This window comes from Triticum aestivum, chromosome 5A (genome assembly GCF_018294505.1).
Source record: "Triticum aestivum cultivar Chinese Spring chromosome 5A, IWGSC CS RefSeq v2.1, whole genome shotgun sequence".
In the NCBI taxonomy this organism is placed as follows: Eukaryota; Viridiplantae; Streptophyta; class Magnoliopsida; order Poales; family Poaceae; genus Triticum; species Triticum aestivum.
Genome location: NC_057806.1, coordinates 677,721,377 through 677,793,465, shown reverse-complemented (window position 1 = coordinate 677,793,465; position 72,089 = coordinate 677,721,377). Strand labels below are relative to the sequence as shown.

General features: G+C 45.6%; 3 protein-coding genes and 1 long non-coding RNA gene across 4 annotated transcripts; 1 reads left to right on the top strand and 3 right to left on the bottom strand.

Annotated features, from left to right (window-relative positions):
• Positions 1–18,063: 18,063 nt before the first annotated feature.
• Positions 18,064–21,144, bottom strand: LOC123108369 (cation/H(+) antiporter 15-like). The gene is made up of 3 exons (XM_044530173.1): positions 20,807–21,144; positions 19,665–20,657; positions 18,064–19,559 (listed from the first exon to the last, which is right to left on the bottom strand). Exons 1-3 carry the CDS (start codon positions 20,987–20,989, stop codon positions 18,300–18,302), a joined length of 2,436 nt encoding a protein of 811 aa, XP_044386108.1. The 5' UTR covers positions 20,990–21,144; the 3' UTR covers positions 18,064–18,299.
• A 5,127-nt stretch (positions 21,145–26,271) lies between these two features.
• On the top strand, positions 26,272–29,517 carry LOC123105917 (54S ribosomal protein L19, mitochondrial). The gene is made up of 2 exons (XM_044528100.1): positions 26,272–26,445; positions 28,710–29,517. Exon 2 carries the CDS (start codon positions 28,730–28,732, stop codon positions 29,192–29,194), a length of 465 nt encoding a protein of 154 aa, XP_044384035.1. The 5' UTR covers positions 26,272–26,445; positions 28,710–28,729; the 3' UTR covers positions 29,195–29,517.
• A 302-nt stretch (positions 29,518–29,819) lies between these two features.
• Positions 29,820–31,196, bottom strand: LOC123105916 (uncharacterized). Its single transcript, XM_044528099.1, has 2 exons — positions 30,448–31,196; positions 29,820–30,320 (listed from the first exon to the last, which is right to left on the bottom strand). Exons 1-2 carry the CDS (start codon positions 31,087–31,089, stop codon positions 30,018–30,020), a joined length of 945 nt encoding a protein of 314 aa, XP_044384034.1. The 5' UTR covers positions 31,090–31,196; the 3' UTR covers positions 29,820–30,017.
• Positions 31,197–33,884: 2,688 nt separating this feature from the next.
• Positions 33,885–35,336, bottom strand: LOC123108368 (uncharacterized). Its single transcript, XR_006451886.1, has 3 exons — positions 35,089–35,336; positions 34,692–34,999; positions 33,885–34,181 (listed from the first exon to the last, which is right to left on the bottom strand). It is a non-coding gene; the product is annotated as an uncharacterized lncRNA (long non-coding RNA).
• Positions 35,337–72,089: the final 36,753 nt, after the last annotated feature.

Below are 72,089 nucleotides of genomic sequence, written 5' to 3'. Positions count from 1 at the left end.
GACAAAAAGGAGAGGATATTCTCACATCGACTAGGCGTATCAACGGGCTATGGAGATGCCCATCAATAGATATCAATGTGAGTGAGTAGGGTTTGCCATGCAACGGATGCACTAGAGCTATAAATTTATGAAAGCTCAAAATAAACTAAGTGGGTGTGCATCCAACTTGCTTGCTCACGAAGACCTAGGGCATTTTGAGGAAGCCCATCATTGGAATATACAAGCCAAGTTCTATAATGAAAGATCCCCACTAGTATATGAAAGTGACAACATAGGAGACTCTCTATCATGAAGATCATGGTGCTACTTTGAAGCACAAGTGTGGTAAAAGGATAGTAGCATTGCCCCTTCTCTCTTTTTCTCTCGTTTTTTTATTTTTTTTATTTGGGCCTTCTTCTTTTTTATGGCCTCTTTTTTTTTATTTGGGCTTCTTTGGCCTCTTTTATTTATCTATTTTCATCCGGAGTCTCATCTCGACTTGTGGGGGAATCGTAGTCTCCATCATCCTTTCCTCACTAGGACAATGCTCTAATAATGATGATCATCACACTTTTATTTACTTACAACTCAAGAATTACGAATCGATACTTAGAACAAGATATGACTCTATATGAATGCCTTCGGCGGTGTACCGGGATGTGCAATGACTCATGAGTGACATGTATGAAAGAATTATGAACGGTGGCTTTGCCACAAATACGATGTCAACTACATGATCATGCTAGCAATATGACAATGATGGAGCGTGTCATAATAAACGGAACGGTGGAAAGTTACATGGCAATATATCTCGGAATAGCTATGGAAATGCCATGATAGGTAGATATGGTGGCTGTTTTGAGGAAGGTATATGGTGGGTGTATGATACCGGCGAAAGGTGCGCGGTATTAGAGAGGCTAGTAATGATGGAAGGAAGGAAAGTGCGTATAATCCATGGACTCAACATTAGTCATAAAGAACTCATATACTTATTGCAAGAATCTAGAAGTTATCAAAGCAAAGTATTACGTGCATGCTCCTAGGGGGATAGATTGGTAGGAAAAGACCATCTCTCGTCCCCGACCGCCACTCATAAGGAAGACAATCAATAAATAAATCATGCTCCGACTTCATCACAACGGTTCACCATACGTGCATGCTACAGGAATCACAAACTTTAACACAAGTATTTCTCAATTTCACAACTACTCAACTAGCATGACTCTAATATCACCATCTTCATATCTCAAAACAATTATCAAGCATCAATCTTTTCTTAGTATTCAACGCACTCAAAAGAAAGTTCTACAAATCTTGAATACCAAGCATATTATTATTAAGAAAATTTCCATGCTATTAAAGACTCTCAAAATAATATAAGTGAAGCATGATATTTCATCTATTTCTTCAAAATAAAACCACCACCATGCTCTAAAAGGTATAAGTGAAGCACTAGAGCAAATGACAAACTACTCCGAAAGATATAAGTGAAGATCAATGAGTAGTCGAATAATTATGCAACTATGTGAAGACTCTCTCTCATTTAATAATTTCAGATCTTTGTATTTTATTCAAACAGCAAGCAAATCAAAATAAAATGACATTCTAAGAATGGCAAACATCATGTGAATAAGCAAAAACTTAGGATCATCCGAAACTAACCGATAGTTGTTGAAGAAGAAAGGTGGGATGCTAACCGGGCATCCCCAAGCTTAGACGCTTGACACTTCTTGAAACATTATCTTGGGGTGCCTTGGGCATCCCCAAGATTGAGCTTTTGTGTCTCCTTAATTCCTCTCATATCACGGTCTCCCTAAATCTCGAAAGCTTCATCCACACAAAACTCAACAAGGACTCGTGAGATAAGTTAGTATAAACCATTGCCAAAACCTTATCATACTCTACTGTATAAAATCACTAAAATTATTATTCAACATTGCGTACTAAAGGCCTCTGCATATTTAATAGTCCTATCCTCAAATAGAATCATTAAAGAAGCAAACATATGCAAACATAACAGCAATCTGCCTAAACAGGATAGTCTGTAAAGAATGCAGCAACATCCATACTTCCCTAGATCCAAAAATTATGAACTAAAATTCTCTCTGTAGTAAATTTATCAGATATTAATATGAAAAAGGTTTCAACATTTTATCACATTCTGACTTTTCTAGAGAATTATTGCAACAGCGGTAAACTTTCTGTTTTCAAACAGCAACATGTACACTTGTAACATAGGCATAGTAAAGGCTATCCATGCCACTTTTATTGAAATAAAAGATGAAAAACATTGTTCTAAATAACAGCAAGAAAATCCTAACAAAATAAATTGATGCTCCAAGCAAAACACATATCATGTGGCGAATAAAAAATATAGCTCCAAGTGAAGTTACCGATGAACGAAGACGAAAGAGGGGATGCCTTCCGGGGCATCCCCAAGCTTAGGCTCTTGGTTGTCCTTGAATATTACCTTGGGGTGCCTTGGGCATACCCAAGCTTAGGCTCTTGCCACTCCTTATTCCATATTCCATCGAATCTTTACCCAAAACTTGAAAACTTCACAACACAAAACTTAACAGAAAACTCGTAAGCTCCGTTAGTATAAGAAAATAAATCACCACTTCAAGGTACTATAATGAACTCATTATTTATTTATATTGGTGTTAAAAATACTGTATTCCAACTTCTCCATGGTTTATAAACTATTTTACTAGCCATAGGTTCATCAAAATAAGTAAACAACACATGAAAAACAGAATCTGTCAAAAACAGAACAGTCTGTAGTAATCTGGATCAAACGTATACTTATGGAACTCATACAATTCTCAAATAAATTGATGGACCTGATGAATTTATATATTAATCATCTTCAAAAAGAATTAACTAAATATCACTCTCCAAATAAAAATGGCAGCAGTTCCCATGAGCGCTAAAGTTTCTGTTTTTTACAGCATGATCAACAAGACTTTCCCCAAGTCTTCCCAAAGGTTCTACTTGGCACAAACACTAACTAAAAGCATAAAACCACATCTAAAAAGAGTCTAGATGAATTATTTATTACTAAACAGGAGCAAAAATCAAGGAACTAAAATAAAATTGGGTTGCCCCCCAACAAGCGCTATCGTTTAACGCCCCTAGCTAGGCATGATGAATTCAATGATGCTCACATAAAGGATAAGAATTGAAACATAAAGAGAGCATCATGAAGAATATGACTAGCACATTTAAGCCTAAATAACTTCCTATGAATAGGGATTTTGTGAGCAAACAACTTGTGGGAACAATAATCAACTAGCATAGGATGGCAAAACAAGCATAACTTCAAAACGTTAAGCACATAGGGAGGAAACTTGATATTATTGCAATTCCTACAAGCATATATTCCTCCATCATAATAATTTTCAGTAGCATCATGAATGAATTCAACAATATAACCAGCACCTAAAGCATTCTTTTCATGATCTACAAGCATAGAAATTTTATTACTCTCCAGATAAGCAAATCTATTCTCATCAATAGTAGTGGGAGCAAACTCAACGAAATAACTATCATGTGAGGCATAATCCAACTGAAAATTAAAATCATGATGACAAGTTTTATGGATATCATTATTCTTTATAGCATACAAGTCATCACAATAATCATCATAGATAGCAACTTTGTTCTCATAATCAATTGGAACCTCTTTCGAAATAGTGGATTCATCACAAAATAAAGTCACGACCTCTCCAAATCCACTTTCATCAATATAATCATCATAAATAGGAGGCATGCTTTCATCATAATAAATTTGCTCATCAAAACTTGGGTGACAAAAAATATCATCTTCATCAAACATAGCTTCCCCAAGCTTGTGGCTTTGCATATCATTAGCATCATGGATATTCAAGGAATTCATACTAACAACATTGCAATCATGCTCATCATTAAAAAAAATTTAGTGTCAAACATTTTAATGCATTCTTCTTCTAACACTTTGGCACAATTTTCCTTTCCATCATACTCATGAAAGATGTTAAAAAGATGAAGCGTATGAGGCATACTCAATTCCATATTTTTTGTAGTTTTCTTTTATAAACTAAACTAGTGCTAAAACAAGAAACTAAAAGACTCGATTGCAAGATCTAAAGATATACCTTCAAGCACTCACCTCCCCGGCAACGGCGCCAGAAAAGAGCTGGATGTCTACTACACAACCTTCTTCTTGTAGACGTTGTTGGGCCTCCAAGTGCAAAGGTTTGTAGGACAGTAGCAAATTTCCCTCAAGTGGATGACCTAAGGTTTATCAATCCGTAGGAGGCGTAGGATGAAGATGGTCTCTCTCAAGCAACCCTGCAACCAAATAACAAAGAGTCTCTTGTGTCCCCAACACACCCAATACAATGGTAAATTGTATAGGTGCACTAGTTCGGCGAAGAGATGGTGATACAAGTGCAATATGAATAGTAGATAAAGGTATTTGTAATATGAAATTATAAAAACAGCAAGGTAATTAATAATAAAAGTGAGCGTAAATGGTATTGCAATGCGTTGAAACAAGGCCTAGGGTTCATACTTTCGCTAGTGCAAGTCCTCTCAACAATGATAACATAATTGGATCACATAACTATGCCTCAACATGCAACAAAGAGTCACTCCAAAGTCACTAATAGCGGATAACGAACGAAGAGATTATGGTAGGGTACGAAACCACCTCAAAGTTATTCTTTCCAATCAATCCGTTGGGCTATTCCTATAAGTGTCACAAACAGCCCTAGAGTTCGTACTAGAATAACACCTTAAGACACAAATCAACCAAAACCCTAATGTCACCTAGATATTCCAATGTCACCTCAAGTATCCATGGGTATGATTATACGATATGCATCACACAATCTCAAATTCATCTATTCAACCAACACATAGAACCTCAAAGAGTGCCCCAAAGTTCCTACCGGAGAATCACGACGAAAACGTGTGCCAACCCCTATGCATAGGTTCATGGGCGGAACCCGCAAGTTGATCACCAAAACATACATCAAGTTAATCACGTGATATCCCATTGTCACCACAGGTATCCATGGCAAGACATACGTCAAGTGTTCTCAAATCTATAAAGACTCAATCTGATAAGATAACCTCAAAGGGAAAACTCAATTCATTACAAGAGAGTAGAGGGGGAAGAAACATCATAGGATCCAAATATAATAGCAAAGCGCGCGATACATCAAGATCGTATCATCTCAAGAACACGAGAGAGAGAGAGAGAGAGAGAGAGAGAGAGAGATCAAACACATAGCTACTGGTACATACCCTCAGCCCCGAGGGAGAACTACTCCCTTCTCGTCATGGAGAGCACCGGGATGATGAAGATGGCCACTGGAGAGGGATTGCCCCCTCCGGCAGGGTGCCGAAATGGGGCTAGATTGGCTTTTGGTGGCTACGGAGGCTTCTGGCAGCGGAACTCCCGATCTATTGTGCTCACGGATGTTTTTAGGGTATATGGAGATATATAGGCGGAAGAAGTACGTCAGGGGGGCCACGAGGGGCTCACGAGGGTGGAGGGCGCGCCCCCTGCCTCGTGACCTCCTCGCAGATCCCCCGACGTGCACTCCAAGTCTTCTGGGCTTCTTTCTTTCCAAAAATGAGTTCCGTGAAGTTTCAGGTCAATTGGACTCCGTTTGATTTTCCTTTTCTTCGAAACCCTAAAACAGGGTAAAAACAGAAACTGACACTAGGCTCTGGGTTAATAGGTTAGTCCCAAAAAATGATATAAAAGTGTATAATAAAGCCCATAAACATTCAAAACAGTAAATAATATAGCATGGAGCAATCAAAAATTATAGATACGTTGGAGACGTATCAGTATATCGCTCCATGATTGGCTCCTTGCTTTACCTTTGTGCATCTAGACTGGATATCATGTTGAGTGTGGGAATTTGTGCACGGTTTCAAGCCGCCCCTAAGAAAAGCCACTATGTGGCGGTCAAGTGAATCTTTTGATATTTGGCTCATACCCCAAACTTTGGCTTACGGTATCCAAGAGGATCTAACTTCAGTCTTGTGGGCTATTCGGACTCCGATTGGGCGGGAGACAAAGAAGATAGGAAGTCAACTTCCGGAGGGTGCTAATTTCTTGGTTGCTCTTTGGTCAGTTGGTCTTCCAAGAAGCAAAGTTGCGTGTCTCTCTCATCCACAGAAGCAGAGTATGTGGCTGCCGGTAGTTGTTGTGCACAACTTTCATAGATGAGGCAAACTTTAAAGGATTACGGTGCCATTTGTGACAAAGTGCCTCTTCGGTGTGACAATGAAAGTGCCATCAAGATTTCTCTCAACCCGGTGCAACACTTCAAGACGAAGCATATTGAGATTCGGTATCACTTCATCCGGGATCATGTTAGGCGAGGGGAGATCGAGCTCAACTATGTCAACACTCTTGATAACCTTGCAGATATCTTCACGAAGCCCCTGGATGAAGCAAGATTTCGCGAGTTAAGGCATGAGCTAAATATCATTGATTTGAGCAATGTTGCTTGAACCTGTGCACACCCCACCATACTCAACTTGTTATCTTGTTTAGGTGTAGGCATGGACATTGGGGGAGTGTTGTTCTCTCAATGAACTCTCCCTCCCCCCATTATGCATAAATTGATCAACTCTTTCACATTAGCCATTGTTGATGGTACTTGTGCTTCAAAGACGAGTTTTGGTCATGGGCCCAAGGATAAATCTTCGTGGTGACATACCAATTGACTCAAACATAGGTGGCTCCGGCCACCGCCCTCTTTTTAGAGAGGTTGTGTTGAGTGTTTTAATTCTTGTTGTCTCTTGTCTTCCTTTCGTCGCGTCAAGCTTGTGTGTGTTGTCTCGTGTGCCAGCGTCTTGGTGTGTCCGTTCGATTGAAGGTTGCTTTGCAAAGGCCCTTTGTTTTCCCTTGTTCTTGAAACTTGCATCTTCTTGAGCACACTGTACTACCGCGGCCTGCCACGGTACTACCGCGTGAGCAGCGCACGGTACTTCCGCACCGAGCGCGACAGTAATTTTTTACTGCCGCTTGGGGGAGCGGTACTACCATCCTTGGTGCGGTACTTCTGCCCAGGCGGTACTACCACGATGACATGCAGTACTACCACGCTGTCGAGGACGCGTGGGGGTTAAGAGCGGGCAGGGGGAGTTCCACCTCCCCCATACCCATTCATCTGTTTCTCCCCGTGCCGTCTCTCTCTCTCTCTCTCGCTCGCTCAAGAACGGCGCTGGAGGTCCTCGCCGGATCTCTGTCTCCGGCCGCTCTCCTCGGATTCCGTCCGGTGGGATCGTTCCCCACCACTCCCTCTTGCCATGGAACAAGGTTTCTCCCCAAATCCCTCTCTCTTTGGTTCGTTTGCTTGCTTCTAGGTTTTTGGGGAGATGCATGTTGTTCTTGAGATTTTAGGCCAAATCTATGCAAGACTAGGATGTAGGAGAGTAGTAATGCGTAGAGATTGTACTTGCTATGTTGTACCATGGTAGATTTGATCAACCGTAGTACCGCTTTGTTGTCATGGTTGTGCTCGGACGTAGTTGAGTTTCGGATCTGACACCGTGCGGTCCTACCGCATCTCCAGAGTGGTACTAGCGCGCGTACGGTACTACCGCTCCTCGGGAGCGGTAGTACCGCACGAGGCGCGGAGCTAACATTTTACTGCCGCTCCGAGCCACGGTACTACCGTGCCACCCCGGCGCGGTACTACCATGACTAGGAGCAGCACTAAAATTTTAGTACCGCATAGCCATGCGGTACTACCGTTGCAGTCAAATCTCCCAAGTGGCAATTAATTACCAAGTGCATGCTCTACTTGTTTCACCTGTTTTGTTGTGGTCTTTGCATTGATCCTTCTCGCTTCTCGTGCGTGTTTTTGTGTTTTGTGTCTTAGGTGGTGGCCCCGGTGCTCCTTCTCGCCGTTCCAATCCTAGTCGTGACACGGGCTCCAAGCGTCTACGCAACCAAGACGAAGCTCCAGAGGGCTCCAATGCCCCCCAACGCAGGACCAAGACCACCGCCACCAAGCTCAAGGAGCCCACCAAGGGCATGGATGAGATTCCTCTTGCTGAGTTTGCCTCTCGAAGAAAGATCAACCCCTATGTGAATCCTCGTGCCAACTTCAGCAGGAATGATATGTTCTGGACCAAGCAGCAGTATCTCACTTATGTGGATGTGATCAAGGCAAAGCAGAACCTCTATGTGGACGTGCACTGGATTGACATGCATCACATGAGGGATGATAGGCACCGTGATTACTTTGGTGAGGCTCTGGACCTCGTGGAGCAGTTTGGCATTGAGCATGTGATCCCCTTCCACTTGGATTATGACCCTGAGATTGTGGCCCAGTTCTTTGCCTCGGTCCACTTCCATACTGATGAAGAACGGAGGATGACCTGGATGACCAACGGATAGCGGCTGACTGCTACATGGAAGGACTTCATGGATTTGCTTTAGGTTCCTGATGAGGGGCTCAACACACCCGTTGGTGTACGCCCTCATGCCAATCCCGAGTCAGCCAACAAGGACAAGCTTCTACCCTACTATGTTGAGAAATTGCTTCCCAGTGGCAAGAAGACATGGGTGCTGAACCCCTTCCTCGACATCATGTATCACGTCTTCCGCAACTCTCTCTTTCCCCGCATTGGTGACAAGGACAAAGTGCATGCCTATCTTGTGGATATGATGCTCATCTGTGAGGAGGCTCGTCTCTCTCAGACTCAACCACTTGATGTATCACACATCATGTGGTGCAAGCTTCGGTTTGCAGTGTTCACCCGTAAGGTTCCCATCTATGGACCTTACCTGTTTCTGCTGATCACGAGGACTTGGGAGAAGCTCCTTCCCAATGATGAGTTTCTTGCCCCTGACTAACTTTGTCATGACCCCATCAGGCTCTGTATCAAGCCCCAGTGAACCAACACTACTACCCGTGCTGAGGCAGCGGCTGCTCAGATGGATGTGGATGAAGATGAGGTTGAGGAGGAGGACGCTGATGAGGACAGCTCTGCTGGCTACTCGCCTTCATCGTCTGAGCCCTCTTGGGCTAATAAGTTGAAGAACAAGATGAAGGCTCTGTTCTACATGCAGGCCAAGGGGCAGTACCGGTCTCATCTTGCTCAGAAGGAGAGTCGCCGCCGCGACAAGCGGATCTTGAGGACGTTTGGCGAGCATATATCTAGCGGATCTGAGAGGGTCATCACGCCAGAGGCAGCTGGATGGCGAAGCAGGGCTACAGGTGGACTGATTCCGAGGAGGGCAAGGAGGAGTCCGTCCCAGCTGCCGAGTCTGACAAGGAGCATGCGAGTGATTACTTCACTTGAGCCACCACTTGTGTTGTAGGCATCCTCTCTGCCTTTTTGGTGTCTCAATGCCAAAGGGGGAGAGAGTGTAGGATTTGCGAGTCGTGTTTGTTTCGTGAGTCGTTTGCTTTTATTCCGTTGAACCTCGTTTGCCTTGGTTTGGTTTGTGCTTGTGAGACTTATCTATCATATGGTGTAAGACATATGCACTCTATTGTACCTTATTAAGCTTATGCTATCTTGTGCTATTTATTTTATGCTCATAGTTACTATCTTGCTTAGTGTTAGCCTTTTTGTTGCAAGATATGCCTTGTCTATAAAATATAGGGGGAGTGTTGATCCTAGTATGTGTGCCATGCAGTCCAAAGCATTTTTTATATAGAACACATCTAGGGGGAGCCCGTCGATATTTTATAGATGTGGGGTTTGCCCATGTTCATTTTATCTCTTTTTGTGCAAATCTCGTATTGTCATCAATCCACCAAAAAGGGGGAGATTGTAAGGGCATATTTATCCCTTAGTTGTTTTGGTGATTGATGACAATGCTTTTACGGACTAATCATGTGCATTGAGTATTTCAGACATCTCATCACTACGCACAAGATGATTTGGTGCCCCTCGAAGAGTATTGCAGACGACGTTTCTCTATGTTTTTTCGGTGGATTTGAGTCGTACGAAAGCCGTACTATTAAGATGGGGTCCGCTTTGGAAAGGTTTGGGTGGAATCATCACGTACACGTCTACTCCTTTTGCACCTCCTTTCCTCTGGCACGTTGGAGCATCCTCCGTCTTTTCTCGTCTATGCAAATTGTTGTGTTGGCTGAGCTTGGGCATGCGGTAGTACGGCTCCTAGGAGCGGTAGTACCATAGGCCCTTGCGGTAGTACCGGGCCCAGGCGCGGTAGTACCGCAAGCGCCCACGGTAGTACCGCACCTTTGGAGATGTAGTACCGTGGCCTTAGGCCAAGCGCTGCTACGGCTGCAGTAGTAGGAGCGGATATAATTTTTTATATCCGCGCCCTACGCGGTAGTACCGCGCCCGGTGCGCGGAGTACCGTGCGTTCTGGTCTGGCTCGGCAGCTTGCGCGGCAGTAGGAGCGGATGTATTTTTTTTACATCCGCACCCCGCGCGGGAGTACCACCCCTAGCTCACGTTACTACCGTGTCGGATTTTTGCATTGCCTCCAACTCAGCGGAAGTTGCCACGGATGTATTTTTATATATCCGTGCCTTCTCAAAATCTGGAACATCCCCGCCTTGTGGTAGTACCACAAGGGGGAGCGGTAGTACCGCACCAGCGGTTCTACTGCCCTCTGCTTCAGTGCATTTGGGCTGTCCTGGTTTGTGCTGCTCGGGCGGTAGTACCGCGAGGCCTTGCGGTAGTACCGCATGCCCTTGTGGTAGTACCGCGGCCCTGGCGTGGTAGTACCGTGCTACGTAGGCTGGGTTGGTGGATAATGGTTGGATTTGTTCTTCCACTATATAAGGGGTGTCTTCTTCTCCGAGTTGACTATCTCTTCCATCCCCAAGCTCCATTGTTGCTCAAACCTCCATTTTCGCCCGATCTCTCTCCCTAGCCAATCAAACTTGTTGATTCTCTAGGAATTGGTTGAGATGGCCTAGATCTACACTTCCACCAAGAGAAATTTGATTCCCCCCACTCATCCCTTGTGAATCTTGTTACTCTTGGGTGTTTGAGCACCCTAGACGGTTGAGGTCACCACGGAGCCATATTCCATTGTGGTGAAGCTTTGTGGTATCGTTGGGAGCCTCCAATTAAGTTGTGGAGATAGCCCCAACCTTGTTTGTAAAGGTCCAGTCGCCGCCTCCATGGGCACCAATAGTGGAATCACGGCATCTCGCATTGTGTGAGGGGGTGAAGAGAATACGGTGGCCCTAGTGGCTTCTTGGGGAGCATAGTGCCTCCACACCGCTTCAACAGAGACGTACTTCCCCTCAAAAGGAAGGAACTTCGGTAACACATCCTCGTCTTCACCGACTCCACTCTTGGTTATCTCGTGCCTTTACTTGTGCAAACTTATTTGTGTTATATCTGTTCCTGTTCTTGTTGCATCATATAGGTTGCTCACCTAGTTGCATATCTGGACAACCTACTTTGATGCAAAGTTTAAATTGGTAAAGAAAAGTTAAAAATTGTTAGTTGCCTATTCACCCCCCTCTAGTCAACTATATCGATCCTTTCAGTAAGTTTCATGTATAAAATATTTTCATCCGAGTTGCGGGTTATTTTATATTAATTTTCAAAGTTTTAATCAATTCCTGGAAATATTTTAATTCGAAATTAAAATGTAAAGGCTATGTGCACCCAGCTCTGGGTAGACAGAAGTGTACCAGAGGGGCTGACATGTGGGCCAGGGGGCCAGTTGACCAGTCAAATTTTGACTGGTCGATAGGGGGTGGGCCCCCTGTCATTGGCTGCATTAACTAACTAATTAGGATTAATTATACCAATTAGGTTATTATCTAAATGAATTAAGTTAATTGATTATTTCACTAATTAGTTAATCATTTAATTATTATTTATTATTTCATTTTATTATTTTTAAATTCCTTTTCTATTTCTTTTTCCTTTTTATACAGGGGCGGGCCCCAGTGGTAAGTGGCCCATCTGGGCCACAGGGGGAGTGGATGCATGCGCGTGTGCTCACCGCAGGGGTGCAACCAGTAGGTAGCGGCAACGAGCACGACTAGGCAAGGTGAGCCAGGCGGGGTCGCTCAGGCGCGGCCCAGGCGGAGCGACACGACAGCCAACGTCGGGGCGGCAGAGGGGGGAGGGGGAGACAGGGTTCATCCCCCTGGTGCAGGGGTTCACCGGCGAGGTGCGAGGAAGTCCGTCGAGGAGGGGACGAGAAGGCGGCTCCGCAGGTGACGACGTCGGCGAGGACGAGCGGCGTCAGCGTCGGGGAGCTCCAGATCCTGATCAGGGCAAGGAGAATGAGTGAGGGGGAATTGGTGAGGGAATTAGGGTTTCGGGGTGCTCCCGGGGATTATAGGTCAGGGGCTGGGCCGACCTGATTGGTCTGGTGGCCAGCTGGGCCACGACCCAGTGGTGGGGGGGGGCTTGTTCATTTTATTTTTTGTGTTTGTTTTGTTTTTCTTTCTTTTACTTATTTTTTCTTTAAATTTTCAATTTATTTTAACTTTACAAAATATATACAGTTAGCACCCAAATTAGTGTAACTAAATATACTACTGCCACATTAATTTTTGCATCTAAAATAAATAGTTTAATATTTTATAATTTATAAAAGCCATTTAATTAATTGTTTAACCACTGTTTTAATTATTTTAGTGTATTTAATTATTTTAATAAAAATTTGATTTCTTCACCATAATTACCTATGAATTATGTGGCACCTTTGGAACATTTTAGTTTTGATATTTTAAAACTTTTAATTTTTGACTTTTATTTTAAATTTGAAATTTGAAACGATTTTTAATCAAAGTGAGATTAGCAACAGTAATAGTGGTGACATGGCATCATTAGCATGAGATTACTATAGCTTAATTATTTGGGAATTACATATTCACACAAAAGTTATTGAGGGTATATTTCATCACCCCTTGCCCCGCGCGCGAAAATTACCACGGGGTGTGCATAAGTTATCATGTCTTCGGGGCGTAAAAAATATCATGTTATTTGCATAGAAATTATCATGATATGTTTCGACAACTCCCCCCATCTCCACCCCCGTCGCCGAAGTTACCAGGACTAGGGTACAGAAATTACCAGGTTTGCAATGTGCGGGTTACCATGCTATGCACGCAAAAGTTACTGAGGGTATATTTCATCACCCCCCCACCACTACCACCACCACCTATCACCAAAGTTACCAAGACCGGGGTACACAAGTTATCATGTCGGTGATGTGTGAGTTGTCGTGCCACTAACATTAAATTTACCATGTGTATATTTCATCTCCCCCTCCCCCTCACCAAAGTTATCAAGACCGAGACACATAAGTTATCAGATCTGCGACGTGTGAGTTATTATGATATTCACACAACAGTTACCGGGGGGATATTTCATCAACCCCTCCCCCTCCCCCTAAAAAAATCAGGACCGAGGTACATAAGTTACCATGGTGTCTCAAACTATAACATACAAAAAAAGGCCGAGAGCAAACTATAGGTATATGCTAAAAGTGACAGTACACACAAGTAGTGGCCTTGCTAGTTGGTTAGTGTGGTTAGTTTAGTGGTCTGAGGTGTTTGAGGTTCTCAGTCGAATGAGATTTCGTTATGTCTCAGTCGATGTTATAGTCCTTTGATTTTACATGGAGATTCGTACAAAAAAATTTCTTTTAGTTTTTCCTTTTTTTATTATATATCACTTGACTTAGACTTGGTTAAGTCTCAGTCGACTGAGACCTAGCCACTCCCTTTAAGATGAGTACTGACCAACTCATGCATAGAACATCATTAATTGCAGGATCGTGAAGAAAAACGGAAGGGAATCAATGAATAATCGTGGCCACTCTGTTCGCTTAAGTTAAAACCGCATGATCAATAAGCACCGTCCGATCCAAAATGGATGAGATCCGGGTTGTTCGGATCTGTTACAAAAATTGAAACATTTGGATTTTAGCTTTTGCCTTTTATTTCTTTTCAGGACGAATAGGTGGTCAATTCAACAAGAGTACATCACACGAGTACATGACACCCCTGTCTACATGTTTTTTTCTAAACATAGTACAGACGCAAGCGTTCATATACACGTGCATACACTCACCCCTATGAACGCACACACACGCATCCTACCCCTATGAGCACCTTCGAAAGACTGAGCCGGCATATCATCTTGAAATTTATAAAGTCATCATAGGCACCTCGTTTTCGACAGGGACGTCTCCGCCCACTAAATGCGCATCGCCAGAAATCCTGAAATAAATTCAGAAATAAATGCGAGCATCAAGCCTTGAACTTTGATCAATTAGGAATACCATAGTTCCACTAACCATCCAACCACAAGTTGGTTTGCCCTTCGTCCAAATCTCTACTATTAAAGAAGTATCGAACGTCGTGATGGTTCAACCTCCTCCTCCTCCTATCGATAACCTCATCCCCCAGGCAAGCACCCACGTCCGTTTGTGCCCTTCCTCCGCGCGATTAAGCGAACACGGAAAAAAAATCTGGAAACAACCGCCACCCACGCACACAACGTCCCACGTCCACGCCCTCTCTCAGCGTCCTCCGCCCCTCTCGCTCCCGATCCCCCCTCTCTATTTGGATCTCACAAAAAAATCGCTGCCGCCGCCGGCCGCGCCCCGCCAACACACGGATCTGCCACGAGGCCTACCCTTCTCCATCGCCGTTTGACGCTCATCTCGATCGCCGTCGTGCAGCTCTTGTACATCGCCCTTGTACAACCTGCTCGCTGCCGCTTCGATGGAATACTCCCACGACGATGCAGGGCAAGCTGGCGGGAGCCTGCGGCCGCCCATATCGCGCAGCCGATGGTCGGGTGGTATACGAGCGCAACCTTGTGGGGCAGGTGTAGCCGTGGAGGAGGGCAGACGGATGAGAAGGAGGCTGCTTGCTGAGAGTGTGTCAGCCAAGGAAGAAGCCGGCTAGCTCGCCACCAGGGTATGTACGTCGCCCCATACCGCCATGCCCCTGCATCCTGGGTTGACACCATCCACCGAGAGTCCGAGACGATGCGTGCGAGGCGGTTCTCCATCTATGGGTTGCTTCAAGCGGTGAGGTAATGTCGCCTCCTGTCCATGACGACAGTGGTAGAGGAGGAGGAAGAAAGCAGCATGGGAAAGGCGGTCTAGGAAATGTTAGTGTCGCCGTCATCTCTTGAAGGTCCTCGCTGCTTCCTCAATCTTCACCAATCACCTTGGAGGACGCGGACGTGGCTCTCGTTGGTGGGGGAAACAGAGAGACGGCGGGTCGAGCAGGCAGAGGGTGGTGCCCACAGGAGAAGCAGCGGGATTTTTCACAACCACACTAGCAGCGGCGCCAGCTCCTTGGGGGTGAATGCAGCAGCGTCGGATGTTACCAAGCTCCAGGACAAGTGCCAAGGAGAAGATCTTCTTCGTAAGCATTCTTCCTCTCATGATCTCTCAAATTTTGGTTATTCCTCCTGTCACTTCTTTTGGTCTTGTGAAGATTCCGTTCATAACAGCTGCTATGCTCTGTTAGTCTGTTGGTCTGTGTGTTAGTCTCGTGGAGTAGCCGTGAAGACTCAATGACTGTAGTGCACCTATTTTGTGTTGCATAGACATCTTCGAATTTTCTGCTCACATCGAGCATTGCTTTCAGTTGTTGCAACATCAGATGCGCATACAAGCTTATGCTCCTTTGTATCTCCTTGTCACATGTATATACATGATGCAGTCTTAGTGCATCAATTTCCCACGACGTAATATTAGTTGATCTTTGCTTTTGTTATCACAAGAAGTCTTACATTCGGGTGTACACTGACAACATGATAGCTACTCATGTTTTAATCAGATATTGTTCTTGCATAGCCGGTTCAGCCAAAAAAATTGTCCAAAGTTACTTTCATGTTCTTTGCACCCAGTTCATTTTAATATAAAAGCTTTCTTTTGGAGAACCTCTTATAAATGCCTCTCCTGATATATAATCAGTGGGTTCGGTGACAGTAGGTTGATTTAAACCATGGTACTATACACTGAGAATTATTGCATATATAAATTTTCCCAGTGAATTGAGAAAGAAATCCGTATATAGTTATAAACAGTTAAAAGGCCTGATAGACAACTGCTCCTCTTTTTATTTATTTTTTCAAGTTTCTAGACAGAATATTCTAAAACATGTTCGTGGTACCTGACATGTCTATGAATTTATGAAGAGATAGGTACATGTATGAAGAGATTCATTGTACTAACTGAAGAAGTTCTGAGCTATCATCTAACTAACTATTGCAGATTTATTTATATAGTCCATGTTTTACTTTTTCCTTATTAACGAATGGAGTGGATTATGAGATCTCCTATTTCAATCAGTTTCTTGGTTGGTCAGCTTAAAGTAATTTGTTTTATTGTTCCAGCATCACCGGCCCTGTAGAGATCACCCAGGACTTTCGAACCTGCAAGCACTGCACTTGCCTCAGCCTCCATAGCGTCACAGAAACTTGGGATCCTCTGGCTGGTGGACAAAATGACCGTTCCTTCACCGTCCCATATGACCATACCATGGCCCCAACATTATCCTGACCAGTAGCTTGTACGAAGTCTCCATCCAGATTGAGTTTTTTTAGCAAGCCCCTTTGCGGTTTCTCCCATGAGCACTTCTGTCTTGCTGGTGGTGTTGGGTGCCGGCTTGGCTCCTGGAACAAGGGTTGTTTGCCTTTGTCACCAGAGTCTGAGATCACAAGCCGCTCTTGGTGACAGCCCAGTAGCTCAGAAGAAAGGCTACTAGAGCCAAAATTGGCGATGTACAAATTATATTTTGTATGATATTCAATGTCCTTTGGAGTGAAAGGCAGTAACTGCAGAATGATGTTCAAACCATATTTCGTTTGTTTGTTTATTTAATCAGTTTCGCTTTCATTTGATTCTTGGTTCAGTTTCGAGTCAGCCTTCTAGATCAGAGTAACTGAAATTGAGGTATAATATTTGGTCAATGATTGTAGTGTGAAGAAAGGTGGGCTTATGCTATTTCAATCTTCAGTTGCGTGGATGAATCAGGAACAAATATAGTTCAAGTATTCTGAAGTGAGATGCGTTATTGTTGTTTCGTTCCTTTTTCAATTGTCTGCCACATAATTTTGTTTCAGGATTGTATGGTGAAATGGTAAGAGTCAGTTTCATTTGTAGGTATCAATACCAATAGTGTCAAGTGCAGACATATCGACAATTTTGTCTCTATAATAGCCTTGCAGAAGGGACTGCAATAAAAGATATTGTGGCAAACATTACGTGGTGTGTAGATATGGAGTCAGCAATGCATTGCTACTGCACTACTATGACTGCACCAACTGAAATACCAAGGTACGGTTTCTCCAGAATTCTACTAACGCCGGTAAACTCAGCTTTTGCAATTGACTCTGCTCATCCAAGAGGCGGGCAAGGATATCAGATATTCGATAGCCAGAGGAGAGGACCATCACGCAACTGCCAAACAAATATGAGCATGCGCATCACAAGTTTATGAGTTCTACATTTTACCTTTTAGCTAGCTACCTACCTTTATAACATGTACTATAGCTACAACATGCAACGCAATGACTTCCTGAAGAACATGGAAAGGAAATATATTGTATTTGATATCTTTTGAACTATATGCAAGATTCACAGGTTACATGTATAACGCCTACATCTCTTTAGTCAAAACATATATGTCTTGATGCGTAAGCAATTGTTGTTCCTACAATATTTGTCAATTTTACATTACCGTGAACATGTCCCAAATAATTTGATTAGCCAACAGTGGTGTAACACAAATAATTTTAGTATTACTAAATGAAGTACCATCCCTACATCAAGACTGGATACAACGCACACATGACATGAGGAACCTTCAACGAATGCAGCCAAGTTTAAGTATTTTGCACTAGCACACCGTAGCTAGCCTTTTTTTGGATGTGTTATTCTATCCAACAAGGAAAACAAAATGCAGCGGAAGTAAATCTTCAGAATTGAAATCACATATTGTCATGCTCAATGCATATTTCTAAAGTAGAATAATTGTTTTGTGTTTATATTATTTTTTATTCCGTGGCAACGCATGGGTATTCGGCTAGTATAGATAGATGGGTGAAGAGTCAAGACACGAAACAATCGGTGCTGATATTTTCACTCAACTGCTAGTATTTGACAAGTACAGTACATGACGTGTGTACCTACGTACTAGTAGTACTAGACTCGGCTCTTACATATGCCCACACAGCAATACAACGGTGGTTAGTTTCTGCATCCTAATCGACGCGTCTAAGTATGCACAAGCTGCATGTTCTCTGTGACGAATTATATGGCAACTAGTGTACTACGTTACGTTGTTATACGTACTGTAGATACAAATGTGCGCCGGTCATCGGGGCACCTGCACCAACACCCTGTGCTGCTGCATGATGAGCACGGAGCCCATCTCCATGGACGTGTTGGACGCCAGGATCTCCGCCACGGCGCCCAACTCCCGCCCGGCCTCCGCCCACTCGTCCAGCCCGATCAGCAGCTCCTTGGGCTGCCGCCCGCCCCGCCCCACGATCACCAGCGAGAACATCCCGGCCATGGCGTCCAGCGTCTCCACCACGTCCGCCGGGCTCTCCACCACCTTCTCCACGTACATGGCCATCTCCGTCGCCGCGTAGTTCTCGTAGAACCTCCACATAAACCGCTCGTCCACCTCCGCGTCGTTGAACGGCCGGCTCAGCCCTCCGCCCGCCGCGGACGAAGCCACCCTGGAGGTCGACGACGTCACCGTGTCGTACGTGCTCAGCTTCACGAACCGGAACACTGTGAGCCCGATGTTGGGGTTCTCGGCCAGCCGGGAGGCCACGGACACGGCCTCGCGGTCGTCGGCCCCTCCCAGGAACACCGCCGCGATCACGTGCCTCACCGCCCTGTCGCTGCACGGGTGCAGCAGCGTGCTGGTGCTCGTGTCCACGCTGGTGGGGACCTGGAAGCTGGCGCCGCTGCTCCTGTAGGGCCGGTCCATCAGGAGGCCCACGGTGCAGGGCGCCTTGGCCAGCACGCCCACGTTCAGCTCGCGCCGCTCCTCCAGGCGGCAGGCCATCTTGCCGTCGTACCGCTGCTCCCTGTAGCAGGGGAGGAGGAGCAGGGCGGCGCGCGCCTCCCCGGCGCACCGGCACACGGCGTCCACGTCCCGGGACGCGCTGCTGCCCACCACGTCGATCTGCTGGAAGGCGATGCCTGTCGACCGCAGGTACAGGTCGACCACCGTGTTCATGTCGTTGATGGCCTCGCGTCCGGCGTCATACTCGTCGATGATTGGCGGCAGGTACGGCGTCGTCGAGGACGCTGCGGCGGCGGCCGCGGCGGCACGCTTATGGCCGCCCTCGAACAGGTGGACGACCTGGACCGCCGGCTGCTTGTCCGGCTCCATCACCATCAGCTCCACCAGGCTGAGCAGGGCGGGCATGGAGTGCGCGCTGTGAGAGCAGGTCATCATGCGCAGCTCCGCCTCCTCGCGCAACGACTCCAGGGCCTGGTGCGTCATCGCGTACGCCTCTTTCTCCTTGCGCACAAAAACCGCCGCCGCCGGGCCAGCCACCAGGGTGCTTGCAAGGTTGCCGATGATCATCGCGTACAGTGCTTGCTCCGCCCACACCTGCACTCCTCCCATCCCAATTAAAAAGTTATTTCATCAATCCACCCCGCCCGAGGATTTCTCCATCCATCGCTGAGTATAATTAAACTGAATATGATTACGCACCCCTTCTGATTTGGCAAACTGCATGTTCATGGTGTCCACGTGCCCCTTGACGTTGAGCAGCACGCTGAAGCGGAGGGCGTCGCAGAGCGGGATGTTGAGGTACGCGGAGGCCACCGCGGCGCCGATGGCCTTTCCGACGAGGCCGAGCAGCATCATGAGCACGCCGGGCAGGATGATGGCACCGGACATGGTGTTGAAGTTCATCCGCATCCCAATGGTGGCGAAGTAGAAGGGGACCAGCAACCCATTAACGGGTGGCACGAGGGCGTCGGCGACAGAGCGTGCCGCGGGGCCTTCCCTCGGGAACACCAGCCCTAGAGCGAAGCTCGTGGGCAACCCGTCGAAGCCAAGCTTCTGCGGGAAGTTTCCGACGATCCAGATGGCCGAGATCATGAACGCCAGGTCGCGCCTCCTCACATGGTGCTGCCCGACGTTGCGCTGGTTCACGCGTGTCACGGTGGGGCGCACCAGCCATAGGGCGAGCCCCACCCCGGTTAGCGCGACGAAGCCCTGGGAGACGTCCATGCTGTTCTCCCTCGCCATCCTCGTGGACCGCAGCACGCCGTCGCCGATGACGCATATGATGTTTGTGCCGATGGCGGCGCTCACGAGGAGCCGCCCGTTCTCGGTCACCGTGAGCTTGAGGTCGTCGGCGATCCGCGCGACCGACAGGGACGACGTGTTTGTCAGCGCCACCATCAGAGTGGCGGCCAGCATCTCGGGCGTCCTCACCGGGGAGTGCATCATGCTCCCGTACATCCCGCTCGACACGATGGCCGCCAGGAGGAGGCTCGCCGCCACCGTGGCGTACGTGAAGGCGACGCAGCGCCGGGCGGTGCTCCGCAGCGACGCGATGTCCGTCTCCAGGCCGACGAGGAACATGTAGAGGATGCGCGTCGCCGCGATGTACCCGTTGTACATGTCCTCCACGTTGTCCACGTCGATGTGCACGATGGCGTTGCGGAGCCCCATGCCGCCCACCACCATGCCGGCCTGCACGCACGCCACATACATTACATACATACATGCCGTTGTTGCCAGCTAGTTAATTGACCCTACACTGCACTGCACTGCATGACGCTCCCTCCATTTTCTTCAACAACGCCCGCCCGGAGAAATAAGTGTCAAGATTGATTGATTACCAGGATCTGCGAGATGGCATTCGGCTGGTTGTACCGCCGGAGCAACGAGTGGAAGAGGTTGGAGACGAGGATGATGGCGAGCGCCTGGATGACGAGGAGGAACAACGTGTCCACCGCGATGCCAGGGACCGGCGTCCACACCAGCGGATCAACGTCCTCCGAGCAAAGGGAGACTCTTCCCATCTTCCTCGCGCTCGGCACTCGGCACTAGTCGGCCGCCGTAGTTGGACGGCGCCTGTCGCCCGTATTGCCGCTGCCGAGCTTAGCTCGATCGGCTCCGGCGCGGGCCTTCCTGACGAGTCTCCTTGCGAAAGTGCATGCGCTCGTGGAGGGAGGTGTAGTGGCTGCGAGAGACCTGGGCTATTTTTGGAGGGACGCCCATGGTTTTCATGGCAGTGCCTGGGGGGAAAGGCGCCCCCGGAATAGGATTGAGAGTGTGTTGTAAAATTAGCTAAATCTCATTTGCTCACCCATTCGCTCCTGCTTCCAATTTTTATAGAATGGGTTTGTCTAAGGCACATCTAAGAACAACTCTAGCAGACCCCGCAAAACGCCGGCCCGCAAAACGCGTTTGCAGTTCGCGCAAAACAGCTTTTGCGGGCCAGCGCGGGCTGGCACAGATGCAGATCCCGCAAACGGATCCGTAAAATAGTATATTCGCGGAATATGTTTCTTTACGGGTCGGCTATGCGGGTTCTGCTCGGACACCACCGTGACGACCCGCAAATAGATAAACTGCAAATTTCGCATTTGACATAGGATTTCACAAACAAATACAAATTCAAACCACACAAATAGTTTTACACGTAAATAGAAACCAAGTTCATTATGGCTAACGCAAAAGAGGGCCCTGCAAAAGGTTTGCGCCTATGTCTGGCATCATCTTGATCAATTTTCACTCCGCGCCATCGAGTCCACCTTGGAGTTCATCGGCACCACCGAATCCACCTCCGGCGCTTGTTCCAACTCTCGCACCGAAATCATCCACATTATCATCATATGGAGCGGACACCGGAACTGTAGCACGAACCGGCCGACGCCACCATTCTTCTCTTCAAGATTTCCCTTCTTGCCATATCATGCCATGTTTTGGTGAGGTCGTCCATGTCATTGCGGTTCATTGACATGATCTTGTTCTCTTCGGCGAGCAACATGGACATTGATTTGTTTTCGGCGGCTCGTGCTCTTCTCTCCTCGATGGCAACTTTGCGCAGCCCCTCTTCCTTGAGCAACTGCCACTTTTCTTCCTTCTCATTCGCCTTCTTCTCGGCCAACTCTTTCTTGATCTCCAACGATTTCAACAACATCCACTCGTTGGATTGCAACATGGCATCAATCTTCTCCCTCAAGCTTGATGCTTCTTGCACTCTCTTCATCTTCTCCTTGGTCTTCTTGTCACCATCGGGCTTGTGCAAATTTCTTGGGGCATCATCATCCTCATCTTCATCCATGTTTGTAAGTGAGCCTCTTTTTGATGGGGATTCTTTGTCGATCAACTTCCACTTCTCGCACTTTTGGAGCAACTCCCAACAATGCTCTAGTTTGAAAATTTTGCCTTCCGAAGCTTCTATGTCCTTGTATCTATGTTGAGCAATCTTTTCCTACACAACGTGAACAAAGTGATCCAATTACTTCTCATGATGCAATATGATGATGCACAATTTGAACAAAGGCAAAACAAACTCACATGGTCGGACTCCACGGCGCCACTTGGAGGTGCATTGCGTACTTGCTCCAAGCAAGCTGCCCAACGGCTGCACATAGGCTTGATGTTCTCCCAATGCCCTTGAAGCGCCCGAAATGTGCGTGGAGTCCTTTTGGGATACTTTGCCATAATGTGGAAGTATTGATCTTCGATCCTTTGCCAATATCTCTTGAAAGTTTTGAGATGTACCCGTGGTAGCATCAAGAGACACCGCACTCCATGCTTGAATCAAAGCTTGATCTTCCAAGATTGTGTAGTTCTTCGATCTTATGCTTTTCCCAGTTTTTGCTTGCGATTGCTCAAACGCTTCCGCTTCGATCTCCTCCAATTCGTCCGCACAACCATGATCATCCACGTCGGCCTCCGTTTCATTGTACTCGAATGGTTTGAAAGGGGCTTGATCAATGTCAATCGCGTTCGTGTCCAACAAGTTCATGAACTCGGTTGTTCCATTGTTCGAACCACCGCTGTAGCGAACGATAACAAGTCAAGCGCTATCGAGAATAATGGCGAAAAATGAAAGGGAATCGCCAAGACCGAAGGCGCATACCTTCCGGCCATTTCGTCGAACACCTCGCTCGCGGCGGGAGCGGCACCGTTGAACGGCATCGCCGGAGCACCTCCTTGCGGCGGGATGGAGTGAGAGGTTGAAGAAGGTGGCTTCTTTGAAGCCGGAACCTTCCTCCGCTTTACGCCCACGACCTTGCCGACCTTCTCCGCCGTCGACCGGGATCGCGCTGCCGCGTTGGCACCCTGAGCGCGGGCCATCGCGGCGGGGGCGGCCGGATTCCCGCCCTGCACGACAACGTTGCCCTGCCGCTTGCGTGCAGGCGCGACTTGGGCTTGGGCGACGGCGGCGGGGCCAACTTGGCCGGCGACGAGATCCACCCGAGTGGAAGGGGCGTGGTCGACCTCGACGGTGACGGGGGACAGCAGGGGGTCGTCCATGGCGGCGGCGGACGGCCGGGGAAGAGCAACCGGAGCTTGCGGAGTGGGGGCAATGGTGGCGAAGGATGCGGGGAGCGGGAAGGGCCGCGCGGAAATGTCCCTCTCGCCAAATCTCGCGCGGGATAGGGGTTGAGCTCGGGTCGGCCTCCCAGCCCGTGAAGATAGAGGTTGGGGAAGAAGATTTGCCGCGCCCCGCAAAAAAATTTGCGGGCCAGGGCGGGATACGGGGTCTGCTCGTGCAGATTTTCTGGCCCCGACCCGCAATTTGGCGGTTATTTTGCGGGCCGGGGCGATTTGCGGCGTCTGCTAGAGTTGCTCTAAGTGACTTAATCATGCATGAATCTCTGTGTAAAATCAATGACATAGGACTTAGATGTACAATGCTTAGGGCACATCTAGATGTGCTTTAGCAAAACTGTTATAGAATATCAATCTCTTACGAATTATGATGTGTTGTGCCTTGATGGCTTTATCAAATTTATTAGTAATGTATGTGATTGTGCCATGACCTTGAAGGGAGCAAATGTTAAAGAAACTAGATGATACCCCGTACGTTGTTGCAGGAATATTTTACAGCATATTTGAATGTGATTCATTGTAACAAACATGAATATTTGAAGTAATAATATCAAAAGCTAATACTAAAAATACATACAATTTATTATGTTTGATTTTTATATAGTTGTAAAATGTTTATTAAGGACGGCAGTTTGGGACACCTAGGTGCCCAGGCTCCTAGCCTTTCGACCGCTCGATTGCATTTAGATGTGTGTTCATGTATTACATTACAATTGACTGATTTGGAAATAATTATGGCAGAATAACTACCATAAATATGAACCATTAGTAGCATGCAAGGCTATAATTATGTAGTAGTAGAAAATAGGAAAGAGAATTCCACGCATGGCAACATTCCATATTTGACAGCTATTAATAGAAATAGGAGAGACACAAATAAGAAATTGATGCGTATGAAGACATTTTTCATATATATATTAGTAAAAGGTACGTTGTACTCATCCGTGGAAATGTTTTTTTTTTACAATAGGAATACAATATATTAGGTATATGAGACCATGGGTATGACCCGGTCTTAATTTTTTTTAAATGCCATATACCTTGGAAATTAATTCAATAGAAACAGACATACGAACATCCATTTGGTATAACCATAGGTATATCCAATATATACCTAATAGGTATATATGTACAATTTGGACATTAGGGTATACGATAAATTGGGTAAATAAATAGGAGGTATATTTCACTCTTATCGCCGTAGGGTATATTGTAGCGTGGGTATCATACATTAGTCATATGATATATTGAATATATATTAGAAACATACATACGAACAAAATGTAACAGTTCCAAAAATAAATTATTAAATATATATAGGTATCTGCGTATATATATAATTTTGTTGGTAGGTATTAGATACCCGTATTAGGAAACAAAAATACACGTATTAGACACCCGCGACAGTTCAAAACAAATCAACATTAATACAATTTATTATATGGCAAGTCTTGCATGTCTAATATTTAAAAAACAAAAATAAAATGTAAGCATGGAAAGTCTTGCATGAAGAATAGTTAGGAAACAAATTAAATATACCACGGTTTCCAAAACAATCAAGGTGCCTGGGCACCTAGGTGCCCCATCTATTTTACCTATATATATATATATATATATATATATATATATATATATATAAAATAGAATGACAAACATATGGTAGTGGGGTGGGCCTTTTGTCATGCATATTGTGTGATGATGTGGCATGCTTGTATGTTGAGAGAAATAGTTAGTGGGGGCTAGCTATTTAGATATACAAGATACAGACTCAAAATAATATTTTTTTTACTAGTATTATGCTAATAAAATGTTTTTGAGGTAATTTAAATTACTTCAAGACAAGTTATATTTTTCTTCTATAATTTTATTCAATTTTGGGCATGGGACTATTTTCCTTTGATCCTAAATCTTTCAGATGACATATGGGTATTCCTTAGAGAGAAGTTATAAAGCTCTTATATATTGTTGTGTGAATTTTGGCCATGAGAATATTTCAACACATGCGACTTTCTATTTTTTTAAGTTATTTGTATTTATTTCAAATTTATATGACAACCTTTACAAAAAAATTATGAGAAACAAACTTTACATAAATTTGTTTTTTGAGACAAAAAACCTTTGTAAATTTTTTTGAGGGGTGACAAACAAGCTTTACATTTTTTTAGTTGAACAAAAAACATTTACATAACTTTTTTGTTTTTGAAACGCAACCTCTACATATTTTTTTAGGGGTGCAAAATTTACATAAACTATAGTAAATGTGTACGTGCAATGCACATTGATATTAGGTAATATATTAATTACACATAAATATTAGTTAGGATATTATTTACGTATTAAGTATGTGATTAGCATTGGCGTTAATATTTGGTATGATATTAACTGCACATTAAATGTGTTGAGTGCTCATCATTGAAGCAGTCTGAGTCGTTGGATTGACCTGATTTGATGGTCGGGATTTGTTGAATCTGCCCCTTTGGATTTTTTAATATTAATATAGATAAGTATGTGATTAGCATTGGCGTTAATATTTGATATGATATTAACTACATACTAAACGTGTGGAGCGCTCACCATTAAAGCAGGCTGAGTCATTGGATTGACCTGATTTGACGGCCGGGATTTGTTGAATCTGCTTCTTTTGTTTTTTTATATTAGTATAGATATAGATATAGATGATTTAGTTGACGACTTGTTGGGTCTCCTTAACCTTTACAACTCAGTCATTCCCGGCCCATCCCGGCCCTCCTTAACCTTGCTGGGTCTTAGCCCAGCCAATTTAGGGTTTTAGCCCAGCCGCAGTCAATCTCCAACCTTCGCTCGTGCTCTGCTCTCCGTGCGGAAGGCGGCTGGCCGGCGGCAGCTACGTCACCTGGCAGCGGCGGGCGACCGGACGACGTACACGCAGGTCAGTGCTGCTCCGTCACAACGGGATCTGAACTCAGGTTCTCGTCCCTTCAAAAACTCTAGCCCGTCGCCCGCGGCTGCGAAGAATGCCGCCATTTTCGTATCCCCTTCATGACATTGGGGTGTATCCAGTCCTTTCATAGGTCTGTATGGATTTTCGTGTTTAGATCTAAATGGAACGTCATGCTGGAGCACTGCAGACTTGAAATTCTGCGTGATTATGCCAACAAATGATTTGGCCTGTCTATTAGTTATAGCTTCAGTGAGAATTTTTCACCATTATGTTTTATTATAGTATGTACTGGAGAAATCTTGTTTTTCCCAAAGGTCTCCAAGCAAGCAGTGGTCAATATGAATGTACAAATCTTGTTTAATTAGATACCATCACACCAAGAGAATCAGTTCAAACAGGCTCCACGCATCACATTGCTAGGATCAGTTCAATAGTAACGATTGGTGGCGTGTAACATATGAAGTCCGAATTTGTCACTTAGATGCATGCCTTTGTTAACTAAAATCCTCCAAAAACAGTTTCTTTGGTCATTTTGGGGTGAAGAGCCGGAGCCTTATCGTTTATCTCAATTTACTGGAAAATGACCTGCAGATAGTTGGTGTTTAATGTGAATGTAGAAATCTTGTTTATTTAGATACCATTGCATCATGAAGTTTGGCTGAAACATGGTTGAAGCATTACATTGCTTGGAAGAACTTTTTTCTGTACCTGCTTTGTTACAGTTCAGACATTAAGGGCTGTGGCATGCCTATTGTGAGGAAGTTCTTAGTAGTTTGAATTTCCCAAGTGGGAGGTGTTGTGCTATGTTCCTATGGCTGTGCTAAAGGGGCATACACTATTGTGTATTTACATTGCTAGGAAGAACCTTTTCCTGTGTACTTGCTTCGTTGCCTGGGCTATCAGCAGATACTAGTGTAGTTCAGACTGTTAATTGACTGCTGCCCATGCCACTTTCAGTAAGTTTTTTCATTATAGTTCGTAGTATTTTCTAGGCGGAAGGTGTAGTGTTATGTGCTTATGGCAGTGCTAAAGGACATGCAATTATTTTGTACTCCCTCCGTCCGGAAATACTTGTCATCAAAATGAATAAAAGGGGATGTATTTAGATGTATTGTAGTTCTAGATACATCCCTTTTTGTCCATTTTAATGACAAGTATTTTCGGACGGAGGGAGTATTAGGCATAACTTTGACATATGTATGCTTACAACGTGTAGTTTCAGTACAAGAGTAACGATTGGAGGCGTGTAACATATGAAGCCCGAATTTGTCAATCAGATGCATGCCTTTGTTAACCAAACTTGTCCAAAAACTGTCTCTTTTGTCATAAGATGATAGTTACAACTTTGTTCGGGGTTTGGGGTAAAGAGCCGGAGCCTTCTCTTTTATCTCAATTACTGGAAAGCGACCTGCAGATAGTTGGTGCTTAATGTGAATGTAGAAATCTTGTTTATTTAGATACCATTGCACCACGAGGTTTGGCTGAAACATGGTCGAAGCATTACATTGCTAGGAAGAACTTTGCCCTGTACCTGCTTTGTTACAGTTCAGACATTAATGGCCGTGGCATGCTGCTTGTGAGGAAGTTGTTAGTAATTTGAATTTTCCCAAGTGGTAGGTGTTGTGCTATGTTCCTTTGGCGATGCTAAAGGGCATACAACTATTTTGCATTAGCATATCTTAGCCTACATGGTGTTTTCAGTTCAGAGTACTGATTGGGGGCAAGTAACTGATGAAGTCTGAATTTGTCACTTAGACATATAATTATGGGTATTTAGCCTATCTTAGCCTTATGGTATGTTTGTTAAATTGTGTTTTAATTCAGAGTAATGATTGGAGGCAAGTTACTGAGGAGTCTGCATTTTGTGCTTTGGACACATGCTTTTGCTGAAGAAACCCCTTTTACCAAAACAGTCTCTTTGGGCAAAGTTTATTATGCGGGACATTCTTGCAACAAATTGCATTGTTGTTCATCCATTGTTCGTCACATAGTTTGTTTGTGGGAAATTGTACACCTTTTTCAATTGACAAGTTTCTAAGAAGGCGGACCAAGAACACTTCGAGTTTACTTCAGAAACCTTTTTGTTTGACAAGAACATTTTGTTTGAGAAATCCTTGTTTGTTAATCACTTAAATTACCCTTTTGATTGGATTTCATTTTAGTTACTTATTATTTCCACTGGCCACTGATAACTTGAGATAAGTAGTTCCTAGTAAACCTGTCATATTGATTGATGCTGGTTTTCACTGCAGGTCTGCTAAAGGAGAGCAACATGGCAACACTTAAAGATGTGGCAACGCGGAAGCCTATTCTAGCGACAATCCGCCTCCTAGTTCCTGCTGGAGCAGCCCGTCCCGCACCCCCTGTCGGACCAGCTCTGGGTTTCTACAGGCTCAATCTGATGGCTTTCTGCAAGGATTTCAATGCAAGGACACAGAAGTACAAGGCGGAAACTCCGATGCAAGTCACGCTGACCGCCTACAAGGACAGCACTTTCGAGTTTGTAGTCAAGTCGCCATCGGTCTCATGGTTTCTCAAGAAAGCAGCGGGCGTCGAGACAGCAAGCAGCCGGCCAGGCCACAACATGGTGACGTCCCTCTCACTTCGCCACGTCTACGAGATCGCGAAGCTGAAGCAGACCGACCCGTTCTGCAAGCACATGTCGCTCGAGGCCCTGTGCAAGTCCATCATCGGCACGGCCAAGTCAATGGGCATCGAAATCGTCAAGGATCTCTGACCGGGTCTCGAGCATAGTTCATGTTGCTCCCATCTGCAGCCGCCTAGTTTCATCTGGCCTGGAAGAAGGTAGGGATCAGATTTCTTTTGAAGGAGAGAACATTTGCTGCTAGATCCGTTGAAATCATGCCTCCCTTTTCTGTGATCAATTTGTACCATGTGACACATTTCTTCAGTGCAACCACATGAGGTTGGTGGTTGGCTAATAAGTTTGTTTCAGCCTGTGTGTTGTGTAACTCTGGGACAGAGGCTTGGCACCACTGAACCTGTCTAACTGGAAATTGCAACTTGAACTCCTTCCATGTGAAGATGTTTGCTTGGTAAGGGGACATTGTTGCCGTGGACTTGGTTTTTGGTAACAGGAAAATTGCCCATGTGAAGTAGTACTAGTACTCTTCTCCACCTACTGAGAGGACATGCATATGTTGTGAATTTGCAGTTAGTTCCATTGTTATTGTTTGCACAGGCTTTAGTTTTACATGAAGACATCTTGGGTCACATTTGAATAGGATTTTCCTGTTTCTCCTATACTAGAATCGTAAGGTGGAGTTGCCAATTTGCTCTGTTTGATGATCACTCGTTTGAATCTGCACTTGAATCGGATCATAGTGCTGTGGGACCGACTGTTTCAAGGGATGCAACGCAGTAAACCAACAAGTGACTGACGAAATGCAACACTCGAAAGGATCTGCGAGATCTACTTGTTCACTAGAGCAGGCAGTACAATTATTGGGAATCTACTACACGTAGTCTGCTACTGAAGGTCTGAAGCGACGAGCTCCGATCAACGTCAGCTTCAGAGAGGGACAGCGGCGAGGCTCCGTTCAGCTCGTGGCGGAAGCCATGGACGGGTGAGCGGCCAGGAACCCGGCGTAGCTCGTGGCATCGTCGTCCTCGGGCCCGGCGCCATCGTCGGTGTCCCACAGGAAGGCGGCCTGCGCGGCGAGGACGTGGCTGTTGTGCGGGTCGGCCCTGGCCGCCCGGTGGAAGTAGCTGGAGGCGCGCTCCTCGTCGCCGTGCACCTCCCACACCAGCCTGGCGTACTCCGACAGCAGCTCGCCGTCGTTGGGGTCCGCCAGGATCGCGCGGGAGTAGTACTCCTCCGCCCTACGCCGATCCCCTTTCACCTGCAACATTCCGAACGTCGCGTTGGCGCCATTGTTAGAACTTTTATCTCCGGATCTGAGTTCTGAAGTGCAATCGCCGGCCGCGGCAATGGCGGCACTGGAGCAGAGCAGCGAGGGTAGTGCGTACCTGGTAGAGGAACTGCGCGTAGTTCCTGAGGAAGAGGCCGTTGCAGGGGTCCTCCTCGATGAGCCTCTTGTAGTGGATCTCGATGCCGGAGCGGTCCCCTCCCCCGCCGCCGGAGGCTACCAGGTAGCCTCCCCCGGAGCCGCCGTCGATGCCGCCCCCGCAGTCGGCGCTCAGCAGGCCCGAGCCCAGCCGGTCGATCCCGAGGCCCCTGGCCAGGAACAGCGGGTGCTCCTGCGCGTACGTGCTGCCGAAGCCGAACTGCCCAAAGCTCGTCTCTTGGTCATCGTCCTCCTCCTCCTCCTCGCCCCTGGCCCCGTCGCGCGCCGTGAACGACCGGATCGTCTCGAGCGCCGGCCTGGGCCGCGGCGGCAGGTGGTGGTGGTCCTCCGCGCGGCCGCCCAGCGCGGCGAGGTTGCCGTCCGAGCACGCGCGGCGCAGGCCGCCCCCGCCTCCGCGGGAGCGCTCGTGGTCTGAGGCCGAGCCGCCGCCACCGCCGGCGGACAGGCTGCAAGAGATGGCCGGCGGGTGGTAGGCGACCGTGGGCGAGGACTCGGCGAAGTGGACGGCCGGCGAGTGGCCGCCGGCGCCGGAGGTGGCGTGCAGCGCGCCGAGCACCGGCGTGGACGCGCTCCTGACCAGCATGGCTGCTTCTCTCTCTGCCGCAGGCGCGGGCACGGTGCGAGACGAGCTCAAGGTCTCGTAGACGGTGGGCACTGTTGATGACGCTGGTTGTTGGAGGCTGTTGTAGCGCAGGGCATCGGTTTTATGGGCGCGCGCGACATGAATTAGGGCATCTCCAGCCTCGCCCCCTGAAGGCCTCTTCAGGCGTTTTTTTTGCGCCGGCGCTGAAAAATCGATCCAGTCGCACCCCCAGAAGCCCGATTTTCGCCGGCCTGGACCGAAAACAGCGCCGGCGGATTCAGGCCGAATCCGGCGCGCTGGAAGGCGCCCGGGGGCGCCGAGCGAACTTTTTTGGCGCGAAAAAGCCGCGGGCCCACCGCGTCAGCGACACGGCTCTCTTCTCGGCTCTTCGTCGTCCTCATCGCCTCGTTTTCCGCGGCGAATCGATACCAAAGCTGCCGCGCCGGTCAGCCTGCGCCATTGATGTCTCACGGCATCCGGTCAGCGCGCGCACCTACAGCTCCGGCGTCCGCATCGGCGCCAACGCCTCCCCACCCACCGGCCGCTTCGTCCTCGTCGAGCCCAAGCCGGAGCCCGGCCTCCCCGCGGAGTACGAGGAGATAGCCCGACGCGGCTTCTTCGACGAGGACGCCCTGCGGTGGGCGCGGGACGACTACCTCCGCGATGAGATGGTCCGGCAGCGCCGGGCCCTTGAGGAGATCACCGCCCGCAAGCGTGGGCGCGAGGACGAGCACGGCGTCGTGGTCCTCGACAGCGACGACGACGACGACGCCCCCGGACCGTCCAACCCGCCGCGCCAACCAGGGGAGGGATGCAGCAGGGACGGCGGAGGCGTAGGCGGGGGCGACGACGACGACGACGACTACACGCGGTTCTACAGCCTCCTCGGCATGTAGAACCGCGTGGACGGGCGGCGAGGGAGACGGCGGGGGTAGCCCGCGGTAGTTTTTTTTTCTTTTTTTGTAAAATATATTTAAGTTTGAACGAACTCGTCGATGTTTGCGTTAAATTTGAGTCATGTTTGCGCTGTTTTTGATTTTTTTGACTAACCGTGGACGCCGTGACTGGGGGGCATCACGCCCCCAGTGCGCGGTTTAGCGCCAGTGCGCTTCCAGGAGGCGATTTTTTGTCTTTCCTGAAGGGCCAACGGCTGGAGATGCCCTTAGGTGGTGGAGAGGAGAGGCACGGCGGCCTGGGTTTGGCCTCCTCTGCTCCGCCCGCACGCCCGCCATGTGAAGCACGGCCGCGCGTGGGGTGTGGTGTGGGGGCGCGGCGCGGCGCGGGAACGGACGGCGCGGGTGGCCTCTGGCTCGACGGCCACACGTCCCGTCGTCTACGGTCTACGGTGTGGCCGCTCCCTTTCCGGCCCGTGTTGTTTTGCGCTTTTGGTTGGCGGCCGTCCATGTCGCCCGGACTCGGACCCGGCAGCTAGCTAGCTCCTACTAGCTGGAGAGTGGAGAGTGGAGAGTGACCCGGCTGAGTGAGACTCACGTAGCCGTCGTCACGTCTCGCGTGGTCTGTGGCTCTGCGGAGAATCATTCGAGCCATCCTGTGCGTCGGGGAGTGTAGTGTGGTCTCGGAAGCACCTAACGTGTCCCTGGTGCAACGCGTGTCAAGGTGGTTCCGGATGGGAGGTACACGAGTGGGTGGGTGGTGTGTGGTACCTTCTAGAGCGTCGCAAACCTCAGACACACAAGGAGACTTTATGGGAACTAGTTTAATGCCCGTGCGTTGCCACGGGGTAGCGATCAAATAATTGTTTTGTTGAACATGATGGCATGTTGTCGCTTCTTCCATCCTGGATAATTGTCTTTGATCTTGTATTTCTATGAATATATAATATTTATCGATTCAAAATAATATTTTGATTTGTATTACTGAATGCCTTGGTCAAAACAATGGCTCGTGCGTCACACGGGATAAAAATATATTGCTATCAAACAATTAGTCTAATTCAAAAATAATGTCACTCGTTCGCATAATCATGGTGCCTTTTTTTATCCACCTTCCTTTTGCAAGTCGACAGACATATTCCTTCCCAGCCGTCCTTCCCCCATCTTTGTTCAAGCAACGATGGTTGAACCCTCTTTTCGTAATCTTGTACTTGTAAGAGAAAATCAAATCAATTGATTATTTGTTCTTTTTTTATGGACCAACCAGTTGAATATTCAAGATCATAATTTAGTCCTTCAATTTTCACTCGTTTTTTTTTATTTTGCCAGTTATCTTCTCGTTTTCATCAGTTCAATAGTCAGTCGTATTGCCTTACCATCACTTGGGAACCTTCGTGAAACTTCGGAGGATTTGTGAAATCAATAGTGTTTCGCTTGCATTAAAGGTGGCTAATAAAAGCAATAGGTAGACGCATGGAGATACATTTTGAGTGTGAAATGGTACTCATGTATTGTATATTTCTTATTAAGAAATAATAACAGACTAAAACAAATCCCCTCCCTCTCCCGGCCTCCATCTCCATAATAAAAAAAGCCTACCATGAAGAAACTTAATACAACTGAATTATGCTACATGGTCTATTTTGCTTAGTTGGCTTGAGGCTTCAACGAAATAAAATTTTAAACGCTTGTCTTCATCTAATCTAATCTTGCGCGAAGGCCGTCCATTTCAGCTGTAACTGCTTTGCCACCGGCCAACCATGGTGTAGAAATATGTGTATTAGCCATTGAAGCTACACCCGGCATGGATTTGGCTCTCAACATGGATGTTGACCTAATTTATTCAGCATGTTGAAAGGATATGCACCACACAATTATAACTGAATGTCAAAATTGCAGTAAGAACATGTACTGTTGAACCTATAAAAAACATATAAGGAAACTCTGAAATTGTAGTATAAGATTAGGTAACCTTGGACTATATTTACATTTACTTGAAGCTGCAAAACTCATAAGAAAATGGAAGACAGTATTGTGCAGGTACAGAATGGGCATCCCTTGTGAGAAAGCAAGCCCACACAGAGAGAGACATCTTTCTCTCCACTCCACCTTCATTCTTGTGACCATGGCTGCCCTCTCTTTAAGATCTCGTACTACAGAATCCTTGCACCTTTGAAATTCAACAGGAGACCACCTAATCTGAAGCGTTTAATGTATATAAGCAATAGGTTGCAGAACTAACAATAGCAAAAATTATGACATTTTTAGTCTATTTATTCCAAAAAAAATGTTCTGGCAGCCAAAACATTTACAAGAAGATGAGCTAGTTTGTTGTGGTGAACGAAATACTCTTTAGTTTACATTTGCTGATTGAAACATAATTGGGTCAGTGTTGATTCCCCAGAGTTCCCGATCAGGCACATGCCAGGATTCTGATGCACACATAATTGTTTACACACCAATTAAAACTCTTCTATTCACTCAACTTCTTCCAACGAATAGAACTATTTTTAACCATGAATTTTCTTCTATATAGTTTTCCATTCAATCGAGAAAAAAAAAATCGATGTGCCCTTTTATTATTTTAGAAACACAAGTCCCACACACTGCAATGGCACAATTCAGCAGGCAATAGTTCGATTCAGGCTCGCGATGATTTCTTTTCAGATAATAGAAAAACTTAAGGGGCTTCTGTATGTTACTGCTTACCTTTAATTTGGATATATCCTGCGCGCCATGTACTGTATGGCATATAGAGGGCAACCTAGCTTACTGCTGTTGAACACACCCTGCACTGCCTACCCATACTTCGCCATGGTACTGTCGGGCCAACCAATGGTACCGCTGGGCACTGGCAACAAAAATTCCAACCAAAGACCCATCCAAGAAAGAAATCAAAGGAAAAACGCTAGTACCATACAGACCAGGACAGATGACGCTGCACTCCCTGTTGTTGCCGGAGCCGCCGAGGTGGTTCATCCCGCTTCGAGAGGATCACCCAAAAGCTTCGTGTCCGCCTGCACAACGAAGATGGTGGTCGTCATCTTACTCCAGCGGAGGCCCGGAACGGCGAGAGCCTATCACCGAGACAAATCAGAGGGAGGACCGGAGCGAGGGAGCAGGAGACTGCTGCTGGTAGCTGAGAGCCGGAGACCCGAGCATGTGCCCCATGAGCTTGCACAAGGCCTGGAGGGGTGCGGGGATGTTGATGGCGGCGGTGGCTGCTCGAGTTCCTGCAGGCAGAGTCTTGATCGAGGGGAGCGAATGCAAGGTTGCGGGCTCGTGGGGGTCGTGGCCAAGGAGCAGCGCCTCCAGGCCGAGAGGCCCCTGCGTCGTGGGAACGGAGTGGGATCGATCGTGGGAAAATCAGTTGGGCGTACTGAACGGGGGACGTCGGTACATGGAAAAAAATAGAGTGGCAACGGGGAAGGAAGCTGGTTGAACCATCACGACGACGGCAGATTGCCCTTTAATAGTAGTATATATTTAGACCGCTCCCACGCCCGCTTTTGACTGCCTGTCCCAGCCAAACCCTTCTTCCCTCGCCCGCACGCGTTCCTGTCCGGCGTCAGCTGTTCGCATTCATGCCGCTGTAAAGCACGCTGCTCCACATTGAAGACGGCTTAGTGCGGACGCGACCTTTCACTGCCTCCGCCGTTGAAGCGGTGCGCCGCCCGAAGGCGCCGCCCGCTACACGCTCGGCTGAGCATGCCTTCTCGCCGCATTCAAACACCTTCATTAAACCCGCCTGGAAGCCGAGGAACCTAACCCAGGCACACGTCCGTTCACGAGCGGGCCGACATTAAATGCAACACCCAGCAAGTTCCTCCCGCCCGCCCTTTATTTAAGCGAGGCCAGAATCACACCACCAAGTTCGCTCCCCATCCCCTCCTTCCACCATTTTCTCCACCCTTTCGATGGCTCCAGACGAGTAGGAAGAGCAGTGCTCTGGCATAAAGCAGGCTGGGGTTCATCGCAATGGCGGAGCCAGGGGTATTCTTGGGCATTCCATGGAATACCCATGATTTGGCCCAATAAAAAATCAGATATACATATCCATTCTTCAGGCTCCAGCCCAGGCAACAGGCCACGCGAAGTCGAGCCCACGGCACGCAGCCCTCAACTCGTTCACCAACAGAATCGACCTAGCTGCCGCTGCCGGCGTCGGCGCTGCAGCGACAACCGCACCAGCCACCAGCACGGCAGCACCTCCAAGCGTCCAGCCATCCGCAAGTCCCATTCTCTCGGCTACTCTGCTCGCGGCCTCGCGCTCGTCCCCTCGTTGGTTGTGACTGTATAGCAGCAACAGTAAATTGACTTAGAAAAGTATGCTCCTGAACCTGCAAACAACAATTAACATGAGCAGCAAATAGATTACATAGGCAGTTATCCTACATATGAATTTTTGTACAGGATTATTGAGAAGAATACGATTTCTCAAATCGGTTCGATCCTCTCCAAAGGAAGTTTAGAAAAAAAAGGGCAACCTGGTGCATGTAGCTCCCGCTTGCGCAGGGTCCAGGGAAGGGTCCGACCACTTTGGGTCTATAGTACGCAGCCTTTCCCTACATTTCTGTAAGAGGCTCACAGTGCAAAAAAAAAAGAGGTGTGAAAGAGCAGATTTAGCTGAATCGCTCCTGGGGCTTTCTACCCGAGGGAGCTTAGTGATTTAGTATACATTTACATTGCATTGCAAAAAAAAAAATTACAATGAATACCCAGCACCAAATTCCTGGCTCCGCCACCGGTTCATCGCCTGGACCGAGGGAGGAAGTTGCCGCTCCAAACCGGCGCGTGGTTCAACACTTCGTCGTTCCAAGCCAGCTCGTGGAGGAGCATCGAGTTGCTCCAGGACAACACGATGGCAAATGCATCGTCACAGTCGTGGACGACGTCGCGTCGTACTGCGCATCCTAGGCCTACGTTGCTGCATCTCGTGCCTGCGACCGTGCCATCTGTCGTCAACGCGCGCATAACTACACCTTGCCGGCAGAGAAAGATCTCGGCTACACGAAGATCGACGAGTCGATGGATGTCGTGTCCGTCTTGGCAACTTCAAGGGAAAGAAGAATACGCCAGGCCGCCACCGCTTGGGTCCCAAAATGGCCACTGCCGGTACGTCGTCGGCTTGTACAACCGGTCGGGTCAGCCTAGGCTCCACGAAAGTGGAGCCCCCTTCCCCTCTGGCTAAAGCACCCTCTTTGTCACTTCGATGAGTGGCACAACCGGACATAGTGAAGATACGGGGGAAGAATATACATCCGCGGCTCCCGACAGTCCATGAGCGGGCTGCTGGACATGAGGATGACAAAGTGACCCTCCGCAGCCGGTCATAGACTAGTGTAGTTGTAGCGATCCGACCTTAGTCGGTCAAATCTCTATGTATAAGTGTCATTCCTGGATCGGTAATGCTGACACACACAGTACTCGAGGATTTATAATAGAGTTCAATCACACACTTATTACATCGAATGTCTCAAAGAGAGTACTTATTACAATAATATGGCTGAAGGCCATCTAAGTAAGATAACAGCGGAAGTTTCGAAGGTAAACGAGTCCATCAACTCCAACGACATAGCTGAGTGCATGAGAACGCCCTAGCGCACCTTACTCTTGAAAACTCTGCAACATAATACGTTGCAGCCTGTGTAGGTCGGCACATGGAATATGCTGGCAAGATAACACTATAGAGTAATGAACAAGTAACAGTTATAACTATATGCATATATGGCCGGTGGAGGCTCTATGGTTATCTTTTGCATAAAGCTAGTTTTCCCCTACAACAAAGGAATATATTTTTATGTAACTACAAAGTTTGTTGAAAACATTGAGAATGGTAACCCCATCTCAACCCCAAATTAATAATCATTAACCCCAACAAGTTAATTAAGTAAAGTGATGAGATCAACATAGAAATTCAAGCACCAGATACTCAAGATGTCCATAACCGGGGACACGGCTAACCATGATTAGTTTATACACTTTGTAGAGGTTTGCGCATTTTTCCTCACAAGACTCGATCTCCTCTGTTGTATTTCTCACACTGCATGGTGTTTGAGAAACAGATGACCGAGACACAGTCTTTCCTAAGAGGTCATCTTAACCGATAGATAGGCCGGTACACCTACAATCCCCTACATCTGCTAGCCCATTATGGAAAGGTTTCCCACAACTTACTCAACTATGCCAGAGTCCATAATGGCTTGTGGCTGCACACGAAAGTTTCTAGCATGAATAACATAATGATCCCTTTGAGCCTAGGTGGCGAACCATAGGAAAAATCACACAGATACCCCGGGATTCTCCTTTGGACAACACTGGATTTCCCCAGGTGCCCACAAACCAATCCACCCAGATGTGTGTTAAAGTAGCCACCTTAAGTAAACCCTTAGTCCTTAATAATACTCACAACTGTCATGAATCACTCAAACTAAACCACATCTACGAGCATAGCATAGCAAAGTATAATAAGCGTAACGTAGTAACTCCCAAGGTTTGAATAAAAGAGCAATAGGCACTACCTCAACAGCTACTTCCCAAATACCCACATGTTAAACAGATCCTACTCATGCAATGTTTAAGGATTGAGATTAATGCATAAAAACTGGGTAATAAGGGATATGATCAAAGTGTTACTTGCCTTGCTGACGATCTGAAAACCCTAATGACTCGTAGTAGCACGCTTCGCACTCCGAAAACTCTATCCTGAACAAACAATAGCATACATGAGCACTCAAGCATAAGATGCAAGGGTAAAACTCAAATGAAAAGATCCAAACTGAAAGTTCAACTGAAGAGCTTCGATTTGCAAAAAGAAACAACCAAATCGGAACAAGGAAACTCAAACTACGATCAAAAAAGTTTGAATTCAAATCTGCTTGCAACCAAATTTTAATTTGTCAAAACCATGTTCAAGTTGGTTATATGGAAAGAGGGGAACAAGACGAAGATTTTGGCATTGGTTTCACTAGATTTGGACGAACGAGCAAAAAGTTGCGAGGGTTTGAAGATTAGGGACTAACTTCTGAGAAAAGTATTCGTGGATAGGTCCCTGGCCGAAAATAAAATAAAAATAAAAACCTATCGAACGAATGTTCGTTAACAGAACCAAACGAACGAACATTGTTCGCTACTGCAGATTAACGGACGAGTGTCCGCAAATTAGATTCGAATGTAAAAATCGAGAAAACCCTAACCCTAAAAAAATAAACCGATCTAAACCGAAGAACCGAAAACGAACCGGCGAACCGAGACGGTTTTTATACCAGTTCACGACGACGGCGGTCAACGGCGGTAGCGGAACCCCGGCAAGGCGGCGAGGCAAAGCAGCGGCGCACAAGCGGGCGGCAGGCGGCGACGGTGGCTGCGGACGAGGTGAGGGAGGAGGCGGCGGGGTGGGTGCGGTATATAAAGGGAGGCGGCGGTGCCTTGCGGGAGGGGCAGCAGCGGCGAAGCTCGGGACTCCTGTCTCGAGTTGGAGAGGGAGGCGGCGGGCGACGCGGGCCGGCCTGCTCGGCTGGGCCTTCGGCCCAGTCGGGCAATGAACTTTTTTGTTAAATAAAATTTCGCCCGAAGAAAATCTTAATATATATATATATAATTCTAAAAATACTAGAAACAATTTTCACCATCTAAACCTATTATTTAGAACAAAGTGAACATTTTCTGGCCTAAAAATGAAATTTTCAAAAATGCATATTTTTCTAATTCAAATAAAATAGCAAATAGAATCCAAATAAAATATAAATTTGATTTTAAAATTTCTTCTCCAATATTCCTCCCTTTTGAAGAAGTCATATTATCTTCACTTTTTTTAATATTGGAAATAATTGGAGAGAAAAATATTAAAATCAAATTGACCCCCTTTTCCAAATTTGAAAAATTCAAATATGAAAAATATGTGAAACCTCCAACTCTCTCCCTGGGGTCCTTGAGTTGCTTAAGATGTCGAGGATCACAACCAAAATGCAAATAAAATATGATATGCATATGATGACCTATGTATGACATCCAAATTGAAAATTATGATGTTACAAACCTACCCCCCTTAAGATGAATCTCGCCCTCGAGATTCAGATTTGCTAGAAAATAGGTGCGGGTGGTCTTTCTGTAGGTCTTCTTCTCTTTCCCAGGTGGCTTCATCCTCAGTATGGTGGCTCCACTGAACTTCACAAAACTTGATAACCTTGTTGCGTGTTACTCGACTGGCAAACTCGAGAATCTTAACGGGTTTCTTCTCGTAGGTCAGATCACTCTCCAACTTAATTGCTTCCGGGGCACTGTATCTCTCAGAGGAATATCGGCCATCTCAGCATGATACTTCTTCAACTGGGAAACGTGAAACACGTTGTGAACTCCTGACAATCCTTCGGGTAACTCCAACTTGTAGGCAACTTCTCCCATACGTTCCAGAATTCGGTATGGTCCTACAAATCTCAGGGCTAACTTTCCTTTAACTCCAAATCGTTTAACTCCTCGGAGTGGTGACACACAAAGATATGCTCGGTCTCCAATTTCATAGACTACCTCCTTGCGTTTAGTATCGGCATAACTCTTCTGTCTGGACTGAGCTACCTTCAATCTATCTCAAATCAACTTAACCTTCTCTTCAGACTCTTTGATCAAATCTGGTCCAAACAACTGACGGTCTCCAACTTCATCCCACATCAACGGTGTCATGTACCTTCTTCTATACAAAGCTTCAAAAGGGGCCATCTTCAAACTAGCCTGATAACTGTTGTTGTATGAGAACTCTTCGTAGGGCAAATTATTGTCCCAACTAGATCCATAAACTAGCGCACAAGCTTTCAACATGTCCTCCAAAATCTGATTGACTCTCTCGGTCTGTCCATCATTCTGCGGACGAAAGGATGTACTGAACTCTAGCCTAGTACCCAAAGTGTGGTGCAGCTGATTCCAAAACTTCGAGGTAAACTGTATCCCTCTATCTGATATGATGGTCCTCGGAACTCCATGCAGACATACGATCCTGGTCTTATATATCTTGGCCAACTTTGTGCTTGTATATGTGGTTTTCACCGGGATAAAGTGAGCCACTTTGGTCAAGCGATCAACTACTACCCAGATTGAGTCATATCCTGATCTGGTCCTGGGTAATTCGATGATGTAATCCATGCCAAGTTTATCCCACTTCCAATCGGGTATCTGCATAGGCTGTAATAATCCGGCTGGCTTTTGATGTTCTGCCTTCACTCTCTAACATACATCACATACTGCTACATACTCGGCAATATCCTTCTTCATACCTGTCCACCAGAAACGTTCCTTCAAATCCAAATACATCTTGGTGTTTCCAGGGTGAATCGAGTATGGTGAGTCATGGGCTTCCTGAAGTATTAACCTCCTAATCTCCGCATTATTGGGCACATAGACACGATCCTCAAACCATAAGGTTTCGTGCTCATCCTCACGGATACCTTTGGCTTTTCCTTTGCTCATCTTGTCCTTTATCTCAGCAATTTCCTTATCATCCTTTTGAGCTTCTCGAATCTTTCCCAATAATGTAGACTGAACCTCCATTGCTGCAACAAAACCTCTTGGAACTATCTCCAACCAAAGTTCCTTGAGATCGTCTACTAACTCATGCGGTAATATAATCCTCCGCTTACGAGGGTATTGGCATAACTCTTGCAGCTCAAAGCGTCTGGTACGACATTGGCCTTTCCTGGATGATAATGCAACTTCATATCATAATCCTTTATGAGCTCCAACCATCTCCTCTGCCTGAGATTCAACTCCTTCTACATGAAAATGTACTTCAAACTCTTGTGATCCGTGTACACATCACAACGGTTTCCAATTAGAAAATGTCTCCAGGTCTTGAGTGCATGTACTACAGCTACTAACTCCAAATCATGCGTGGCATAATTCAAATCGTGAGGTCGAAGCTGTCGTGAGGCATATGAAACATCTCTTCCGTCTTTCATAAGTACACCTCCATGTCCCAAGAGAGAAGCGTCGCAATACACCTAGAAATCCTTGCGTATATCCGAAAGAATCAGCACTGGGGCTGTAACCAAACGTTTCTTCAACTCCTGAAAACTGGCCACACAATCCTTGGTCCATTTGAATTTGGTGTCCTTCTTCAACAATTCAGTCATGGGTTTCGCAATTTTGGAAAAATTCTCAATAAATCTCCGATAGTATGCTGCGAGTCCCAGAAAACTATGGATCTCTCCAACTGAGGTGGATGCCAACCACTCAGTGACAGACTAAACCTTGGTAGGTGAGGGAATCCTGGACTAAGGGGTCCTCGGGCGTCCGACCTATTAGCCATGGGCCGGACTGATGGGCTGTGAAGATACGAAGACCGAAGACTGCACCCGTGTCCAGATGGGACTCTCCTTGGCGTGGAAGGCAAGCTTGGCGACCGGATATGTAGATTTCCTTCTTTGTAACCGACCTTGTCTAACCCTAGATCCTCCCGGTGTCTATATAAACCGGAGGACTTAGTCCGGATAGGATACACATTACCATAGCCATACAAGCTAGACCTCTAGGGTTTAGCCATTACGATCTCGAGGTAGATCAACTCTTGTAATACTCATATTCATCAATATCAATCAAGCACGACGTAGGGTATTACCTCCATAGAGAGGGCCCGAACCTGGGTAAACACCGTGTCCCTTGTCTCCTATTACCATCGACCTTAGACGCACAGTTCGGGTCCCCTACCCGAGATCCGCCGGTTTTGACACCGACATTGGTGCTTTCATTGAGAGTTCCACTATGCTGTCGCCAAAAGGTTTGATGGCCCCTTCAATCATCCATAATGACGCTGTCCAAGGAGAAACTTTCCCCCCGGATAGATCTTCGTGTTCGGCGGCTTCGCACTGCAGGCCAATTCGTTTGACCATCTAGAGCAGATTGAAAGCTACGCCCCTGGCCATCAGGTCAGATTCGGAAGCTTGAACTACGTTGCGGACACCCGTGGAGACTTGATCGTCGCCGGATTCGAGACCACGGTAGCCACTCCCGGTCACCCCGATGATCATGACCTAAATCTGTCATCAGGCTACATCCAGGAGATGGCTCCTGTAACCGCTCTGGCCCTAGATCCAGAGCAAGCTGCGCCACCCAAGGACAGGAGGATCAACCCCACCATGGAGGCCACAGATTCCACGGTGTTGGAGCCACATATAGACTTAACCTCTCATGACGTCTCTGTCAGCGGAACTCCGGACTGGTCTCCGGCCGTTAGTTCCGAACCACATGAGCCCGCGGACGCCGAGCTTCATCGTTTATCGATCTTTGAATTCAGCGCCGCAGACATCTTCCAGCACTCGCCTTTGGGCGATGTGCTAAACTCGTTAAAGAACCTGTCCTTGATAGAGGACTCACAGCCGAACTATATCCGGCTCGAACTAGGGGCTGACGGTGGAGAATTTTGCTTCCCACCCGCCACCCACTTCATAGCCACGGCCGAGGATTTGACTGACGAACTTGACTACGACTCCGAGGACATTGACGGTATGGACGACGATGCCGGAGAAGAAGAGGTCCAGAACCCGTCGTTCACCGGACGCTGGACGGCCACTTCCTCGTATGATGTATACATGGTGGATGCACCAAAGCAGAACAACGGCGAGGACAAGGAAGATCCAACTGAGGATAAACCTTCTGAAATATAGTCCAAGCGCTGGCGTCAGCGGCGCCGCTCTAAGTCACGCCGTAGCAAAGACATCAGTACCGGCACAGGAGAAGACAACACTCCAGAAGGTGCCGAAGACAAAGAAGACCCCGTCAATACAGCTAATGAACAAGATGAACGGGAAGACGGGCAGGTTAGCCCCGGTAAACAGACCATGCATGAAGATTCGGAGGACGATAACTACCTTCCGCTCTCCGAGGACGAGGTGAGACTCGGCACCGAGGATTTCATCGTGCCTGAGGAACCTCTTGAGCAGGAGTGCTTCAAGCGCCAGCTAATTGCCACCGCAAGGAGCCTGAAAAAGAAGTAGCAGTAGCTTCAAGCTGACCAAGATCTGCTCAATGATAAATGGACCGATGTCCTAACAGCCGAAGAGTATGGCCTCAAGCGCCCAACCAAAAGCTACCCAAAGCGCAAACCGCTACCTTAGTTTGATGAGGAGGCGCCGAACTACATACCTCCATCGTACAATGCAGCGGACCGACCACCACGTGGTGGAGTCAAAATGGCAACTCACACCGAACACCATCCAGCCCCGCCTCAACGCACAGGCAGAGGTAAATTAGCCCATGGGCATACATACAACCTCCGGCAAACCCTGAACAATAAACCAGGACACACTAGATCTATCTACGGATCGCGAGGTGATACGTCTCCAATGTATCTACTCCCTCCTTCCATCTATATAGGGCCTAATGCGTTTTTTCGAGGCTAACTTTGACCAAATGTTAGAGCAATAATATATGACATGCAACTTACACAAAGCACATCATCAAATTCGTATGTGAAAGGAGCTTTCAATGATATAATTTTCACATTATGCATGTCATGTGGTATTAATTTTATCAATAGTCAAAGGCGGTCTTGAAAAACGCATTAGGCCCTATATAGATGGAAGGAGGGAGTATAATTTTTGATTGCCCCGTGCTATATTATCTACTGTTTTGGACATTATTGGGCTTTATTTTCCACTTTTATATTATTTTTGGGACTAACCTATTAACCGGAGGCCCAGCCCAGAATTGCTGTTTTTTGCCTGTTTTAGGGTTTCGAAGAAAAGGAATATCAAACGGAATGAAACCTTCGGGAACATGATTTTCTTAACAAACAAGACTCGGGAGACTTGGACCCTACGTCAAGACACAGAAGAGGAGGCCACGAGGTAGGGGGGCGCGCCCACCCCTACCAGGCGCGCCCTCCACCCTCATGGGCTCCCTATTGCTCCACTGACGTACTCCTTCCTCCTATATATATGTACGTACGCCCAAACGATCAGATACGGAGCCAAAACCCTAATTCCACCGCCGCAACTTTCTGTATCCACGAGATCCCATCTTGGGGCCTGTTTCGGAGCTCCGTCGGAGGGGGCATCGATCACGGAGGGCTTCTACATCAACACCATAGCCTCTCCGATGAAGTGTGAGTAGTTTACCTCAGACCTACGGGTCCATAGTTATTAGCTAGACGGCTTCTTCTCTCTTTTTGGATCTCAATACAATGTTCTCCCCCTCGCTCGTGGAGAACTATTCGATGTAATCTTCTTTTTGCGGTGTGTTTGTTGAGACCGATGAATTGTGGGTTTATGATCAAGTCTATCTATGAATAATATTTGAATCTTCTCTGAATTCTTTTATGTATGATTGGTTATATTTGCAAGTCTCTTCAAATTATCAGTTTGGTTTGGCCTACTAGATTGATCTTTCTTGCAATGGGAGAAGTGCTTAGCTTTGGGTTCAATCTTGCGGTGTCCTTTCGCAGTGACAGTAGGGGCAGCAAGGCATGTATTGTATTGTTGCGATCGAGGATAACAAGATGGGGTTTTCATCATATTGCATGAGTCTATCCCTCTACATCATGTAATCTTGCTTAAGGTGTTACTCTGTTTTTAACTTAATACTCTAGATGCATGCTGGATAGCGGTCGATGAGTGGAGTAATAGTAGTAGATGCAGGCAGGAGTCGGTGTACTTGTCTCGGACGTGATGCCTATATACATGATCATACCTAGATATTCTCATAACTATGCTCAATTCTGTCAATTGCTCAACAATAATTTGTTCACCCACCGTAGAATACCTATGCTCTCGAGAGAAGCCACTAGTGAAACCTATGGCCCCCGGGTCTATCTTTATCATATTAATCCCCTACTACTTAGTTATTTCCTTTGCTCTTTACTTTGCCTTTATTTTACTTTGCATCTTTATCACAAAAATACAAAAAATATTATCTTATCATATCTATCAGATCTCACTCTCGTAAGTGGCTGTGTAGGGATTGCCAACCCCTATTCGCGTTGGTTGCGAGGATTTATTTGTTTTGTGCAGGTACGAGGGACTCACGTGTAGCCTCCTACTGGATCGATACCTTGGTTCTAAAAAACTGAGGGAAATACTTACGCTACTTTGCTACATCATCCCTTCCTCTTCGGGGAAAACCAAGGCAGTGCTCAAGAGGTAGCATGAGGGCGTGCCTCAACACGCGACGACGGCTACCTATTCGGACGTGACAAACTTAGTCACGCGCGGGCTGAAAACCGCAGACGGACTCCATCCGAGCTACATCGTGATACGGCCCGATATAGAGGCACCACACACCCTCATTGCTTCACTAATGAGGTCCTGGATCATGAATTCCCATAAGGGTTCAAACCTGTGAATATAGAATCATATGATGGGACCACGGACCCCGCGGTGTGGATTGAAGACTTCACTCTCCATATTCATATGGCCTGCGACGATGACCTCCATGCCATCAAATACCTCCCTTTAAAACTCAAAGGGCTAGCTCGGCACTAGCTCAACAGTTTGCCTGCAAATTCTATTGGCAGCTGGGAGGACTTGGAAGAGGCCTTCCTCGATAACTTCCAAAGTACATATGTTCGACCTCCAGACGTTGATGACTTAAGCCATATACTTCAACAGCCCGGAGAGTCCGCCAGGAAATTCTAGACTAGGTTCTTAACTAAAAAGAACCAAATCGTCGATTGTCCGGATGCCGAAGCCCTAGCAGCCTTCAAACACAGTATCCGCGACGAATGGCTCGCTCGCCACCTCGGCCAAGAAAAGCCAAAATCCATGGCAGCCCTCAGGACACTCATGACCCGCTTTTGTGCGGGCGAGGACAGTTGGTTGGCCCGTAGCAAAAACAATGCAAGCAACGCCGGCACCCCTGAAGCTAAAACTAGCAAAGACAAGTCTCGATGCAACAGGTACAAGCATCGAAACAACAGTGATAACACCGAGGACATGACAGTCAATGCCGGATTCAGGGGCCCTAAGTCCGGTCAGCGGAAGAAGCCGTTCCAAAAGAACAATTCAGGCCCATCCAACTTAGACCGCATACTCGATCATCCGTGCCAGATTCATGGCACCCCAGACAAACCACCCAATCATACAAATAGAGATTGCTGGGTTTTTAAACAGGCTGGCAAATTAAACACCGAGAATAGGGAAAAGGGATCGCAAAGCGAGGACGATAACGAAGAGCCCGAGCAACCGAACACAGGGGGACAGAAGAAGTTTCCCCCTCAGGTCAAAACGGTGAACAAGATATATGCTACCCACATCCCCAAGAGGGAGCGCAAGCGTGCGCTCAGGGACATCTACACGATAGAGCCAGTCGCCCCAAAATTTAATCCATGGTCGTCATGCCCGATCACTTTTGATCGCCGGGATCATCCGACCAGTATCTGGCACGGTGGCTCGGCTGCACTGGTCTTAGACCCAATAATTGATGGGTTCCACGTGACTCGCGCCTTATGGACGGAGGTATGATACGTCTCCAACGTATCTATAATTTTTGATTGTTCCATGCTATATCATATTCTGTTTTGGACATTATTGGGCTTTATTATACACTTTTATATTATTTTTGGGACTAACCTATTAACCGGAGGCCCAGCCCAGAATTGCTGTTTTTTGCCTATTTTAGGGTTTTGCAGAAAAAGAATATCAAACGGAGTCCAAACGGAATGAAACCTTCGGGAACATGATTTTCCGAACGAACATGATCCAGAGGACTTGGACCCTACGTCAAGCAATCAACGAGGAAGGCACGAGGTAGGGGGCGCGCCTACCCCCCCAGGCACGCCCTCCACCCTCATGGGCCCCCTGTTGCTCCACCGACGTACTCCTTCCTCCTATATATACCTACGTACCCCCAAACTACCAGATACGGAGCAAAAACCCTAATTCCACCATCGTAACTTTCTGTATCCACGAGATCCCATCTTGGGGCCTTTTTGCGGAGCTCCGCCGGAGGGGGCATCGATCACGAAGGGCTTCTACATCAACACCATAGCCCCTCTGATGAAGTGTGAGTAGTTTACTTCAGACCTACGGGTCCATAGTTATTAGCTAGATGGCTTCTTCTCTCTTTTTGGATCTCAATACAAAGTTCTCCCCTCTCTTGTGGAGATCTATTCGATGCAATCTTCTTTTGCGGTGTGTTTGCTGAGACCGATGAATTGTGGGTTTATGATCAAGTTTATCTATGAACAATATTTGAATCCTCTCTGAATTCTTTTATGTATGATTGGTTATCTTTGCAAGTCTCTTCGAATTATCAGTTTGGTTTGGCCTACTAGATTGATCTTTCTTGCAATAGGAGAAGTGCTTAGCTTTGGGTTTAATCTTGCGGTGTCCTTTCCAAGTGACAGCAGGGGCAGCAGGGCATGTATTGTATTGTTGCCATCGAGGATAACAAGATGGGGTTTATATCATATTGCATGAGTTTATCCCTCTACATCATGTCATCTTGCTTAAAGCGTTACTCTGTTCTCTTGAACTTAATACTCTAGATGCATGCTGGATAGTGGTCGATGTGTGGAGTAATAGTAGTAGATGCAGGCAGGAGTCGGTCTACTTATCTCGCACGTGATGCCTATATACATGATCATACCTAGATATTCTCATAACTATGCTCAATTCTGTCAATTTCTCAACAGTAATTTGTTCACCCACCGTAAATACTCGAGGTTGTCTTCGGATCTCCGGACAACTTCCGAAGCAAGGAGTTAATCTTCGATATCGTCCCATTTCGCAGCGGCTATCACGCACTGCTCGGACGAACTGCGTTCGCTTAATTCAATGCAGTACCACACTATGCTTATCTCAAGCTCAAGATTCCCGGTCCATGCGGCGTCATAACAGTCAACGGAAATACGGAACGCTCCCTTCGTACAGAAGAGCACACAGCTGCCTTAGCAGCAGAAGTATAGAGCGGCCTTCTCAAGCAGAACCTTAACTCGGCTGCCGAGCCCACAAACACCGTTAAGAGGGTTCGAACTACTCTACAGCAGGAGAGCTCGGCTCGTCAGGAGCTCGACTAGCAATTCGGCCTTCGTCGCAGTTCCGATCAAGTGGTGGCATTCATGCCGCGCATACATAACTACGCGCTCAAAATCCCATGGGCATCGACGGAGGCATAGCTAGCTTGTGGTCCGTAGTACGGGTCAACCGACGTCGGATACACATATACTTTCATTTTTACTTATTTCCTTTTCAGGTCTCAATCCCACAGGCACCATCTGATGGCCTGGTCATTGGTCCTCTTAAAGGATAAACACACCAAGACAGCGAGAAACACAGACATATGGGGGTCTTTTTAGGTGATTCCGTTAACGATAACTTTACCTGTTTTTCAGGACCCACATGCAGCTCTCCCTTGGTTTCAGCATGTTAAATAGCCTTTTGCTTATCGCACTACCTGTATCAATGCGCCTTGACATACTAATTAAATTACAATGAGAACAGTCTGTGGCTGGAGCTGTAGGACTCTAGCCTTTTACTTTTTTTAGCTCCCTATGGATAATCCTATCAGGTAGCACCTGTACACTTTGGTACGCTTGATGTTTGCCAGGGGCTTCATAGCACCCCACATTATGGCAACAAAAGTCCGAACACTTTTGTAAGTATAGTTCGGCACCCTGAATTTAGCATTATATGCATTGGCTCCGAATCATGTCTTTGGTCAATAGTTGGGTTGCCCGGCTCCTGTGCTTGCTACCTTACGTTTCGCTACATCAGCTAAGGTAGTAAAGGGAGAAATACTGCGATTGTGCCTTGGTTTATCCAAAGGAGCACCTCAGTAGAGAAAGCCGAAAACTAACTATCATGATGCGGCGAGAGCTGGTCAGCTGTTCGGAGGTTGCAAATCGTTGGAGATTTCTTCCGCATTACACGCAAGATTGGTACTTCCTGATCAGACGCTTATAGCACTCTAGTTCGGATACTAGGGGCTGCGCCCATGTTTTTATTGTCGCACTCCTATGGTTAAGTGAGGGCATTACAGTCGCATAGTCTGGTTGCCGTTGTGCTAAAAAACTCCTTCAAGGACCATCTAATTGGATCAAGATTGTTTAGATTCCATTCCGAACACCCCCGTACTACCTACATGGGGCCAGAAGCCGATGACTGGTTAACCCTCAGATTTTATACAACACGGCCGCATAGGAAGTAAAAATTTAAAAACATAACAAAGCATTATATTGCATAAACACTTTGTTTTATCATACAAGGCAGAGGGAGCTCGCATACAATCATTCAAAGATAGTGTCTTTCGCACAGTGATTCGCAACAATGCGGGATCCCTCCAGGACACCATCAAAATATAACTCGGGTCGGCGGTGCTCCTTGACCTCAGGTGACCCCTCGGTCATTAGCTTCTTGGCATCCATCTTCGCCCAATGCGTCTTGACGCGGCCAAAGGCCATCCGTGCACCTTCGATACAGACCGACCGCTTTATCACCTCAAGACGTGGGCAGACATCAACAAGCCGCTTCACAAGTCCGAAGTGTTGGGGAACGTAGTAATTTCGAAAAATTTCCTACACACACGCAAGATCATGGTGATGCATAGCAATGAGAGGGGAGAGTGTTGTCTACGTACCCTTGTAGACCGAAAGCGGAAGCGTTAGCGCAACGCGGTTGATGTAGTCGTACGTCTTCACGGCCCGACCGATCAAGTACCGAACGCACGGCACCTCCAAGTTCTGCACACGTTCAACTCGATGACGTCCCTCGAACTCCGATCCAGCCGAGTGTTGAGGGAGAGATTCGTCAGCACGATGGCGTGGTGATGATGATGATGTTCTACCGACGCAGGGCTTCGCCTAAGCACCGCTACGATATGATCGAGGTGGACTATGGTGGAGGGGGGCACCGCACACGACTAAGAGATCAAGAGATCAATTGTTGTGTTTATGGGGTGCCCCCTGGCCACATATATAAAGGAGTGGAGGAGGGGAGGGGCCGGCCCTCTCTATGGCACGCCCTAGGGGAGTCCTACTCCCACCGGAAGTAGGATTCCCCCTTTCCTAGTAGAACTAGGATCCCTTCCAAGTAGTAGGAGTAGAAGAGAATGAAAGGGAAGGGAAAAGGAGAAGGAAGGAAGGGGGCGCCCCCGTCCCTAGTCCAATTCGGACCAGCCCATGGGGAGGGGTGCGGCCACCCTTTGAGGCTTTTCTCTCCTTTCCCGTATGGCCCATTAAGGCCCAATACGAATTCCCGTAACTCCCCGGTACTCCCGAAAATACCTGAATCACTCGGAACCTTTCCGATGTCCGAATATAGTCGTCCAATATATCGATCTTTATGTGTCAACCATTTCGAGACTCCTCGTAATGTCCCCGATCTCATCCGGGACTCCGAACTCCTTCGGTACATCAAAACACATAAACTCATAATATAACCGTCATCGAACTTTAAGCGTGCGGACCCTACGGGTTCGAGAACTATGTAGACATGACCAAGACACATCTCCGGTCAATAACCAATAGTGGAACTTGGATGCTCATATTGGCTCCCACATATTCTACGAAGATCTTTATTGGCCAGACCGCATTACTACATACGTTGTTCCCTTTGTCATCGGTATGTTACTTGCTCGAGATTCGATCGTCGGTATCTCAATACCTAGTTCAATCTCGTTACCGGCAAATCTCTTTACTCGTTCCATAATACATCTTCCCGCAGCTAACTCATTAGTTTCAATGCTTGCAAGGCTTATAGTGATGTGCATTACCGAGTGGGCCCAGAGATACCTCTCCGACAATCAGAGTGACAAATCCTAATCTCGAAATACGCCAACCCAACATGTACCTTTGGAGACACCTGTAGAGCTCCTTTATAATCACCCAGTTACGTTGTGATGTTTGGTAGCACACAAAGTGTTCCTCCGGTAAACGTGAGTTGCATAATCTCATAGTCATAGGAACATGTATAAGTCATGAAGAAAGCAATAGCAACAAACGAAATGATCAAGTGCTATGCTAATGGAATGGGTCAAGTCAATCACATCATTCTCTAATGATGTGACCCCGTTAATCAAATGACAACTCATGTCTATGGTTAGGAAACTTAACCATCTTTGATTCAACGAGCTAGTCAAGTAGAGGCATACTAGTGACACTCTGTTTGTCTATGTATTCACACATGTATTATGTTTCCGGTTAATACAATTCTAGCATGAATAATAAACATTTATCATGATATAAGGAAATAAATAATAACTTTATTATTGCCTCTAGGGCATATTTCCTTCGGTCTGCCACTTGCACTAGAGTCAATAATCTAGTTCACATCGCCATGTGATTTAATACCAATAGTTCACATCACCATGTGATTAGCACCCATAGTTCACATTGACATGTGACCAACACCCAAAGGGTTTACTAGAGTCAATAATCTAGTTCACATCGCAATGTGATTAACACCCAAAGAGTACTAAGGTGTGATCATGTTTTGCTTATGAGAGAAGTTTAGTTAACGGGTCTGGCACATTCAGATCCATAAGTATTTTGCAAATTTCTATGTCAACAATGCTCTGCATGGAGCTACTCTAGTAATTGCTCCCACTTTCAATATGTATCCATATTGAGATTTATAGTCATCTGGATCAGTGTCAAAATTTGCATCGATGTAACCCTTTACGACGAACCTTTTTGTCACCTCCATAATCGAGAAACATATCCTTATTGCACTAAGGATAATTTTGACCGCTGTCTAGTGATCTACTCCTAGATCACTATAGTACTCCCTTGCCAAAAACAGTGTAGGGTATACAATAGATTTGGTACACAGCATGGCATACTTTATAGAACCTATGGCCAAGGAATAGGGAATGATTTTCATTCTCTTTCTATCTTCTGCCGTGGTCGGGTTTTGAGTCTTACTCAACTTCACACCTTGTAACACAGGCAAGAACTCCTTCTTTGACTGTTCCATTTTGAACTACAAAAACTTGTCAAGGTATGTACTCATTGAAAAACTTATAAAGCGTCTTGATCTATCTCTATAGATCTTGATGCTCAATATGTAAGAAGCTTCACCGAGGTCTTTCTTTGAAAAAAAATCCTTTCAAACACTCCTTTATGCTTTGCAGAATAATTCTACATTATTTCCGATCAACAATATGTCATTCACATATACTTATCAGAAATGCTGTAGTGCTCCCACTCACTTTCTTGTAAATACAGGCTTCACTGCAAGTCTGTATAAAACTATATGCTTTGATCAACTTATCAAAGCATATATTCCAACTCCGAGATGCTTGCACCAGTCGATAGATGGATCGCTGGAGCTTGCATATTTTGTTAGTACCTTTAGGATTGACAAAACCTTCTAGTTGCATCATATACAACTCTTCTTTAACAAATCCATTAAGGAATGCAGTTTTGTTTATCCATTTGCCAGGTTTCATAAAATGCGGCAATTGCTAACATGATTCGGACAGACTTAAGCATAGATACGAGTGAGAAACTCCCATCATAGTCAACACCTTGAACTTGTCGAAAACCTTTTTGCGACAATTCTAGCTTTGTAGATAGTAACACTACTATGAGCGTCCGTCTTCCTCTTGAAGCTCCATTTAATCTCAATGGCTCGCCGATCAATGGGCAAGTCAATCAAAGTCCATACTTTGTTCTCATACATGGACCTCATCTCAGATTTCATGGCCTCAAGCCATTTCGTGGAATGTGGGCTCATCATCGCTTCCTCATAGTTCGTAGGCTCGTCATGGTCAAGTAACATGACCACCAGAACAGGATTACCGTACCACTCTGGTGCGGATCTCACTCTGTTTTACCTACGAGGTTTGGTAGTAACTTGATCTGAAGTTACATGATCATCATCATTAGCTTCCTCACTAATTGGTGTAGTAGTCACATGAATAGATTTCTGTGATGAACTACTTTCCAATAAGGGAGCAGGTACAGTTACCTCATCAAGTTCTACTTTCCTCCCAGTCACTTCTTTTAAGAGAACTCCTTCTCTAGAAAGGATCCATTCTCAGCAATGAATATCTTGCCTTTGGATCTGTGATAGAAGGTGTACCCAACATTTTCTTTTGGGTATCCTATGAATATGCACTTCTTCGATTTGGGTTTGAGCTTATCAATTTGAAACTTTTTCACATAAGCATTGCAACCTCAAACTTTAAGAAACGACAGCTTAGGTTTCTTGCCAAACCATAGTTCATACGGTGCCATCTCAACGGATTTAGATGGTGCTCTATTTAATGTGAATGTAGCTGTCTGTAACATCCCAAAATTTCAATTTGGAATGTTATACATTAGATCATCATGCATATCATATTTTATTTTGCATTTTGGTTGATCCTAGAAATTCTACGCAACTCAATGACCAACGGAGAGAGTTGGGGATTTCGTTATTTTCATATTTGAGTTTTCTCAAATTTTGAGAATAGGATCATTTGATTTTATTTATTTTATCATCAATTATTTCTATTAAAAAATATGAGAGAGGGAATAAAATGACTTTCCCAAAATAAAGAAATATTGTGGATTTAATAATAAAATCAAATAAGATTTTATTTCGGAGCTTTTCGGTGTTTTATTTGAATTTAGGAAAAATGTGTTTTTCAAAAATTGTATTTAGGTCCCAAATAAATGTTCACCTTGTGAGGCTTGATTTTAGAAGCCCGTGGAAATTTATTTCGGAATTTTTGGAGTCCGTTTAGTATTTCTTTTTTTTTCTTTTCTTCCGAGCACAAAAAAACCCGCGCCCGACTGGGCCAAGGGCCCAGCCGAGCCAGGCCGGCCCAGCCGCCGCCGCCTCCCGCTCGAGCAGCCGCCGGACTCGGGAGAAGTCCGAGCCGGAGCCGCCTCGCCGCCGCCCGACCCCCTCCCCAAGTCAGCCCCCCTCTCTTAAATACCGGCCCCCACCGCCCCTCACCTCACCCCGCCCCGCCCCGAGCCGCCCGCCGAGCCGTAGCCGCCCCGCCGCCTGCGCTACTGCCGCCGCCGCCGTGCGCCGCACGCCACCGCCGCCGCCGCCGCTGCTGCGTCGCCCCGCCACCCCGCATAGCCACCGCCGCCGCCGGAGCCCCGCCCCGCCCGCCGGAGTACCTCGCCGGAGGTATACCCGCCGCCGTTCGCCGTTCGGTTTTTTTATTAAAAAAACCGCCTCGGTTTATTTTTTACTGGTTTATTTAATTAGTGAACGTTCACCGATCCGTTCGTTTTAGGGAACGTGTTCACCAGTTAGTTTCTGTTAACGAACGTCCGTTTGATAAACTGTTCGTCAGTTTTCTTTTCTCGGATTAAATCCGCGATTTTTCTAATCGCGATTCCGGATCCGATTTTCGTTTTAGTTTAACTTTTCGCTCGTTTATCAGAATCAGGCGATTCAAGCGCCTAGAGTTTCGTCTCGAAACCCTCTATTCGTTTAACCAACTTAAACAAGATTTTGCTACAGTAAAATTTTCCCTAGATCCAGATTGCTAGAACGAAGTTGTTTTTCTTCCGCCGTTTGTCTTTCGTTGCTTCGTTCGATTTGATTCTTTTTGCTAACCGGAGTTCTTAAGTTGAACCTTCTGGTTAGATCTCTTATTTGAGTTTTATCTGTGCATTAGGTGAGTACTTATTGTATTCTTGTTTGTTTGTTTGTGATAGAGTACCCGGAGTGCGCCGCTTGTTACTTCGAATCGCTAGGTTTCCCGGATCATCAGCAAGGCAAGTAACACTTTGATCATACCTTTCTACTACCCAATTTTATTGCATTAGATCAATCCTCACACATTGCATGATTAGGATCTAATTAAATTGTGGGATGGGAAGTAGATGAGGTAGTACCTATTACCTGTTATTATCAAAACTTTGGGAGTTACTTCTACGTTTGCTTATTATGCCATGCTATGCTAGTAGACGTGGAATGGGTGAGTGAAATCCATGACAGATGTGAGATTGTTAATAAATGGTTTATCTAAGGTGGCAACTTAAACACACATCTGGGTGGATTGAGGCACCTGGGTATTCCGGGACTTGCCTATTATCTTTTGGACCGCCACCCAGGCTCAAAGGGATCATGAGACTATTCATACTAGAAACTTCCGTGTGCAAACACAAGCTATTATGGGCTCTAGCATAGTTGACTAAGTTGTGCGAACTCTTACAGTGGTAGACTAGCAGATGTAGGGGATGTAGGTGGTACGGTCTACCCGATCGTAAGGTGCTAGCGCTTCTGAAAGTCTATGTCTCGGTCATCCGTCTTCTCAAACACCATGAAGTGCGAGAAACCAAACGGAGGCGATCGAGTCTTGTGGGGAAAAGTGCGCAAACCTCTGTAGAGTGTAACAAACTAATCATGATTAGCCGTGTCCCCGGTTATGGACATCTTGAGTATCTAGTACCTGGATTTTTGATGTGAATCTCAACATGTTACTCTAAATTAATTTTGTTGGGTTATGTTTAATGATGATGCTTAATTAGGATTGAGAATTCTGTCAACCATTCTCAATGTTTAACAACTACCATGATAGTTAAATAAATTTATTCCTTTGAAGTAGGGAAAAATTGGCTTTACGCAAAAACTGTAACCATAGAGCTTTCCACCAGCCAAATATGCATATAGTATAGCTGTTTCATTCCATTACTCTCTATGTGTTACATTGCCAGCATATTCCATGTGCTGACCCGTTTCGGGCTCCAAGTTTAATGTTGCAGACTTTTTAGATGATGATTAAGGAGTTTTAGGTCGTGGTTCTATACTCAGTGATGCCGTTGGAGTTGATGGACTCACTTATCTTCCAAGCCTTCCGCTGTTATCGTTATTAGATGGCCTTAAGCCATATTTATTGTAATAAGTTCTCTTTTGAGACACTCGATGTAATAAGTGTGTGATTGCTACTCTGCTATAAATCCTCCAAGTACTGTGTGGTGTCAGCATTACTGATCCAGGGATGACACCGGAGCACAGAGATCAGACTGTTTGAGGTCTGGTCGCTACAGAGATGGTATCAAAGCACACGCTGACTGTAGGACACGACCACTAAGCTAAAAGACCTAGATCACTATTCACTCTCTCTTCTTTTCTGACTTCTCATCTTTTCTACTCTTTAGGATGGCGGATGCAAGGAACAAGTTCTCACAACCGGATGAAGATACACCCTTTGGACGACACTTTAAGGAAGTCACTAGATACCTGAACATAGGAGTACCAAGCTTCACGGGAACCTACAACGCCACTTTACCTGAAGAAGAGCGCTGGATGATTCAAGTTCAAGTTCCAGGTAGGACGTTCATGCCAGTCACCGAGCCCATAGATTTTTCATTTGATGCACCAACTTGGAGTCTAGGAAAGAGCATGGCAGCTCACATCGCCATGGGACGCATTGGAGAAGTCTACCGCAAGGATCTCAAAGATACTATCTACCAGATTTGTGGGCGCCGAGATGAACACTGGGAGATGATCAGCACCAGGAAGGATAGATCAATTGCAGCTTTTATCCTGGAGTTAAATTAGCACATTCGACGACAGGAGAACTAGATGTGCGCCGACATGATAGATCTGAAGAAGGCTAAGACTAGAATCAAGGAACTGGAGGAAGAACTCAAGGTGTCACATGAAGATTATGAAGAAGAAATTGAAGTATTGGTGGAGAAGAATGAAGACCTAATCAAGAAGATTGGAATATTTATGGGAGGCCCTACGCCAGTAGATGAAGACGAAGAACCCCAGGAAATTAGCCCGGAAGACTACATCATCATCGACGGCACCGACTCGGAAGCAGATAGTAGCGATGATGACTATGTTGATGAAGCTAGAGCAGATATCATGGAATCTGCAACCGAGGAATATTTCTAGTAGACCACCTCATCAGTAGTAGTAGTCCACCATGTAAATATAGTAGTCCGAGAACTTTTGCGATAGTTAGATCGATTGTATGCCTCTGTTTGATTGATTGAAGTGAATTGTTTGTTTTGCCTCATGTGCATATGGGTAGTGTTTTCTCTTTAGACCCCCTCTATTCTTATATCTCATCTTTTCTAAACCCACAGATGCCTCCGAGACGTGACCCTGGATTTGCCTTTCCACCGGAGCTCACCCAATTGATCCAGCAGCAGAACACATTGATGCAGTTGGTAGTCCAGAATCAGAATCAAGGGAACAACAACAACAACCCACCACCACCACCACCACCTGTTGACCACTTAGCCCGTTTTCTTAGGCTGAATCTGCCGGTGTTTTCCAGTAGCACCGAGCCGATAGTAGCAGATGATTGGCTCCGCAAGATAGCTAGGGAGTTGACCACATCAGGATGCACAGATGCGGAGAAGGTGAAGTTTGCCGCACATCAGCTAGAAGGACCCACAGCATCATGGTGGGAGAATTTCACAGCCACTTTTCCTGTAGACACTGTCACATGGGACCAGTTTCAGCAGGCTTTCCGTACTGCCCATGTTTCATCAGGAGCTATGGTCATGAAGAAGTGTGAGTTTCGTAACTTGCGCCAAGGAGGACGGAGAGTTGGTCAGTATGTGGAGGAATTTAGTAAGTTAGCATGTTATGCCCTAGATGACGTTGCTACGGATGTAGCTAAGCAGGAGAAGTTTTTGGAAGGACTGAATGATGAGTTGAGCATGCAGTTAATGATGGCCACCTTCCACAACTACCAGGAGTTGGTAGATCGTGCTCTTATGATTGAAGGGAAGCAGCAACAAATTGAGAATCGCAAGAGGAAATATGGACAAGGAAAGTACAATTCAGGAGCTCAGCAGAAGCCACATTTTACCCCTAGACCAGGAGGACATTTTCAGCATACTCATGGAGGAGGTAGCTCGCACAATCACAATGGCACCAAGAATGGTAATGGCAATGGAGGAAGCAACGGCCAGAACCGCACCAACCCCGCAACCCCAGCCAAGAAGGACCTAAGCCAAGTCACTTGCTTTAAGTGTTTGAAGACAGGACATTATGCCAATGAATGTCCTGAATTACAAAATGGAAATGTCAATGGAAGTTCTGGGAAGAAGCCGAACCCTTTCAACAGGGGACAGGTGAACCACGTTAGCATGGAGGAGGTTGAAGCTCAGCCCGATGCAGTAGGTAAGTTTTTGGTTAAGTCATTTACTGCACTAGTTCTTTTTGATACTGGTGCATCGCATTCATACATCTCAAGGGGATTTGTGGATAAGTATAACCTACCAACCCAAGCCCTTAGGTCACCCATGTTAGTAACCTCGCTCGGAGCAGAGTATGTGGCTAGTCTATGGTGTGATCGGTTGCCATTAAGGATTGCTAACTATGTTTTTCCCTCAGACCTAATAATACTGGAATCTCAAGGATTGGACGTGATATTAGGCATGGATTGGTTATCAAAGTATAAAGGGAATATTGAATGTGCTAGTAAGTCAATTTTGCTTACTACCCCAGAAGGGAGAAGGATTAAGTATGTATCCCGGCATGTGCCAAAGAGGGCCCAAGTAAATTGCCTAACAGGAGTCGTGCAGGAGGAAGTACCAGTGGTAAGGGATTTCCCTGATGTATTTCCAGAAGAGTTGCCAGGCATGCCACCGGATAGAGATATTGAGTTCTTGATTGAGCTATTGCCAGGCACAGGGCCAATATCAAAGAGACCATATAGGATGCCAGCAAAGGATTTGGTGGAAATTAAGAAGCAGATTAAGGAGTTACTGGATAAGGGATATATTCGCCCAAGTTCTTCACCTTGGGGATCGCCAGTACTTCTAGTGGAGAAGAAGGATGGATCGTTAAGGATGGTTGTTGATTATCGAGGATTGAATGAAGTAACGATCAAGAACAAGTACCCATTACCAATGATCAACGATCTGTTTGATCGATTGCAAGGAGCTAAGGTATTTTCCAAGATCGATCTGCGATCAGGATACCACCAGTTGCAGATTCGAGAACAGGATATTCCGAAGACAACTTTTACCACCAGGTATGGGCTGTATGAGTATACCGTTATGTCATTTGGTCTGACTAACGCACCTGCCTATTTTATGAACATGATGAACAAAGTGTTTATGGAGTTTTTGGATAAGTTTGTCGTAGTGTTCATTGATGATATCCTGGTTTATTCGAGGAATGAAGAGGAACATAAGGAGCATTTGCGTTTGGTACTTGGAAAACTCAAAGAACATCAACTATATGCCAAGTTCAGCAAATGTGAGTTTTGGTTAAAGGAAGTAGGATTCCTCGAACATGTTATATCTGGTGAAGGTATAGCAGTAGATCCCACTAAAGTTGAAACCGTGACCAAGTGGGAAGCCCCAACAACAGTTGGAGAGATCTGGAGTTTTCTTAGACTCGCAGGATACTATCGGAGATTTATTGAAAATTTCTCAAAGATTGTGAAGCCTATGACAAAGTTATTAAAGAAGGATACCAAGTTCATATGGACAGAGGAGTGTGAGGCTAGTTTCCAAGAGTTGAAGAAACGTTTGGTTACCTCACCAGTGTTGATTTTGCCAGACCAGACCAAAGATTATGAGGTGTACTGCGACGCTTCATGTCGAGGACTTGGAGCAGTGCTTATGCAGGAAGGGAGAGTTGTTTCATATGCCTCAAGACAACTGAAACCTCATGAGTTGAATTATGCTACGCATGATTTGGAGTTAGCAGCCGTAGTGCATGCACTGAAAACATGGAGACATTTTCTGATTGGAAATCATTGTGAGGTGTACACGGATCATAAGAGTTTGAAGTACATTTTCACACAGAAGGAGTTGAATCTCAGACAAAGGAGATGGTTGGAGCTTATCAAGGATTATGATATGAAATTGCATTATCACCCCGGAAAGGCTAATGTAGTAGCTGACGCATTAAGCCGTAAGAGCCATGCCAGTACATTGATGACGGGAGAAATACCCAAGGAGTTAGCGGATAATCTTCGTGAACTATGTGTGGAAATAGTTCCGAGAGGCTATGTAGCAGCATTGGAGATTCAGTCAACTTTGATGGATCGAATTAGAGAAGCTCAGAAAACTAACAAAGAGATTGCCGCTATAAAGGAGAAACTGAGCAAAGGAAAAGCTAAAGGATTTCGTGAGGATGAACACGACACCCTATGGTTTGAAGACCGCGTTTACGTGCCCAATGACCCGGAAATCAGGAAGTTGATTTTGCAAGAGGCACACGATTCACCATATTCAATTCACCCAGGAAATACCAAGATGTATCTAGATTTGAAGGATATTTTCTGGTGGACCGGAATGAAGAAGGATATAGCGGAGTATGTAGCCGTTTGCGATGTATGTCAGAGAGTAAAGGCAGAGCATCAGAAGCCAGCAGGATTGTTACAACCATTGCCGATACCCGAATGGAAGTGGGATAAGCTAGGAATGGATTTTATCACGGGATTGCCCAGGACTCGTTCAGGCTATGACTCAATTTGGTTGTAGTTGATCGATTGACGAAAGTAGCTCATTTCATCCCAGTAAAGACCACTTACACCAGTGCTAAGTTGGCAAAGATATACATGACCAGGATCGTATGTCTACATGGAGTTCCAAGGAGTATCGTATCAGATAGAGGAACCCAGTTTACCTCAAAGTTCTGGAAGCAGTTGCATGAAACTTTGGGTACCAGGCTAGAGTTCAGTACAACTTTTCATCCACAGACAGATGGACAGACCGAGAGAGTCAATCAAATTTTGGAGGATATGCTGAGAGCTTGTGCGCTAGATTATGGATCTAGCTAGGACGATAATTTTCCATATGCAGAGTTCTCTTACAACAACAGTTACCAAACCAGTTTAAAGATGGCCCCTTTTGAAGCCTTGTACGGAAGGAGGTGCAGGACACCGTTGTCATGGGACGAAGTTGGAGACCGTCAGTTGTTTGGTCCTGACTTGATTAAAGAGTCTGAACAAAAGGTGAAGTTGATTCGCGATAGGCTCAATGTAGCCCAGTCTAGACAGAAAAGTTATGCAGAATTCTAAACGCAAGGAGACAATTTACAAAGTTGGAGATAGAGCTTATCTTCGAGTATCTCCACTTCGGGGAACAAAGCGTTTTGGAGTTAAAGGGAAGTTAGCACCACGATTTGTAGGACCATATCGAGTTTTGGAACGTATGGGGGAAGTGGCCTACAAGTTGGAATTACCCGAAGGATTGTCAGGAGTACATGATGTGTTCCACGTTTCTCAGTTAAAGAAATGTTACGCGGAGATGGCTGACATACCGTTGAGAGACACAGTGCCTTTGGAAACTATTCAGTTGGATAACGATTTGACCTACGAGGAGAAGCCAGTCAAGATCCTCGAGTTTGCCAACCGAGTTACTCGCAGCAAGGTTATCAAGTTTTGCAAAGTTCAGTGGAGCCACCACTCAGAGGATGAAGCCACCTGGGAGCGAGAGGAAGATTTGCTCAAAGACCACCCTCACCTATTTTCTAGCCAACCCGAATCTCGAGGGCGAGATTCATCTTAAGGGGGGTAGGTTTGTAACATCCCAAATTTTCAATTTGGAATGTTATACATTAGATCATCATGCATATCATATTTTATTTTGCATTTTGGTTGATCCTAGAAATTCTACGCAACTCAATGACCCACGGAGAGAGTTGGGGATTTCGTTATTTTCATATTTGAGTTTTCTCAAATTTTGAGAATAGGATCATTTGATTTTATTTATTTTATCATCAATTATTTCTATTACAAAAAATATGAGAGAGGGAATAAAATGACTTTCCCAAAATAAAGAAATATTGAGGATTTAATAATAAAATCAAATAAGATTTTATTTCGGAGTTTTTCGCTGTTTTATTTGAATTTAGGAAAAATGCGTTTTTCAAAAATTGCATTTAGGTCCCAAATAAATGTTCACCTTGTGAGGCTTGATTTTAGAAGCCCGTGGAAATTTATTTAGGAATTTTTGGAGTCCGTTTAGTATTTCTTTTTTTCTTTTCTTCCGAGCAAAATAAAAAAAACCCGCGCCCGACTGGGCCAAGGGCCCAGCCGAGCCAGGCCGGCCCAGCCACCGCCTCCCGCTCGAGCAGCCACTGAACTCGGGAGAAGTCCGAGCCGGAGACGCCTCGCCGCCGCCCGACCCCCTCCCCAAGTCAGCCCCCCTCTCTTAAATACCGGCCCTCGCCGCCCCTCACCTCACCCCGCCCCACCCCGAGCCGCCCGCCGAGCCGCAGCCGCCCCGCCGCCTGCGCTGCTGCCACCGCCGCCGCGCGCCGCACGCCGCCGCCGCCGCTGCTGCGTCGCTCCGCCGCCCCGCATAGCCACCGCCGCCGCTGGAGCCCCGCCCCGCCCGCCGGAGTACCTCGCCGGAGGTATACCCGCCGCCGTTCGCCGTTCGTTTTTTAATAAAAAAACCGCCTCGGTTTATTTTTTTACTGGTTTATTTAATTAGTGAACGTTCACCGATCCGTTCATTTTAGCGAACATGTTCACCAGTTAGTTTCTGTTAACGAACGTCCGTTCGATAAACTGTTCGTCAGTTTTCTTTTCTCGAATTAAATCCGCGATTTTTCTGATCGCGATTCCTGATCCGATTTTCATTTTAGTTTAACTTTTCGCTCGTTTATCGGAATCAGGCGATTCAAGTGCCTAGAGTTTCGTATTGAAACCCTCTATTCGTGTAACCAACTTAAACAAGATTTTGCTACTGTAAAATTTGCCCTAGATCCAGATTGCTAGAACGAAGTTGTTTTTCTTCCGCCGTTTGTCTTTCGTTGCTTCGTTCGATTTGATTCTTTTTGCCAACCGGAGTTCTTAAGTTGAACCTTCTGGTTAGATCTCTTATTTGAGTTTTATCTGTGCATTAGATGAGTACTTATTGTATGCTTGTTTGTTTGTTTGTTTGTTTGTTTGTTTGCGATAGAGTACCCGGAGTGCGCCGCTTGTTACTTCGAATCGCTAGGTTTCACGGATCATCAGCAAGGCAAGTAACACTTTGATCATACCTTTCTACTACCCAGTTTTATTGCATTAGATCAATCCTCACACATTGCATGATTAGGATCTAATTAAATTGTGGGATGGGAAGTAGATGAGGTAGTACCTATTACCTGTTATTATCAAACCTTTGGGAGTTACTTCTACGTTTGCTTATTATGCCATGCTATGCTAGTAGACGTGGACTGGGTGAGTGAAATCCATGACAGATGTGAGATTGTTAATAAATGGTTTATCTAAGGTGGCAACTTAAACACACATCTGGGTGGATTGAGGCACGTCGGTATTCCGGGACTTGCCTGTTTTCTTTTGGACTGCCACCCAGGCTCAAAGGGATCATGAGACTATTCATACTAGAAACTTCCGTGTGCAGCCACAAGCTATTATGGGCTCTAGCATAGTTGACTAAGTTGTGCGAACTCTTACAGTGATAGACTAGCAGATGTATGGGATGTAGGTGGTACGGTCTACCCGATCGTAAGGTGCTAGCGCTTCTGAAAGACTATGTCTCGGTCATCCGTCTTCTCAAACACCATGAAGTGCGAGAAACCAAACGGGGGTGATCGAGTCTTGTGGGGAAAAGTGCGCAAACCTCTGTAGAGTGTAACAAACTAATCATGATTAGCCGTGTCCCCGGTTATGGACATCTTGAGTATCTAGTACCTGGATTTTCATGTGAATCTCAACATGTTACTCTAAATTAATTTTGTTGGGTTATGTTTAATGATGATGCTTAATTGGGATTGAGAATGCTGTCAACCATTCTCAATGTTTAACAACTACCATGATAGTTAAATAAATTTATTCCTTTGAAGTAGGGAAAAATTGGCTTTACGCAAAAACTGTAACCATAGAGCTTTCCACCAGCAAAATATGCATATAGTATAGCTGTTTCATTCCATTACTCTCTATGTGTTACATTGCCAGCATATTCCATGTGCTGACCCATTTCGGGCTGCAACGTTAATGTTGCAGACTTTTCAGACGATGATTAAGGAGTTTTAGGTCGTGGTTCTATACTCAGTGATGCCGTTGGAGTTGATGGACTCACTTATCTTCCAAGCCTTCCGCTGTTATCGTTATTAGATGGCCTTAAGCCATATTTATTGTAATAAGTTCTCTTTTGAGACACTCGATGTAATAAGTGTGTGATTGCTACTCTGCTATAAATCCTCCGAGTACTGTGTGGTTTCAGCATTACTGATCCAGGGATGACACCGGAGCACAGAGATCAGACTGTTTGAGGTCTGGTTGCTACACTGTCTCTAATGCATAACCCCAAAACAATAGTGGTAAATTAGTAAGAGACATCATAGATCGCACCATATCTAATAAAGTACGGTTACGATGTTCGGACACACCATTACACTGTGGTGTTCCAGGTGGCGTGAGTAGTGAAACTATTTCACATTGTTTTTAACTGAAGGCCAAACTCGTAACTCAAATATTTTACTTCTACGATCATGTCGTAGAAACTTTTATTTTTGTTACGATGATTCTCCACTTCATTCTGAAATTCTTTGAACTTTTCAAATGTTTCAAACTTGTGTTTCATCAAGTAGATATACTCATATCTGCTCAAATCATCTGTGAAGATCAGAAAATAATGATACCTGCCGCGAGCCTCAATATTCATCGGACCACATACATCAGTATGTATGGTTTCCAACAAATCTGTTGCTCGCTCCATTGTTCTGGAGAATGGAGTCTTAGTCATCTTGCCCATGAGGCATGGTTCGCAAGCATCAACTGATTCATAATCAAGTGATTCCAAAAGCCCATCAGCATGGATTTTCTTCATGCGCTTTACACCAATATGACCTAAACGACAGTGCCACAAATAAGTTGCACTATCATTATTAACTTTGCATCTTTAAGCTTCAATATTATGAAAATGTGTATCACCACGATCGAGATCCAACAAACCATTTTCATTAGGTGTATGACCATAGAAGGTTTTATTCATGTAAATAGAACAACAATTATTCTCTTAACTTACATGAATAACCGTATTGCAATAAACATGATCCAATCATATTTATGCTCAACGCAAACACCAAATAACATTTATTTAGGTTCAACACTAATCCCGAAAGTATAGGGAGTGTGCGACGATGATCATATCAATCTTGGAACCACTTCTAACACACATCATCACTTCACCCTTAACTAGTCTCTGTTCATTCTGCAACTCCCGTTTCGAGTTACTACTCTTAGCAACTGAACCAATATCAAATATCGAGGGGTTGCTACAAACACTAGTAAAATACACATCAATAATCTGTATATCAAATATACCTTTGTTCACTTTGCCATCCTTCTTATCCGTCAAATACTTGGGGCAGTTCCACTTGCAGTGACCAGTCGCTTTGTAGTAGAAGCACTTAGTCTCAGGCTTAGGACCAGACTTGGGCTTCTTCACTTAAGCAGCAACTTGCTTGCCGTTCTTCTTGAAGTTCCCTTTCTTTCCCTTTGCCCTTTTCTTGAAACTAGTGGTCTTGTTAATCATCAACACTTGATGTTCTTTCTTGATTTCTACCTTCATCGATTTCATCATCATGAAAAGCCCGGGAATCGTTTTCATCATCCCTTGCATACTATAGTTCATCATGAAGTTCTACTAACTTGGTGATGGTGACTAGAGAATTCTGTCAATCACTATTTTATCTGGAAGATTAACTCCCACTTGATTCAAGCGATTGTAGTACCCAGACAATCTGAACACATGCTCACTGCTTAAGCTATTCCCCTCCATCTTTTAGCTATAGAACATGTTGGAGACTTCATATCTCTCAACTCGGGTATTTGCTTGAAATATTAACTTCAACTCCTGGAACATCCATATGATCCATGACGTTCAAAACGTCTTTGAAATCCCGATTCTAAGCTGTTAAGCATGGTGCACTAAACTATCAAGTAGTCATCATATTGAGCTAGCCAAACGTTCATAACGTCTGCATCTGCTCCTGCAATAGGCCAGTCACCTAGCGGTGCATCAAGGACATAATTCTTCTTTGCAGCAATGAGGATAAACCTCAGATCACGGACCCAGTCCGCATCATTGCTACTAACATTTTTCAACTTAGTTTTCTCTAGGAACATATAAAAATTAAACAGGGAGCAACATCGCGATCTATTGATCTACAACATAGATATGCTAATATTACCAGGACTAAGTTCATGATAAATTAAAGTTCAATTAATCATATTACTTAAGAACTCCCACTTAGATAGACATCCCTCTAATCATCTAAGTGATCACGTGATCCAAATCAACTAAACCATAAGCGATCATCACGTGAAATGGAGTAGTTTTCAATGGTGAACATCACTACATTGATCATATCTACTATATGATTCACGCTCGACCTTTCGGTCTCAGTGTTCCGAAGCCATATCTGCATATGCTAGGCTCATCAAGTTTAACCTGAGTATTCTGCATGTGCAAAACTGGCTTGCACCCGTTGTAGATGGACATAGAGCTTATCACACCCGATCATCACGTGGTGTCTGGGCACGACGAACATTGGCAATGGTGCATACTGAGGGAGAACACTTTTTATCTTGAATTTTAGTGAGAGATCATCTTATAAAGCTACCGTCGAACTAAGCAAAATAAGATGTATAAAAGATAAACATCACATGTAATCAAAATATGTGACATGATATGTCCATCATCATCTTGTGCCTTTGATCTTCATCTCCAAAACATCATCATGATTTCCATCATCACCGGCATGACACCATGATCTCCATCATCTTGATCTATATCAATGTGTCGTCACATGGTCGTCTCACCAACTATTGCTATCGCATAGCGATAATTGTAAAGCAATTATTTGGCGCTTGCATCTTATGCAATAAAGAGACAACCATAAGGCTTCTGCCAGTTGCCGATAACTTCAACAAAACATGATCATCTTATACAACAACTTATATCTCATCACGTCTTGACCATATCACATCACAACATGCCCTGCAAAAACAAGTTAGATGTCCTCTACTTTGTTGTTGCAAGTTTTATGTGGCTGCTACGGGCTTAGCAAGAACCGTTCTTACCTACACATCAAAACCACAATGATAGTTTGTCAAGTTGGTGTTGTTTTAACCTTCTCAAGGACCGGGCATAGCCACACTCGGTTCAACTAAAGTTGGAGAAACTGACACCCGCTAGTCACCTGTGTGCATAGCACGGCGGTAAAACCAGTCTCGCGTAAGCATACGCGTTATGTCGGTCCGGGCCGCTTCATCCAACAATACCGCCGAACCAAAGTATGACATGCTGGTAAGCAGTATGACTTATATCACCCACAACTCACTTGTGTTCTACTCGTGCACAACATCAACGCATAAAATCTAGGCTCGGATGCCACTGTTGGGGAACGTAGTAATTTCAAAAAAATTCCTACGCACACGCAAGATCATGGTGATGCATAGCAACGAGAGGGGAGAGTGTTGTCTACGTACCCTTGTAGACCGAAAGCGGAAGCGTTAGCACAACGCGGTTGATGTAGTCGTACGTCTTCACGGCCCGACCGATCAAGTACCGAACGCACGACACCTCCGAGTTCTTCACACGTTCAACTCGATGACGTCCCTCGAACTCCGATCCAGCCGAGTGTTGAGGGAGAGTTTCGTCAGCATGACGACGTGGTGACGATGATGATGTTCTACCGATGCAGGGCTTCGCCTAAGCACCGCTACGATATGATTGAGGTGGATTATGGTGGAGGGGGGCACCGCACACGGCTAAGAGATCAAGAGATCAATTGTTGTGTCTATGGGGTGCCCCCTGGCCACGTATATAAAGGAGTGGAGGAGGGGAGGGGCCGACGGAGAGGTCCTATTGGACGCTCGCGAGCGGCAAACAGCAGAGCATTCGCTGAAGAGCACGCGAAACGGGCCGGCCCGTTTGTAGACGCTGAATGTAAAAAACTCACGAAAATTACGCAGGATCCTGTACTTGAATTTCCCTCCCGCACTGTACAAACTATGGTTGCTAACCAGCCGAGCTAGCGATCTATACTTGGCCACAATGCAGCGCAAATTATTAAGTAATAGCTACAGAGGCCGACCCATTTTTAAAAAGTTCCACTTGGGAAAATGTGAACAAATTTCCTTCAGAAAAGCCAATGATTTTTTACATGTGAAAAAAAATCAAAACTCGAACAACTTCTAGAATACGAATTTTGTAAAAAGTGAACAAAAATTGAAAACATGAACAATTTTGAAATATACATTGAATGTTTTTGTCATATAGTTGAACAATTTGTAAAAATGCATTGAAGATTCTGTGATATACACTGAACAAGTTTTCCAAATACACAATGAACATTTCATAGTATGCGTTGAACAAATTCTTGTTATACGATGAACATCTTTAAAATACAAGGTGAACAATTTCTTAATATACGATGAATATTTTTTAATAATATAGGTGAATACTTTTTTAATATACGATGAACATCTTTTAATACGTGGTGGACCTTTTATATACTAAAAATGTAAAACAGAGAAAAGAAACAGTAAAAAAAGAAAAGAAAAGAAAAGAAAAGAAAGGAATAAGCAGAGAAAAAGAAAAAGAAGGAAAAAATCGAAAATAGAATAAAACCTAGTAAAAACAAAACAGAAAAAACCGGTCTAGGGAACCTTCTAGAAAGTTCCCAAAACTATAGGGAACCTTCTAGAAAATTCCCAAAACCGGCCAAGTACATTCACCAAGGTTCCCAAGATACCGCAACGAAGAAACAGGAACGGTCGCAACGAAAAAACTGGTGCGAAGCTGAATCGTGGGCCGGCCCAAGTGGAAGTGACAAGTCCCGCTCTTCAGCGAAGCTACGCAGATTTGACGCTAACGAGCGTCATATAGGAATCTCTATGGCGCGTCCTAGGGGAGTCCTACTCCCACCGGGAGTAGGATTCCCTCTTTCCTAGTAGAACTAGGATCCCTTCCAAGTAGTAGGAGTAGAAGAGAAGGAAAGGGAAGGGAAAAGGAGAAGGAAGGAAGGGGGCGCCCCCGTCCCTAGTCCAATTCGGACCAGCCCATGGGGAGGGGTGCGGCCACCCTTTGAGTCTTTTCTCTCCTTTCCCGTATGGCCCATTAAGGCCCAATACGAATTCCCGTAACTCCCCGGTACTCCCAAAAATACTCGAATCACTCGGAACCTTTCCGATGTCCGAATATAGTCGTCCAATATATCGATCTTTACGTCTTGACCATTTCGAGACTCCTCGTAATGTCCCCGCTGTCATCCGGGACTCCGAACTCCTTCGGTACATCAAAACACATAAACTCATAATATAACCGTCATCGAACTTTAAGCGTGCGGACCCTACGGGTTCAAGAACTATGTAGACATGACCGAGACACGTCTCCGGTCAATAACCAATAGCGGAACCTGGATGCTCATATTGGCTCCCACATATTCTACGAACATCTTTATCGGTCAGACCGCATAACTACATACGTTGTTCCCTTTGTCATCGGTATGTTACTTGCTCGAGATTCGATCGTTGGTATCTCAATACCTAGTTCAATCTCATTACCTGCAAGTCTCTTTACTCGTTCCATAATACATCATCCCGCAGCTAACTCATTAGTTGCAATGCTTGCAAGGCTTATAGTGATGTGCATTACCGAGTGGGCCCAGAGATACCTCTCCGACAATCGGAGTTACAAATCCTAATCTCGAAATATGCCAACCCAACATGTACCTTTGGAGACACCTGTAGAGCTCCTTTATAATCACCCAGTTACGTTGTGACGTTTGGTAGCACACAAAGTGTTCCTCTGATAAACGGGAGTTGCATAATCTCATAGCCATAGGAACATGTACAAGTCATGAAGAAAGCAATAGCAACAAGCTAAACGATCAAGTGCTATGCTAACGGAATGGGTCAAGTCAATCACATCATTCTCTAATGATGTGACCCCGTTAATCAAATAACAACTCATGTCTATGGCTAGGAAACTTAACCATCTTTGATTCAACGAGCTAGTCAAGTAGAGGCATACTAGTGACACTCTGTTTGTCTATGTATTCACACATGTATTATGTTTCCGGTTAATACAATTCTAGCATGAATAATAAACATTTATCATGATATAAGGAAATAAATAATAACTTTATTATTGCCTCTAGGGCATATTTCCTTCACGAAGTAGCTGCTGGGCATCGGTGCGGCAGGCCATAGTCAGACTATAAGCTCCTTCATGGCCAGCTCGGCCGCCTTGTGCAGCTCGACCAACTGTTTCAGCTGGTCGCTGAAGGACAACGGATGTTCTGGTCCAAGATATTAAGACCAGAACAGCTTCTCCATAGAACTCCCTTCTTCGGCTTGATAGAACTCGGCAACATCTGATATGCTACGCGGAAAATCCGTAAACGCCCTTGGAGAACTCCAAATTCGGGTAAGTAATAGGAATGTTTCCTTCACAGACTTGCTTTGCATAACAAAAGCCTTACCCGCCGCGATCTTCCGGGCCGCCTGTATTTCCTGAAGGGCGCAATCCAAATATATACTGGCGACTTAGCGTCCAAAGCCAGACCTAGTTTAATTATAATCATAACAAAATATCATACCTCTGATATCTGCTCACACTGCCGGTTTATCATACCTATGCAGTAAAGGTGATAACCCAAAATTTGAGCACTGGTAATTATCAGAGATTGCCCATTTATAACCAAAGCCGGACCGGGTTAATAAACACCGGATATTATCTTATCTCAAACTGGCGACTTATAGTCGAAAACCAGGCCGAGTTAATAAACACGGGATATTATCTCATACTGGCGACTTATAGTCAAAAGCCAAGCCGGGTTAATAAACTCCGGTGATTTATAATCATAAAACTTTATAAGTCTTGTCAAAGAAACCTCAAAAAGAAAGAAACTATCGAATAAAAAACCAACAAGAAGCGAGGCTTTTCATGGGCTGCCAGGCCGAAAAACGAGGCTTTTCATGGGCTGCCAGGCCACTGAGTTAAACCATTTTACAAACCTTATAAGATGGACCTCACATTAACCAATCGTCATTTTAACTTTGACAAGTTTAGGGTCTGCATAAGATTGACTTGTCAAATGTTCGGCGGGTTGTTCCAGGCATACCTGGGCGGAGTGACTTACTTAAAAACGCAGGATAACCCGGGGTTTTAGGTGAATACACCTGGCTTTCAAGCCTGGCTTTTAAGCCTATCACAAGGGTTATAGCAACTTATTGTTCTTTAGAACAAAAGAGCCCCCAAGCAATATTTCTAAGCTATGCTCA

Coding starts and splice junctions, on each gene's coding strand:
- LOC123108369 (XM_044530173.1), bottom strand. CDS start 20,989: ATGGGAAGAGTCTCCCTTTGCTCGGAGGACGTTGATCCGCTGGTGTGG. Junction 20,658..20,806: donor ATGCCATCTCGCAGATCCTG/GTAATCAATCAA, acceptor GCGTGCGTGCAG/GCCGGCATGGTGGTGGGCGG. Junction 19,560..19,664: donor AGTTTGCCAAATCAGAAGGG/GTGCGTAATCAT, acceptor GGAGGAGTGCAG/GTGTGGGCGGAGCAAGCACT.
- LOC123105917 (XM_044528100.1), top strand. CDS start 28,730: ATGGCAACACTTAAAGATGTGGCAACGCGGAAGCCTATTCTAGCGACA.
- LOC123105916 (XM_044528099.1), bottom strand. CDS start 31,089: ATGCTGGTCAGGAGCGCGTCCACGCCGGTGCTCGGCGCGCTGCACGCC. Junction 30,321..30,447: donor ACGCGCAGTTCCTCTACCAG/GTACGCACTACC, acceptor GGAATGTTGCAG/GTGAAAGGGGATCGGCGTAG.